Genomic DNA, 72,089 nt, shown 5'->3' with positions numbered 1-72,089 from the left:
TGTCCTATCTTATCACAAATCAAAGTGTATGAATGGTTGATGCACAGAGAAGCCAGTATTCCACATCCCTCAGAAGACAGCCAAGATATTTTAAAGATGTTTTGGAGAGAATCCTGGATTTTGTTTGTTAAAAAACTAAATGTTTTTATCAAATGAGGGAAAATCTGGGAGTTAGTCTTCAAGGATAGGGATCATCAGTTATTTGTTTCATTAAATCTAAAAAAGGACCTTTGCAAACACCCAGTAATAACACTTCTGTGAAATATTTATTTCATTGTGGGAAAGGTGGATTAGATTTATCATCAACTTCATCCCATTTCTCATGAAAAACAATTGTAGCTCTTCAGCAGCATAGTATGCGTCCAACATTTCACAAACCCTTCTTTCTGTTACATCATTGTAAATCCAAAAGAACTCCACTGACATCAGAATTTAGACTGGTGTAACTGAAATCGGAATCTGGTCCCTAGACTGTGTGCGCCTTGAACATTTATTCATCATCCCATAATGGAATGAAATTTGTCATCTTAACTGAATTTCTGGATGAGAATCAATGGATCATTAGTCTTAATTACAATACATCAATGTCATGCTAGTAAGATTTATTTCTAATGAAATAATTTATATGATTTAATGGATTGTCATTACCAAGTTCCCCCCAATAGCTATAGATACCCAAACCCACTTTCTGTACATTATTTTCAGATTAATTCATCCACTGGGATCCAAATTTACAGGAAACATTTTGACCTTAAGAGGTGGCTACATATTAAGGATGCAGTAAAAATATCTTAGTCCATCCAGAGTACAAAATGGAACACCTAATGTAGCAGTTACAACACGTCCATCACTAACCGAGCTGGAGCAGTTTGTTGGCCAAAAATGCAGATTTGGTCAACCCAAAACTCTTCACCCTTTCGATACATAGTTTTGATCCCCAAGATATTTGGAGGAACTTGAGAGAAAGGAGGAGGCTGTCATTTTCGTTATGAATTGCCATTATGAATGGTGATGAACTCTCATTGGACCGAAGAGAGTCCAGGAGAATGACTACAGTATACAGACCACAGATTAGGTTACTCAAAGAAGATCTGGAGAAACCTAAATTCAGGTCCCTGTTCTAATGCCTACTTATTATTACAAAGTGGAGCCATTTCAACTGGAAAGATTCACTGGAGTAGGCTTCAATAGGATTCCCTGTCCTAGGAAACAAACTGCCTTAATCATCTCTCATTGTCTCCCTCTCTCCTTTTTCACCTCTTGCAGTTAAACTACCTCAAAAATAACTTTATTTCTGAAGGTGGTAGCCCAACCAAAATGTCATGACAAATAAACAAATAGGTAACCACCGACATGCTAATGCAGCATCAGTGATTAATTGTGCAATAAGTCATGTAAACGATCTCACAGATGGGCAGCAATTTTTTAATTAGTTGTTAAGAAGCAAAATAAAACAAGATGGATAACTTGAATCAAATTGGGTTGTATTTCACAATTTTAAGAAAACATTCCTTTTGTTTTTTTAGTTATCAGTCAGGGTGAAATTCTCCCTGGTGTAGAAGTCCAATTACAAGGCTTATTCATAATTTGATGTGCCTCATAATGTCTCTTTTGTGACCCATAGCTGGACTTTAGTAGTAAATATATCTTGTCCTGGGTGTCTGTGGGCTGCAGTGTGTGACTAGGGTTACCAACCCTTGAGATTGTCCTGGACTTCTCCAGAATGAAAGATTCATCCTTAATTAAAAATCACACATGTGATGAAACCCACTGGAATACATTCAACCAAAATTGTCAACCCTATACAGGCAGTCCCCGAGTTACGCGGATCCGACTTATGTCGGATCCGCAGTTACGAACGGGGCCCATCTCCCTGGTCTCCAGCAGACCAGGGAGAGGAAGCAAAGCGGCGGAGCATGCGGGCAGCGGACAGCCCAGACGCGTCTGGGCTGCCTGCGTGCTCCGCGGCTTTGCTCTGCTTTGCTCCCCGTCTCCCATGGTCTGTAGGCCAGGGAGAAAGGGAGCAAAGCAGAGCAAAGCCGCAGAGCCCGAGGGCAGCAGGACAGCCACGGTGCATCTGGGCTGTCCCGCTGCCCCCGTGCTCCGCGGCTTTGCTCCGGACGCCTGTGGTACAGCAGCTGGGGCGCTGCCGGTTGGTCCCGTAGCGCCGCTCTTTAATATGAAGAGAGATTAAAAACACTGGGACTTTTCATCTTAGAAAAGAGGCAACTAAAGGGAGAGATGATAGAGGTCTATAAAATCATGACTGGAGTGGAAAAAGTGAATAAGGAAAAGTTATTTAATTATTCCCACAATATAAGAACTAGGGGTCACCAAATGAAATTAATAGGCAGCAGGTTTAGACAAACAAAAGGAAATTATTCTTCACTCAGCTCACAGTTTCCCCCTGGAACTCCTTGCCAGAGAATGTGGTGAAGACCAGGACTTTAACAGGGTTCTAAAAAGAGCTAGATAGATTCATGGAGGTTAGGTGCATCAATGGCTATTAGCCAGGATGGGTAGGAATGGTGTCCCTAGCCTCTATTTGTCTGGAAATGAGTGACAGGGGAGGGATCACGTGAGGATTACCTGTTGTGTTCCCTCCCTCTGGGGCATCTGGTACTGGCCACTGTCGGCAGACAGGATATTGGGCTAGATGGACTGTTAGTTTGACCCGGTATGGCCATTCTTATGTTTTTATGTAAAGACCCAAAATGAGGGATGTGCAAAATATTATGCACTCAGAAAATTTAAAATGCTCAGTGTTCCAGGGAGTTAAGGGGAGATGGATCCAGGCTGGCCTGTGATGTGTGCAGCTCACCTCTACAGACAGAAAAATGAGCCAGATCACATTGCAGGCAGGTCAGAGGGCTAAAATCAGGCTTCCTGAGGTAGGGATAAGAAGCTTGTGGAGAGTCAGAGGAGGAGATGTCGATAAATGAAAAGTAATTCATATTGGAAAACATAATCCCAATTACTGTATATGTATAAAATGATGGGGACTAATTTGGCAGTTACCACTGAAGAGAGAGATCTTTGAGTAACTTTGGCTAGTTCTGGAAGCGGTGGTAAGTGCCACCAGCCCCTTGAACCCTCTCCACCCCCCAATATCCTGCCTCAAACCAGAGTCTCCTTCTGAAGTCCACACACTATGCTTCCCCACACATCCCAGCCCTGAGCCTTCTCCTGCACCTCAAACCAATCATACCCACCCCACCCCTCGGAGCCCACCCTCCCAGCTGGAGTCCCCATCCAACTACACCTCAACCCTCTCCACCAGCCTGGAGACCTCTTCCACACCCCTGCCAACTGCCCCAGCTCAATGAAAGCGAGTGAGGATGGTGGAGAGCAAGCTGTGGGGGGAGGGGAATGCTGATGTGGCAGGGCCTTGAAGAAGGGATGGGTCTAGGGTGGGGCCTCAGTGAATGGGCAGGGTGAGGCTTGGGCTATTAGAAAGTTGGCAACCTGATTTTGGTCTAATATCTTTTTTATTATCTTCTCAACTTATAAAATCGCCTGAAAAAAATCATAGCTATTCACACACCTCTAAATGGAATTTCACAAATCTGAAAGCATGCATAAATAATATTTTAAATTATTCCACCAGTTGTAGTCTAAGGATTGTACCTGTAATTAATCAGTTAACTCTATTACAAAATAAAAACAAACCCCACCAGCCACAATCTGCCTGCAAGGCATTTTTGCAAGAGCTAAGAAAATCATAGTGACGGCGGAATACTACTGCAGGGAGCTGTGGAAGCTGAAGAGTTCTCCATGTGGCACATCAGTGGAACACACCGATGCATATTCCAGGTATCTTTTGTTTGTTTGGAGTGTAGCTGTTCCCAAAATCAGTTTAGAGCTGGATGCCGGGCCAAGAGGGATTTTGGCTGCTCTGTCTGGGTGGATGGATTTTGGAGATAGACCCTGCACCTGAATTTGCTTTTGATGCTTTGAGTGGCTGGGTAGCAGAAATCATGAATAGGGAAATGGTAGGACCTCATCCTGATGAGCCTAAGTACCTTTTGTGCAAGTTAAGAGCACTTTGGATGTCACAAGACCTATTCAGCATCCGGGAGGCTCAGGCCCTAGTTAATACAGAAGTGTGAAGCTAAAGCTTTCCTTCCTGAGCCAAAATAAGGGGGGGGGGGAACTAGACATTCCCGCCTATTGTGTCTGCAGTTTATTACTAACAGAAACAGTGATTAACTAGGGAAGGAAGCAATGTTATATGACTGCCTGTGAAAAGCTCTTATAACCTCAAAGATGGATCAGCCCTGGGCAAGCAAAGTAGAACCAAATTCTGCCACTCTTACTAACTCCAAGTTGTGCCTCATAAAGCAGGTTAGTCTCCTGTAACAGGATTACCCAAAGAGTAAATGTGCTACTCCGTGTAAGCAAGGGCATAATAATCAGGCCCACGGGGATGAGTTCGTGCCTTGAAAGTCCAAATTGCCCTTTTGAAACACAATTTTCCCCAGTTCAAGTTGTCTCCTCAGTCTGAAAGAGTGGACTGTCAAAAGCCTGGACAATGTTCCTTTGCATCTTTGTGTTTTTGAGTTTATGTAACAGAGTGGTGTGTCCGTGGGCCTGAGAGGTTGGGGCTAAACCAGACCTGATTACAGGGGGAAGCCACTCCCTGAGTAACTCAGGAGGTCCTACTGTAAAAGGCAGCTGGAAGCCACAGGGTGGAGTGTGGACTATGTGGTTGAGAAAGGAGCCGAAAGTGCAAGAAGCGGAAAGCCTGCCAGGAAGCTGGGAAAGCCCAAGAAACTCCACTAGGCCTGCAGACACTCTGCAGGGAGAAACAAGGCTCCTGCAGGGCCCTGAGTCAGCAGGAAGAAAGTGCAAGAAAAAGCAGGAGAGCGTGAGGAAAGATCTCCCAGCAGGGAGTGTTCTTGTCCAAGAAATGGGGGAAAGACTGCAAAGGCTTATGGAGAAGGATAAACTCCAGGCATGAGGTACTGGGAAGCAGACAGACACTCCTTGAGGGCTTAAATTGGGGGTCTAGACAGACAGTGTAGTCTCAGTGGGTTAAATAGATGCGACCCCTTGTGGGCATTGATTGAACTACCATTGAACTGTGAGTTCTTAAGGGGCCCTGAAGAAAGGAGGGGTGTCGAGGGGCTCGCCCCTGTCTTGGGGTTGCCACCCCCATCCGGGGCCTAACTCGGCCCATCTGGGCCTAGCCCTCAAAGTACACTGCCCCTCTCGTAGGGGAAATACGGCCCACCGGCCTAGTCCCAAAGTACAATGCCCCTGTGCTAGGGGAAATACGGCCTCCCGGCCTAGTTCTCAGTTTGCAGGCCCAGAGGCCTAGTCCACGGTTTGCAGGCCCAGAGGCCTAGTCCACAGTTTGCAGGTTGTTACCCTGCTCCCACGTGCCAGGGTCTCAGGCAGCAGGGGTAGGGGGGTCCGGGCCCTCCCTCTCCACCGGACCCCGGCCCAGGGCCCTAGTAGTTTCGGGTGGTTCCCACCACTGGCTCGGCGGGGGCTCCTCCCCGCAACGCCCCGAGCCCTCAGGGGCTTCTACAGCTCCCTGCCCTGGGTCGCTTCCTACCCCCTGCTCGCAGCCTGCCGCGGTCCCACCTGTCGGCGCCGGTCGACAAGCTGTAGCGGTCCTCCCCCTGGCAGCTGCAGAGTTGGCGGAGTCCGGTCCAGCACTCGGGACGTGGGTGGTCGGTCGGCGGCTCCGGCGTTGGGGCCGAGCCCTGCAGAGGCCCGGCAGCAGCACGCTCAGCTCCCCCGGCGACTCCCTCTCTGCCCAGTGGCCGCTAGCTCCTGCTCGGGTCGCAGTCTGCCCTTTCTGAGCAGGCCAGCAGCCTTTTATACCTTGGCTCCCTTTGGAGCATGCCCCGTAGGGCTGTGTGGGTGGGGCCCTCTCCGCCCCCGACCCCAGGTGGTTTCCCTGGGCTTGAGTGCGGGGCGGGGCCGCCCCGTCACAAGGGGGGACAGAGGCAGAGCTCGATAGAGTGACCTCTGGCTGTGAAGGGTCAATGGGCAGTCAACTATCTATGGGTATGTCTAAACTACGGGGGGAGGGAGAGGCTTCTTCCAATTGCTTTTTCGAAAGCTGGTCTTTTTTTCGGAAAAAAACCTTTTTCAAAAAACCGCATAAACCTCCTTTTTTTAGGAAGAGCGGGGTTTTTTTCCCCCCAAAAAGAGATTTTTTTTTCCAAACAAAATGCGTCCAGACTACTTTCACTTTCGAAAGACCCGCTTTCGAAAAACGATCGGAGGAAGATATGCAAATTCCCGCTGAATTTGCATATCCTCTTTCAAGCCCCCTTACCCTCTCCTGTAGTTTAGACATACCCTATGTCACACTTCACCACAGAGCATTTTTTTAAATAACATTTTGGGGACCTAAATGAAAAAATTTATTGATTTCCATGTTAGTCCCATGGAATTACGGTGTGAAAAGTGCCCCTGAGCTGGGACTCATGAAGGAGCAACAAGACCCTTTCCCTACAGAGCATCACCAACCTTTTGGAGTCACGTAGTTTCCCCTCAGAACAGCTAAGTCCTTTGGAGCACGGCCTAGATTTGAGTATATCTTTGTTAGCAGCAAGCAAAGCTTTAAAGCTGGCTGCTGCAAGGCATCCCTCAAAAGAGAATCCAAAATGACAGCCAGCATCTCACAATTCTTTCAAAGAACACTGAGCATTGGACGGTAAGATCACGGCACTTGGAAAGTGACAACACTGCGTGATAGGCTTCTGGAGTCCAGAGCATATGGTCATTTTGGAAGCTTTGAATGTAATCAGAATCAACCTGATGTTCTCATCTGAATGGCTTGCTTTAAGCAAAAGCCATCAATAATATACTTGCCTCTGACTCATGTTGCTCATAAAGTTCTCTAATCTTGAAGGCTAATGAGCTTTAATATGCACATAAGAATAGCACAATATCCTCCATTACATGAAATCTTCATTTGGATAGCTCACCACATCCAAATCATATTGTCACTATGGAGGGAGAATAATCCATGTGCCCATTACACATTTACCTCCTGACATTTCTTGAAAGAGTTTTTCTGCTAGTGTGAAACATAGTAATCCGAGAAGGAAAAAGCTTATTTACATGAGGCCAGCTTCCTGCTCGTTTGGGTTTTGTCCTCCGGGTATCTGGTTTTAATGGGTTCACACCACAGGATTGCCATATTTTCCTTGGGAAACTATTCCAGACCATGCTATTAGGATGATTCTCAGTGACTGGCAAACATTAAAAGGATTCCACATTGTCCAGCAAAGCTCAGTAGATGCCAATCCACATCTTAGGACATCTAGCGCAGATGGCACAGGTTCTATATATGTCGAAAGCAGAAGTATGACATTTCTCCATGGCACTTTGATACCAGTTGGAGCATTTGTGATTACAAGGAAATACATTAGTGCTGATATAATGTGAATGGTTTGGAGTCCAGAAGCAGCTTTTAAGAATTTCCAGTTCTCCGAAGCTTGGAAATGAGGAAGTAGGTGTTTTATTTGAATAGTTACCAAAATTTTCCAACCCTTTCCATGCAAGCCTCCCAAAAAGGCTGTCACTACTGCCAATATTACAACCAGTTGGCTCATCTGTTTCTAACTAAAATGCACAGCTTGAGGTAGATGAATGCTGCAAAAGGATTTTCTCTGAATATTCATTTCAGTAACCCACTGAGTCCGGGAATGGGAAGTAACATTGCGTACTTCTGTAAACTATCCAAAGTAGCATGGAATTTGAATGTTGACCACTCAGAGCAACCTCTTTGTTTCTTTAACGGGCCAATTATTGCACTGAAGGAGTGCAAGCATTGTTTAGAATAACCAATGCATGGAAGAGTCTCACAAGTGCTTCCGGGACAACTAGTGAACAGAGAAAGAGGTACAGTAAATAACATCAGTTATCTATTATGATTATACATTCAGTTCTACACAACGTGCTTAGAATGGGATTTAATTCCTCCCAGTGTTTTGTTTAATCCATGACATCCATCTCTCTGACTGCTACTCCAGGCTGATCATCTGCACAGATCCTAATGAGATTGCCAGGTGTGACCCTGAATAGATCAATAAGGACAGGGAGCTGGAAGAGGAAGGTGAAGATGTCAGGACAGAGGCTCTGGTTTCATCTGTCCTTTCTCATTATATAGAAGAGCCCAGGAAGAGAGAGGTGCATCCTGGAGATGAAAGCATGCCTAGAGCGGGGGCGGGTAAGATATAGCCTGGCAGAGGCAGGGGTTGAATCTGGCCTGCCGAGCCTTTCATTCTGGCCCACAGCCCAGTCTTATTTGTCTCTCCTCATGTGGCAACCATTCTATACCCCTACTTGTTTTTGTTGCCCTTTTCTGAACTTACTCCAGTGCCGAGATACCTTTTTAAAGATAAAATGATCACATGTGTATGCAGCACTCAAGATGTGAGTGTACCATGTCTTGAATACTGTTCTTAGGAACAGGCTAGAACAGAACCGGTCAGGAATTGTCTAGGTTTACTTGGTCCTGTTTCAATCCGGAGGCTGGTCTTGAAAACTTCTTGATGTCTCTTCTGGCCTAACACGTCTATGAGTCTATATTGTTGATGCGTAGAATTCACTTTGTATGCTCAATAAGTTAATTAAACATTGTATTATTCAAGGAGAAATCCAAGCGCTGTTCGCATTTCCTGCTGCTTTCTCACCCCTATGGTTAGATTTCTGTATTATGGCACCCTAGATGTTAAGTTAAATGTCAAATAAAATTTGGCATAAATACCATGAAGTCTATCGCTCTCCTCAAAGCAATCTTGACAGGTGCTTGGATGTAGCTGCTTTATAGGGAGCTATATAGAATGACAGCTTGCTATTTAGATCATCACTACAAATGGCTCGCCATAACTTCTTTTATGAAAGTTTTGGATTTCTATCAGAAATTACACCCATTTGTGTAATTAGGAAAAATATGCCCTCACATTTCATTGCGAAAACCTAACTGTTTCAGTTTTTTAAATCAACTAAACACGCATCTGTTTAGAAGATAAAAATTAAACATGGCGCTATAGGTTCCTACGAGCTCCTTGGATATAGTATATAGCTTACAACTTTACTACATTAAGTAACACCATTGTCTTGGTCCTATCCAGCCATAAAATACAATCTTTGTAGTTCCTGAGCACTATCTAACAGCCCAAAGATGAATCCTTCAAAGGGTACCCTCGTGGGAAGATAGAGACCCACCTGGTGCCAGCTTGGGCCTGTATTATAAAGCCCATTCCCACATTTTGCTGTGTGTATTGTAGTAGTATCTAGAGGACAAACAAAGATCAGGGTTCCATCATGCTAGGCTTTTTACATACACATGGTAAGAGAGAGTCCCTGCTCCAAAAAGCTTGCACTCTAAGGCCACGCTCCACTTGTGGGAAGATCAATGCTGTGGCAGTCAATCTTCCAGCTTCAATTGAGTGGGTCTAGTAAAGACCCACTAAATCGAATGCTGAGGGCGCCCCTTTGGTGCCAGTACTCCTATTCCTTGGGAGGAGTAAAGGAAGTCAACAGGAACATTTCTCCCACTGTGAGGACGACGCTGAAGCTCGGCTTAATGTATATCGACTCCAGCTATGTGTTTCATGTAGTTGGAATTGCGTACCTTAAGCCAACCTTTTCCCGTAGTATAGACCTGGCCTCAATAGACAAGACCGCTGAAGGGAAGCAGGGGAAACAAAGAGGAAGTGGCTTTCCCACAAACTCACAGCAGATCCTTGGCATAGATGGGAATAGAAGTGTGGTGACTTTTGTCCCAGCCCCATGGCCTATCTGCTTGATGCTCTCAATATGTTTAATTTCAACCTTCATTTTTCTGCTCATTGAGTCCTCATTCTGAGCTTTGAATTGGAATAGAAATAGGGTCAGTGAACACAGGGAAATTGCAGGGGATTTCTGTAACTCTTGGAGCTGTGTCAAAGAATAGTTGGGATCTAATGTCTCAATAAACAGGGGCCCTGATCATATCATCTTCCCTAGAGAGTCTCCTTTGAACTATGCAGACCGGTGCTTAAATTTGGCCAGAGACATCCAGAGGTAAACATTTCAAACCCACCAGGGGGACTGACAGAGTTGCCAGGCTCCCCACTCAAGGTGGGAGGGGCCCAGCTTTGTGCTCCTGGAAGGGGCCAGGCCTTAGGCAGAAGAGGTGAGGCTCTGGAGCAGCCAGCCCTCTGTGCTGCCCAAAGTGCACCACACCAGCCCACACCCCTCCCACCGTCCTTCAGAGTCACCTGGAGAGCACTGTGTGGCGCTCCGGCAGTGATTTGAAAGGTCTGGGGATCCAGCTGCTGCAGTATTGGTGGCTGGGATCCCCAGGCTCTTTTGAATTGCTTGGCCCTGTGCCTTTTGTTCCTCACCTCTGTCGGTGAGCCTGAAACCCGCGGCCCCTATGGTGCCTCCAACAGGGCTGAAAGCCTGAGCCCCCATACACCCTGCAGTGCAGAAGCCCAGAGCCCCAGTATGCCCTCCACATGCAGGGCTAAAGCCCCCAGGCCACCACCTGACAACTGAAGCCCAGAGTCCTGAATGAGGTAGGAGTGGAAGGGTGCTCTGGGAAATAATCTCTGAGAATTTAAACCGGGGTGAAACCTAAATGTCAACCATGTTCTGCAAAAGGAAGGTGAACATCCTCCTCTATGAGTAAGTTGAGAGTCGGTTTGCTTCAAGGGGAAAAAGTCTTTATTACCACAAGGATCACTCACAATGATACTGATTCTTTGACTAATCAGCAAGGAAGGAAAGTAACGGCCACTTCCCTATTTTATCAGCAATACAATTATCACTTACGAAGCAGTCACTGGTGGAACAACATGGTCTGGTCCTCAAAGTGGGAGAACAAAGAGGCAAAAGAGTTCTCTGCTTATGTGTCAAGGATAAAGGGCCATCATTATTTGGGGAGACTGGCAGGTTACTAACCTGACAAACATATATGCGCCCATTTCCATAGCCCTCCATGAGAGATCTGAGCCAAATACCCTATGGGGCATGGAATTCCCCCCCATTGTGCCTGTTTTTCTCCATCTTCATCCAGAGCTGTAGTTTAAATCTTTGTTACCGGTGACAGAATTACATAGTTTGCTCAAGTATTATGTCAGGTTTCCTTATTTCACTTTACAAGGGGTAATCACAGTAGACATCTCAGAAGGGATTATGCTGCTTTATTGCTTTGAAATATAAATGGCTTGTTGGAAAAATGTCTTGGGTTTTTTTTTTTAGTTTTAAAATTGACTTCAATCTGTAAATTCATTTTATAAACTTGGAAAAAATATATTAGGCAAATAAGATTACCTTCTATTTTTTTTCTATTCAGATAATCTCATTTAACTAAGAACATACTTGCTACACTGCCAGATTACTTAGTTTTCTGAAACTGCTTAAAAGTAAGATAGTGTAAGAGTTCTCTCTTATCCATATACTCTGTACTTAGAGCTTAATTTAATATTTGAGCTCATTTAATCTCTGAATAGAAATATTCTCCATCACTCTTGCATTGTAGTTTCTTTTTACCTGTCCCCCACTAGCCTTCCCAAGATGTATTTTTGCATCTCTCAAAGCTGTCAGTGAAGTTTGTTCAACTGTTAACCCTCACATCCTTCCACTCTTCACAAACAAAAATCTTGACATATTAAAAGTAATTGGAAATAGAGTATTAAAAAATAAAACTGGAATTGACATGGAAATCATCGCTTCCATGACAACCCTGGCAAAAGGCCAACCTTTCTGACAGAAGGAATGTCTTTCCCTAACAATGGACACAACTTGGAATGCAATCAAAATAACAGTGAAAAATAAACACATGCTTTTCTGGTAAATAACCTACCCAAAAGATAATAGCTATACTAGCAATAACGTGCTTAAAATAATTTACTTCCCCCACCTCACAGTTAAAATTTGAATCAAAGGCTAGATTTTTAAAGGTGCTTAGGAGCCAGGTTTATGAAGGTATTTAGTTACATAGCTCCCACTGATTTCATTAACAGGTGGCTAAATATATTTTAAAACCTAGGCTGAATCCAAGGCACATGAGGGCTTATATCCCTACCACAACACACAAGGGGCTTGTGTATTGTTGGTTTGTTTAGTATTTATAAATCTGGATTTTCTTGTTATCCATATCCTTGCCTAATCCCTTTATAAATCATGCTAAACACTTTACTTGATATATCCCACCAATGAGTCCCGCAGGCTAACTGTGTATCATGTGGAAAGTGGTTTGCTTTTCCAGTTTTTAATTTGCCACCTTCAGTTTCACGGAGGAGGAGAATGGTCCCGTGGTTAGGATATTAGCATGGCTTTGGGAGACCTGAGTTCAGTTCTCTGCTCCACCACAGACTTTCTGTGTGACCTTGGGCAAGTCACTTAGTCTTTGTGCCTCCATTCCCAATCTGTAAAGGGTGTTTGGAGGAGGAAGATTTTGAGATGCTCAGATACTATGGTGAGGGGGTGTAAATACCCTAGATAGACAGACTGTCCTCTTGTTCTTGAATTAATAGGCAAGATGGACAAAGGGCAGATCGAACCGAAGAGGGAAGTAAAATGATTTGACCAAGGTCACAGTAGGTCAGTGGCAGAACTAGAACTAGAACCCAGGTCTCCTTCTTCTAAACAGTGTCTTGTCCCTTAGGACATGTTGCTTTTCATCCAGAGTATGATATGCGCTAATGACTATAACACATTCATTGGTATGCAGCAAACAGTGCCATATTTTGTAAAACTGTCATATGTTTATGGCTGATTTTTACGGTTGTGTTTGCAATTAACAGGGCAGCAGTAAAAGCAGCATGCCAAAGTATACAATGCAGATGGCTATACAGATAGCTAATTATTAATCACCAAAATGTAGCATTGCAAAGGAAAATAATAAAAATAGATGTATGCAGAGACAAGTGAACACCCTTAGTTATTTTACTTGAGTCTCCATATAGATGATCTTCATATTAGTGCACAAAGCCTGGTGCAAACTGATAGTCCCTGGAATCATTTGTATATAGAATGAACCTTCTCTTTTAATATACTGCCCTAACATACCATGTTAACATACATTCTGGTTCATTTGGATTTTTTTTTTTTGAATGGCACATTCAAGACTTGTTTACGAGAATTGCGGGTTAGTTCTCCTTCCTATTACACTGGTGTAAATCAAGAAGAACTGGAGTGACGTGAAGAAGTTATAGCAGCATGGGTGAGAGGAAAATCAGGCACTGGAGATGCATACTGCTGCAGGTGTTTAACCACTTATGCCTTGCCTGGCAGCCAAGGTTGCTAACTAACCTGTACATCTTGTCCAACACTGAATCACCAGAACAACTGCTCCTGCTCATTTCTGACAATGCTGCTGAGAGCAAGGTTGAATTAAGCAAATGGATCCTGAATGCATTGATTTCTGCAAGTCACGATGCACTCTCCTACAGCCAAAACTACAGGAAGCTGTCATTTTGTTAATTCTTTTTGAAACACGCTTTGCAAATACTTCCAGCCAATATTTTCTGCACCAAATTGTTCAGAGGTTGCCATTAAACTCGTGGCAAACAGAGCTGTATCTGAGTACACTGAACAGCCTTCAAATTAACACTTGAAGGTCATGCCAGCATCTCTCTAGGCTGGATAAGTGTGGGGGCTATTCAGTTCTGTGCTTCATTGACAGATGGTCTGGACATTGGTAATATACTGCCACTAATCAGCAAACTGATATTTCCTGAATTTAAAATTATAGGGGAAAATCCACCCAAAATCATGCTAATTTATAAAGAGCATGAATCATTATTTTCAAAATATCATATTACATTATATGGAGCATTGATGGCTGGCCGTTGAGCCTCATGATTAGGACAGAGGCCAGGGATGAATAACCTGGTTGTGATTTCTAGTCCCGCCACAGTGTTTCTGGTGATCTTGGCCAAGTCACTTAACCATTGTACCTCATTGTCTTCATCTGTAATATGAGGAGGAGGATGCCCCTTTTGTATAGTGCTTTGCGCTCTACCATTGAAAGCAAAAGTATGTAAAAGCAAAGTCTTATTATTCCTGAGGAATAACAGTGAGATGCTCTTTTGTTTTGCAAAACCGTAATAAGAGAGAATTATGTACATATATTTTGATAGATGAGTTGCACTTTCTTCCTGCTGAAATATTCATATCCAGTTTACCTGTCCCTTCATGTGGCTAAAAAGCTGACATTGTGGAGTTCTTCATTTACTATCTTAACAATTTCCTTTCAGATTTTCTCAGTGTGCAAGTCACAGGAAGGTGCTGGCACAGACATTTGAAATCAGGCTGGGCCCTCCATTCTGCATGCTAACGCTAACTGGGTTTGACCATGGGACAGGGATTGGGCTAGTAAGTAGCCCTAGGCTGGGGCTAGCGTTGTTGGGGGCTCCTCAACCTAGGGATAGAACTGGAGCCAGAGGCGGTTCTGTGTTAGGGCTGGGACTATTTCTTGGCTTTGGCTGGGACTAAGTCTGATGCCGATTATAAGCTATGGGCTAAGTTTAGGGTGGAGGCCCAATGGTGGCTTTAGACTAAGGTCAGGTTTGTGGTGCAGAGGACCTTGGCTATGATCAGAACTGGGGCTGAGGACTAGAGTTAGGGTTGAGGCTAGTTGGTGGTTTCAAAGCTGGGTTCTGCTTTTAGTGTTGGTTCTGAGCACAAGTTGTATTTGGGATCTGCCAGTGGTCCTGGCCTAGTTTTAGGGTGGTGGTGGTGGGGGGGAGGTTGTCACATGATGTCCTCAGGCTAGACTTTTGTTTGATGCTAGTTTCCACTCCACTGCAATAATGCAGTTGCTTCAGAGTAGACACAGGTTTGGCTAAGTGCAATGTATTGCAAGGTTTCGGCCTACATTTGTGTTTGCTCTTGTCAATGACTCCTAACAGCCAAATTAGAAGAGATCTAGGTTTTTAGCGTATTAGTCAACCAAGTCCACAGTCCCTATGGCTCTACTTTATTTATTGTATTTTTCCTCCTCTAATCTGTTTTGTGCTTGAAACATTAAGGCTATGTCTACACTTGCGGCTTCTTGCATGAGAAATATGCAAATGAGGCTAAGCAGGGAATATCACTCAGCCTCATTTGCATACCTAATGAGCCACCATTTTTGCAGAAGAGGCTTTTGCACCCAAAGGAGCTGTCTACACTTCCCCTTCTTGTGCAAGAAACATCCTCTTGCGTAATGCCATTATGCCGATTATTGTCAGGAATAACGGCATTGCGCAAGAGGGTTTTTCTTGCGCAAGAAGGGGCAGTGTAGGCCACTCCTTTGGGCGTAAGAGCCTCTTATGCAAAAATGGTGGCTCATTAGGTATGCAAATGAGGCTCGGCAATATTCCACATTAAGCCTCATGTGCATATTTCTCGCACAAGAAACCGCGAGTGTAGACATAGCCTAAATGTTCTATGGAATTGCTGCCCCCCTTTTTACATTTTTTCGTTTGATATCTATAACTGGTCTCTCAATTGCCTTTATCTCTGAGCCGCTTCTAGATTGTTGTCGGCAGGTGGAACCAACCCTGGGAGCTGTGGAACTTAGTTTATGAGCCTTAGTTTTGCAGGAGCTAAAAGCCAGTTGGCCCTCAGCTCAGGCTGTAGAGCAGACTCCCTGTAAGTGGTCTCAGTACCACTAGGTAGGACAGTACCCCACAGCCAGGTGGGTATTTACACATCTTCTTAAGATCACAGGGAAGTGTTTGAAACAGATACTTCTTCAGAGAAACTTCTGAATCTTCTCTAAGCCTTGCCTATGTCTTTGCTTACTATACAGCCTTACAAATCCCCCCCACATGCACCTGCCTTTCCTCCACTTTCATTCTGTCAAGCAGTTTGTTCCCTATTTAGTTGGACCACAGATGGTATGACTCAGGCTTTTGCTTTGAGAGGAACATCCTGTAATAAAGTGCACAGCTCTATGAGGTCATTGGGACTGGTACAAAAAGCCAAGACAGTTTTATAGCTGCTAATAATATATTTAGAGCTATGGGAGTGGAAACTGTAAGGTGAATCAGATCTCATGCCTCCAGGGATCACTTTTCTGCCTATGGGAGTGAGGGAGTGATTTTTTCCCCCACCCATCTGCAGTATTGTGTAGGTGAGTGGGTGCTTTTTGCTTTTCTCTGTGACATCAAGTATTGGTTATTGTCAGAGTCAAGGTACCATTCTAGATGGAGCTGTCACTTAATCAAAAATGGTTACAGACTATTTTCAAGCAAATAACTATTCCAGTATCACAAGGGAAATATTGCAAGGTTATATAGGGTTATATAGGGTTTGTACTTCCTATGTAGGACCTAACATACAAGGCTATGTCTAGACTGAAGGCTTCTTTCAGAAGAAGTTTTTCTGGAAGAGAAATTCCGAAAAAACTTCTTCCGAAAGAAAGAGTCTATACTGCCAATGCACATCAAAAAAGCGATTGGCTTTTTTCAAAAGATAGCGTCCACACTGAATGGACGCTATCTCGCATTTAAGCTGTGATTACTATGGATGGAGTGGCCACCAGGGCACCTGTGATTTTTCCTCTTTCTTCCTCTTTCGAAAGAACTCCTTCTTCCCTGTCCAAACACGCCTTTTTCTGAAAGAGCTCTTCCGGAAAAAGTCTTCTTCCTTGCAGAAAGAAGTTTACCAATGTCGGAAAAAAACCCTCTGTTCTTTCAATTTTTTTTCTGAAAGAACATGATTGCAGTGTGGCCATAAGTGACGTTTTTTCAGAAAAATGGCCGTGTTTCAAAAAAAACTCTGCAGTGTAGACATACCCTAAAATAGGAATTCTATGACGTATGGACTCAATTCCCTGCTTGAAGGGGAACATGCAAACGAATACAAATGAATGAAAACATGCAAAAAGGAATTTGCTTTTCGAGAGCTGTGTTTCTCAGCTTTGCAGTCCACCTTGGAAACTGCTTCTCTTTGCTGGGTCAAAATGGTTGAAGTTCAGGACAATTATTATTAATTAAGTCCATATTTTACGGGTGTCATTATCAAAGGCTAGTGAACAGAAAAGGAAATCAGGCAGGATTGATCTGGAAACAGGAACGCACCTTTATTACTCAGCTGTAATTATAGAAGTTTCTCAATTAGAAGAATGTAGAAGCAGGTAATAATGTTGCGGTTAGGGTCTTTAAGATGTGATTTTTTTTCAGAATAAGGATAAAAATCAATTCAGAACTAGAACTGCACAATTTAGAGAGACATTTTGGTTTGGTGGTGCTGAGTCACTTCCCCTTCCACTCCCCATTCTTCTCTTTCTCTCTTTGTTTATGCAGCAGAACCCTGAAAAAAAAATGATGAGCAACAACAGCAACATACCATAATTACAAATCAGGGAGATTTCTGGTATGAAAATAGGCAACACAATCATATGCTGAAAATACAGTGGCCTTGATTACCCACTTTCTTGCAACATGTGTAGTAGTGAGACTGATGCAAATCTTGGAGCAAAAGTCTCCCAAATAGAATAGCGTGGTGGTCTGTGAATGGCACAGTCAAGCCATGGAGAGGTAAAAGTGCCCTCATTCTGTGTCTATTTGAATGGTGGAAGCAATTTCTGCTTTTCCAAGGTAATCACATTTAGGATACGATTGTAACTCACGCTGAGTCCTATTCTGGAGAGTAGAGGAATCCACTTATTTCCCTTATCTGACTACCATCTTGTGTATAACAGTGCCAAGGGGAAAGCAGTCACTACTCCCTCTTGTGTGTACATGGGCAAGTAGAGACAAGTGGATCAAGAATTGAGCAGATTCTTGGATCAATCTCCTTTTTTCTTTTGTCTCTCCGCCACGCCCCTCTGTGCATATCCTGCACACCAAAGCTGAGATGAGAAGGAAGGGGAAGTAATAGCCCCAGGGCAGGGCTGGGTGCAGCTTATTTTCTTGGCCACACAGAGTGAAGGGAAAGGGGCAGGCAAGAACAGATTGTAGCTCTTAATCAGTACTTGGTTCCTGGTTTGTTCTTGGGCAGCCGCAACTATGCCATTATTCGGGACTGGTGGCACAGCCACAATTGACCGCACAAATCGTTTTGTCACTGCAGAGCCTCTGTGCAGTGATGGAATGGGTTTTTTTTTCTCTTCCAAATTATATATTTATTGCTGGGTCTGTGAGAGCAAGGAGCTAGGACTGAAATGCTGAGCTAGACTGAAAGGTCAAATGCAACCTGGCCTATCACCAGCCTACTAAAGAACCAAAATGTGGAAGTCTACAAAGTTTACCAGCACAGTATGGTCCATCTCCAGTGTTTGAGATGACATTTGATCCTCTGTATCTACAGAGGATATGTTGTTGTTATTCCCTACAGTAACTACAATACATAACTGATGGTACATGACTGAGCATATAACAAGATAATCCAGAGTGCAATTCACAAGTCTGATTCTTGGCTCTTGAGTTAATGAGTAAATAGGCCAGCATCTCTTCTAAACGTGCATTCATTAGAATTCTAATTATTAATAGGTATAAGCTCGATTTGCATATTAAAGTAAAAAACACGCTCTTCTGAAACGTGCTAGCATTACGAGCTTAGGAAAAAAATAAAAGCAAATATATTTTCCCCAACAATTAGTGTTTTATTAGAGCTTTTTAACTGACTGTATGTTTGTAATCAGAATAGATCCCATTTTAAATCAAAGTTTTTAAACAGTTCTTTAGATCCAGCAAGTTGTTCTGGTGATGAAAATCTTTTGAGCTGATATGTCAAAACAAACCAAAAAAGAACACCTTCATTTTTATTATTTCTGTAGACTTACAAGGGCTGAACTCTTGTCATCTTGTATGTCTGTAATGTATCAAGCACATTTTGATACTTCATAAATAATAAATAGTAGGAGTGTTTATAGAAAACATATTGCAGTAATAAACCTTCTCGTTCATTTGCTTTATGTGATGAAAGTGTTTCATGAACATTAATATTTAGAGTAAATTTGATCCAGTGAAATTATATCAAGGCAAGTTTATTAAATAATCTACAATGGAAAATCAGAGTAGCAGCATGACGGTACAAACCTATGCTGCAGATTTCATTGTAAGAATGACACTCACAAAATATGGATATTAGCAGTGTTAAACAGGACTCAGCAACATTCAGACTTTCAATGGTAAATAATTAAAATCTGACAAAGTAAATAACAGTTGTATAACCAGAGGCGTTTAATTTGTGTCAAGGCACAAAGAGACTGTTTCAACATGTTAAAGAGAGTCTATTTGTAATTCTAACGTTTTAGTTGTTATTTTAAACCAAATGTGTTGCAGAAATACCTCTAATCCTAGTGCACATAACAGAAAGTTGAGAGGAAAGGACTGACTCAGCTATTACAAAAACTGTAGAAAAATCAAGTTTAGCTCTTTGGAACAGGCGACTGTCTTTCTTATTCTGTTTGTGCAGCACCTAGCACAAAGACATCCTGGTGCGTGACTGGGACTTCCAAGCATAGCTCCGTGTAGGGGGTGTGTTTGTGCGCCCACACAGAAGCAAATGAAGGGGCCAAACATCCATTTAGTGGAACCACGCAGGCATGGCTTTGGTTCCACCAATGAGGCCCATCTTTGACCCTGTAGAAGACATGGAAGGTGAGCTGAGGGGTGGGGACAGAATACAGGGCTGGGTGAGGATCAGTGGGTAAGGTGGGGTTGGAGACTAAATGTGGGGAGTCCCATTCCCAGCCAGGCTGCCTGCGACAGCAAGGGAAAGTCCCCATTGCAACGGCAGATGGCAGGCAGAGGAGTATCTGACTCCCTTTCAGGCCCAGCTGAACTACTTGGGGAGCTGGGAGACGCTGATGGTCCTTGCTCCTCCAACTGCGCTGGGGCAGATCCTAGAGGAGAGTCCATCTCCATTTCAGCCCCAGCTGGGTTGTGGGGGTTGGAAGGAGAGAGAGCGAAGTTCTGGCTGGAGAATAACTCTAGTAACTGTGTGTGTTTTTTGGTGTTTTTTTTAAGGAATCCAAACTCTTGTGTTTATAACCTGTTGTGTCTGAGCCCCAAATCAGGGGCTGCAGTGGCACTGGCCAGGACAGATGCTTCTTCCCAGACAATTCTGGATTCCATACAAGTGGTTTCCACTAGATTTTAGAATTTGCTTGGGGACAGGTATTGAAACCCATTCAGGCCAGATCTTTGTTCTAGTGTAGTTCTGGCTCTTCAAAGCACGTCAGTGACTCAGAAGTAACAAGCACTAGGTTTAATGAAACATGTAGATGGTATCATGAGTTTTTGTGGGCACAACCCACTTCTTCAGATAACCAGAGTACTAGAAATCCAGTTCCAAGAATAAATAAGGGAGGAGGAGGGTGGAAGAGAGAGAGAAGATGGTTCAAGTAATTACAAGAGGCCTATAAGAACAATTAGCACCTCCATTGTTTGGTTGGTTAATTCATTAGGTTGTGGAAGGTAGTGTGCGAGCCAGCTGATGTCTCTGTTCATACCATTAAGTTCATACCATATGAACATATTTGCGATGAGGACATGACTATTTCTTATTGACTCATAGATTTGTTGAGCATCTTAAAGCTGAGATACGTGAACAGATGATATACATGCAACAGGGATCGTTTGGTGGACTGCAAAAGTCCACAGCATGGTAGTGTTTTGGCACATGCTCCATTTTTTGAGCGACACTTTCCCTGAAGATTTAGTGGTCTATGTAAAGTAGGAGGAGAGGGTTATTAAACTCGGCCTCTGGTACATATTTTTATGCTTTCACTTAGTGGCCATGCCTTTACATAGCTGTTTTCAGTATACCATATTTTGATGTATTTACTAGCTTGAGATGTTAGAAAGGATGTACTCCGAGGGCAATGTTAATTTTATTTTTATGTGATTTCATATTAAATATCTTAAGCAGAGACCTTGTTAATTGTGCTTTGTTTTAATATTCTTCTTCCATATCCGTGAACTTGTAAAAATATACATATTTAGAGTTTTTGTTTGTGCTGATGGTGCCTATCCGCACATTATCTCAATATTGGTGCACATACCAAAATTCAAAAACTTAGAGGGGAAGCCAGTGTAATATGAATAAATGTTACGTTCCGTTACATTAATTACATACATGATTGTTTTCCTGAATTGGGCCTCATGCAATTGACCGTCTGATTAACACAAAACACACCAAGACTCCAGGCAGCTACATCCCTGCCATCTCAAATCATAATTAAAATTGTGAGTTTGTCATGGAGGTGATAGAAGTCATGGATATCATGACTTTCTGGGACTTCTGGGACTTGTGCAGCTGGCTCTGAGGCCGCTTGAGCAGCTCAGGCAGCCCCTAGGACATCCACACCGACTGCTGCTGGGGCAATCTTAGGCCACCAACGCTCCTTACCCAGCAGCAGGGTGTGGGAGAGGGTGGAGTTTGGGATGTGGTAGGATGAGGGCTGTAGGTGGTGCTTATCTCAGGGGAGATCTGTGGAAGTGGCACCATGTCCCTACCTTAGTTCCTAGTGTAGGTCTTGCCCCTGCAGCTCCCATTGGCCATGGTTCCTGGCCAATTGGAGCTATGGAGGCAGCATGCAGAGTGCCCTGGCCACATCTCTGCCTAGAACCAGAGGGATGTTGCCTCTTGGGGAGCTGCATGGAGCCAGGCAAGAAGCCCACCAGCCCTTCCAAAATCCCAGTGCAAGGGGAGGTCCCAGCTGCCCTTCCCAGAGCACAACAGGTAATGCATGGGAGTGCACATGGGGGACATGTGCACCCTCCACCTTCCCTGGCCATGTGTCGCCACTGCAGAGCACCCATGGCATTCCTGTCCTCCACCCCAAAACTTAGGCAGGCGTATACAGTGCAAGTCATAGACAGGTCACAGTCTATGAATTTGTGTTCACTGACTATGACCTGTACATTACTTACTAAAAATACCCCTGAGTAAAAGGTAGCCTTAATCCTGATGGACTTTTGATAAGACTCTGGGCTTTTGAAGTTATCATGGGAAGCAGTAGAACAATGTGCATAACTCATTACTGAGTATTTGTATATTTTTTACACTGCCTTTATAATGCAAATGACAAAAATAATCTATTATAATTCTGTACTAGTCCAGGGCCTCATGTGCAAGTTATAGTGATGTTGTATGATAATATTTCTAATGTAATATCATTTAAAACTTCCCACCACCGGTGCTTTCCCTCTATCAACTATACAATACTTAAATTTTAGGGTTTTAATACTTTAAAAGGGTGAGCAAATGATCTTTCCATAGATCTTCGTCAGAATATTCCACTGGGTGATTGCAAAAATATAAATGATTCCACTCGTTCCAGTCTCCCACACAGAGAGTTCAGGATGCTAAAGGTTTGTGGCTTTTGCTAAAAGAGCCAAACCAATTTACTTTGGTCATGATGCTCAGGGAAATCGCTGAGCATTAATTTTAGAAATTAATTGTGTATGTGGGGTTGAGTGCACATTTTGTTAATTAGGCATGTCACTAAGGAAAATGGAGGACAAAAAGCATGCATGTAGTGGTGTGTTTTCTAGTAATGTGGACAACAAGCACGATAGATCAGACCAGCCATTCAACTTCCATTAGATGCCTTTTTTTCCCCAGCTACTACAAAGGGTGGATCTACACTGTAATGAAAAACCTGTGGCAGCGAATCTCAGAGCCCAGGTCAACTCACTTGGGCATGTACTGCAGGGCTAAAAAAAGTGTAGACATCCAGGTTGAAGCAGTCACCTCTTCTTTAAAACCCTGCAATGAGAGAGGGTTTTGGGTTAGGGTAGAATATCTGCATCACAAAAAGCAGAAGGAGTCTGCAAGCAAGGTCATTCAAAACATTCTCCAGTGCAATTATATATTCATGGGGAAACAGCATTTCAAGTGGAACCCATCAGATCATCCTCTTTATCTGGTCTCTTCCTCATGACCAGGATCTCAAGAGAAACTCGTATCATGTTTCCAATAACAGATGGCAATGGATAGCATTTCAACAGCATTCATTGTACTGTGGTTTATGTACATTTACAATTCTAACAGAAATTCAAAACGTGGCTCCAAGTGAGCCTTGAATTTTTATATGTGATGCTTCCCCAGCACAAAGCTGATTGGTTTTGTGGGTGTAAAATTATTGCCATATGTCTGACACTGCAATTCATTTTGCTCTTCTTCCTGAGCCATGTAGTAGGGCTCCATTCATTGACCAGTGCTCATTTTGGTTTCCTGGATGTTGCTTGATAGCTTAGAGTTGTCATTTTGATGTCCGTTTCCAACTTTATTTGAATGATAAACAAAGTTTATCACTTTTCTTTAACATCATTTATGGTTGGTGTTTCACTGTTCCTCACTGCCTTCCTACCTGCAAGAAATAGACAAGCTCTGGTTTTCTTCAGTTACACCTGACTAATACTTAAGTACTTCCATTTGGATTATTATTATTATTAATAATAATAAATAATTCTGATTTGGACTAAGTAATACTTATTGCATCATGAAATATCATCTCTAGTACAGTACTGTGCCAGTGCTGTCCCTGAATTTACAATGCTCGGTGACAAGCTGTCTGTGTTAGAAAATGAAAAACTAGATTCTTTCTTTAAAAACTTGCTGCGTTCCCCCTCTGCCAAAGCTTATGCTTGTTCCAGTTTGCTTTCTCCCTTATTGTGAAGAATCCTGGGACATTTGCAAACCATACAATACAAATCTAACTTGGTTGCTTTTCTTGTTCATCTCTGTTTTTTATTATACTCTAAATATCTTCGGTCAATTTGATTTTCCAGTCTCTGATAAAGTTGAAAGGCCATGATTGAGTTATGCCACCAAACTGAAGTCATTGCAGTAAGCTGAAGGGTTTCTCTTTTGCCGGTTGAGGGTGCTGTTACATTCATGGTTTAGTCTCAAATTCTGCAGTGGGACACTAATACTCTATACTGAGTAATGGGCCCAAGACAAAACCCAAGCATTGCCTAAATCCTTGATTATATGGATTTCAAATAGTTGCTTTTCCAGCTGCCAAAACATTCCTTAGCTCTTACTTGGTCTTTGCGCAGTTACATCCTTCCTGAAGCCAGCTAGAGTTTTCTTCAGTGAAAACTGAATAAAAACTTCAGGATTTGACCTACTCTACAAAAGTAAAAATTGTTTTGTGATGACTAAAGGCCCGACTCTGCATTCTTTACTTAGGCAACAGCTTCTTCAGCTTTGTTAGCCCTTCTTGGCACCTTGGCCCTGAAGCTGAAGTACTGAATGTCTCCTGTAAAGTCAGTGGGAACTGAAGGCTCAGGACATCACCAGAGGTGTTTTGCACCTCACAGGATCTGGTCCTTTAAGAGTTAGCTGTGCAAGAGGGTTTTAATGTAGTGAGGAATAACTCAACTTCCCTTTAGGGGGAAAGATTCAGGCTACAGACTGGGAAAGAATGCAAAAGGTGACAATGGAGGTCTAAGTTGCAACTCCAGATCATACAGCATGGCTGATACAGGTTGAATCTCTCTAGTATGGCACTCTCTGGTCTGGAAACATCCATTATCCAGAATGATTTTACTTAATTGGATGACCACTTACCATGGGTGTGACCAAGTTTCCCCATGGTCCCATAAAGTTTGTTTACAGCCACCAATCCTGGCTCTCAGTGTTCTGTGTTGTTATTTAGCTCTAATTTACCCCTAAATGTCCTCTAAGAGCCCAGTAAGCAGTGGAAGTGTTGGTAATGCTGCTAGACAATATTGACCTTCTGAGGTCTGGCAAATTCTCTGGTTCGGTACCAGTCAGGTCCCAAGGGTGCCGGACTACAGAGCTTCAGCCTGTAATGTTTTCCATCCATTGATGGACCTGGAGATTAATCACAGGTTCTGGTCACTTAAAAGGGTACAAGTCATAATCCAAGTTGAAAATTAAAACTCAGTGAACATAAAGCTCACTCATTGAATCCCAGTGACATGTGAATCCATTCTAAATGCTTAGACTTGCTAGCAGAGTCTTCACAAGGAACTTTTAAGTAATGCTGGCTGCAGATGGTTCCAATTACAGATGGGCTGGGAACTATTTTTGCTGACAGCTGGTGTTTGGCAGGTTTTTTTCCCTAAATTTTTGCATGGCTTGCCCAGAAAATTATCTGCCCCCATGCTGCCAGTAAACCAAAGCACATGGTAGCATAGAAAACTACAGAGAAGAGATATAAAAAGAGGAGAATCTTTGATACTTCCATGAAGTGCATCTACAGGAATTTGAGGAGTTCTTTATTTCCTAGAGTTCTTAGTTGTATGAAATGTTGAACAAAAAGAACACGCATGCTTTCTCCCTGAAAGAAGTAAAATAAGTTAAATAACCTAATTTTATTACAGAATCCCTAAGAAGATGTCCATGAAAATGGAGAAATAACAAATCACAGAATGACTAATAATGAGGTACCTACATCTCGTGAGTTTTTCAGCAATCAGGATATATTTGTTAAATTAACCTTAAATGATAACATTATTTCCTTCAAAACTCTTTATTTATAATCCATTCTTCTTCTGAAATCCCCTTTTATTTAATTCATTACTCTACTCTTGGGAAAAGGCAGATTAATAATGTTGCACTGTATAGGATAGGGCATGCATATTCATGAAACCTCATGAATTATTTGCCAAATTGAATCAAGTCAACATTCATCTTGGAGGGAAGCAATTAAAAGTACTTTCTTGGCTTTTGAGACAATCAATCAACTGAAATTTCAGTTCTTGACCACATAAGTTGAAATGCAGTTTGATTAAAAGTTACACTGCAGAATACCAGATATTCCTGGTGGGAGGGAATGGATTTTTAAACTTTAAATATTAAAGATTCTTTCTGGATCATAAAATGTGCTTTATCAAGGTGCCATATATTTTTCAAAAGTTATAACTGTGGTAGGTTCAGAAGGAGCACTGGACTTTAAATCGAAATTCAGAAATAAAACATTCATTTTTACAATACATTTGATGTGTCTGTGGAATAAGAGAGAAAGTTTTCTGCAAATACTTTAGAGGACAAGATTAGAATTCAAAGGGATCTTGATAAATTGGGGAATTGGTCTGAATGAACACATGAACATATGAAATTCAATAAAGACAAGTTTCAAATAGTGCAATAAGGAAGAAAAACGAACAACTACAAAAGTTCTAAGTAGAACTGCTGAAAAGGATCTTGGAATTATAGCTGGATCACAGACTGACTATGAGCCCATGATGTGGAGTACAGGAGGCCCCCGACTTGCGACGCAATTTGTTCCGGAGGAAGCGTCGCAAGTTGGGGGCATCGTAACTCGAACCTGCGTTTATGGTAGGCACCATGCGCCATCGGAAATGCACGCCAAGGATGTAAATCGGGGGTTTCTGGCCCCTTCCACACTTACAAAAATGGTTGTAATTGCAAGGGGTTGGAACTTGGGCGGTCGCATCTTGGGGGCCTCCTGTATTTGCAAAAAATGTCATTCTGGGATATATTAACTGGTGGGTCGTATCTAAGACACAGGCGGTAATTGTCCTACTCTACATGAATTTGGTGAGGCCTCATAGAATACTAGAACTGGAAGGGACCTTAAAAGGCCATCAAATCCAGTCCCCTGCCCTCTCAGCAGGACCAAACACCATCTAGATCACCTTGATAGATGCCTATCCAACCTGCTCTTAAATATCTCCAGTGATGGAGATTCTACAACCCTCATGGACAATTTATTCCAGTGTTTAATCACCCTGACAGGAAGTTTTTCCTGATGTCCAACCTAAACCTCTCTTGCTGCAATTTAAGCCCATTGCTTCTTGTCCTATCATCAGAGGCCAAGGAGAACAATTTTTCTCCCTCCTCCGCGTAATTCCCTTTTAGGTACTTGAAAACTGCTGTCATGTCCCTTCTTAGTCTTCTCTTTTGCAAACTAAACAAGCCCAGTTCTTTCAGTCCTCCCTCATAGGTCATGTTTTCTAGACCTTCTGTCATTTTCATTGCTCTTCTCTGGACCTTCTGCAATTTCTCCACATCTTTCTTGAAATGTGATGTCCAGTTCTGGGCACCACAATACTCCAACTGAGGCCTAATCAGCACAGAGTAGAGTGGAAGAATCACGTCTCATGTCTTGCTCACAACAATCAGTCTTATACAATGTAATGTGCTTCTGTGTGCCCTGTCAACCTCCCTTTCTGACTAGCAGAAAGGAATGGCTTTAGTGCCGTTGGTAAAGAGGCATCAGACAGGCTACATGTTATGTGTGTCAAGGCAAGATCAGATCAGAACAGAACAGTCCTAGTGACTGATTATGGTCCCAATATGTTATAGGGTTTGTTGAGGTAAGTGGTTGATATTAAAGAATTTTATAATTCGTACTTACTACAAAGTACAAAACTATTTGTGATAATGTTTTGGTATGAAAGAAGAATGCATGTATTAATTGGTTAAGTTTGAAGGTCATTTCTAGGCTCAGATGTACCATTAGTGGGGACTGGGGATCTCGGAGGCACTGGAAGTTCACTGAAACACTGCTGTCATGATGAGATCAGATTGAGGACCCTAGAGATGAAACAAGCAACCCCAACCCTTGGGAATGAACAGATGAGCTAAAATCCATATACAGCAACTCCCTGAAAGCACAAATGTTCAACAGAGAAACAACTTTAAGATAAACACTTGTGTCAATTGATTGCAACACAACTCTGCAAAACCCATCGACTCCAATGGGAGCAGAGGACTGTGGGTATGTCTACACTACCCCGCTAGTTCGAACTAGCGGGGTAATGTAGGCATACCGCACTTGCAAATGAAGCCCAGGATTTGAAATTCCCGGGCTTCATTTGCATAAGCCGGGCGCCACCATTTTTAAATCCCGGCTAGTTCGAACCCCGTGCCGCATGGCTACACTCGGCATGGAGTAGCTAGTTCGGATTAGGCTTCCTAATCCGAACTAGCTATACTCCTTGTGGAATGAGGAGTACAGCTAGTTCGGATTAGGAAGCCTAATCCGAACTAGCTACTCCGTGCCGCGTGTAGCCGCGCGGCACGGGGTTCGAACTAGCCGGGATTTAAAAATGGTGGCGCCCGGTTTATGCAAATGAAGCCCGGGAAATTCAAATCCCGGGCTTCATTTGCAAGTGCGGTATGCCTACATTACCCTCCTAGTTCGAATTAGGAGGGTAGTGTAGACATACCCTATGAGAGCAGGAAGCTTTGCAGGGGGAACACTGGAGGACATGATTGCTGTTTTCAAATATCTAGAAGGGTGTTATATGGAGGAGAGAGAAAAATTGTTTTCCTTGGCCTTTGATGATAGGAAAGGAATCAATGGGCTTAAATTGCAACAAGGGAGGTTTAGGTTGGACATTAGGAAAAACTTCCTAACTGTCACGGTGGTTAAAAACTGGAATACATTACCTACAGAGGTTGTTGAATCTCCATCATTGAAGATATGTAAAAGCAGGTTAGACAGACATTTATCGGGGATGATCTTGATAGTGCTTGGTCCTGCTGTGAGGGCAGGGGACTGGACTTGATGACCTCTCCAGGTTCCTTCCAGTTCTAGTATTCTGTGATTATTATATTCATATACAAACACTGAAATGCTGCATTTTAGCTACCTGGTTGTGGGAAAGGCCCCATGAGAGCCACGGCTATGGACGTGAAGTAAGAGGCATGTGTCCATGGCCTTGTGGCAAGTGCAATATTTAAATCCATTCAGAATCGGAGTCTGTTGTGCAGCATCCTCATGTTAAGCCTTTTTCCAGGGCATCTTGTCTCAGACAGTAGTTCCACGGTTACTCTTTAGGATATTTGCTCTATCAAATGAACAGAAAGGGGGAGAAATATTGACATCAAACTGCTTATGCCAGTATCAGATTTGAAAATAAAAGAGGATTCTTCTGCTGCTGTCAAGTGGATTCTTCTGCTGCTGTCAAGTGGAGAACATTGTCTCTCCCTGAAACCCCCACATGTTCCTGGGTGGCACTGGGCCAAAATGTAACCCCTTCGTATTTCCCTTGATCATTGTTTCCCAGAGAAAAACTGACTAAAAGCTGCTTCACCGTCTTTCATCTCTCTTTTTTTCTCCAAAGTTGCATTTGATGCTGAAAGGAAAAAAGTCGGCAGTAAGTAGTGTATGAAAATGTTTAGGTAGGTAAATTTGAAGAACATAGCGCTTGCCAGACTCAGGGATATTGGTGAACAGTGTCACTTGATGCTAATGGGATTTTTACACACACGTTCCTGCTTGCATAGCATGCATCCCTCGGAGCAATTCTTTGTCCCTTTTCATTTGTGGCCTTTTTGCTGGTGGTCATTTATAATTTGCTCTCCCAAGCTGGCTGTGAATCTCAACAGTGGGAACCTGAAAATTACATTAATTAATTCAAGGTGAATTAACTTTTCTTTTTCCATGAGTCAAATGCCCCTTTAAAAAACACATCTATTTCCAACATTTCTAATATTATCTGTCAACAGATGGAGATCGGAAACATTCTTTGCTACTTTCAGTCTCCTGATTTTTAAAGAGAATTTTTCATTACTTGGCAATGTTCCTCCCAAGATACAAAATTCAAGCAGCAAATGGCATGCATGAATCTGGGTTTTTTTTCTTTTTTGTTTCTTTACTTATTGATTTGGGGATCAAATCCAAAGTCTGTTGAAGACTTTGGGAATGTTATGTGGATTTAACTGGGCTTTGGATCAGGCCATATTCAGTATGGTTATTGTCAATTGTATGCTCACATACGCAATCCTATGCAGACAGTTCTAAGAGTGATTAGAAATTTGTCATACCCCATCAGAAGGTATCCCACTCTGACCCACACATAGGCTAAATAGGAGCAGTTGGAGAATCAAAGTCCCCTTGAGAACGTTTCTCCATCAGACCCTTCACATAGGATCTAGGGACTGTCAGCTCTATGAATCAATCTGGTTTCAACTAATAGCATGAGACACAAGAAAATGGAGTGGCCTTATTCTCCATTGCTTTTTACTTTGTTTAGTTATTTGCATCTTTGTAACGTGAGTATATAGTGGGTATGTAACAATAACAGAATATAAAAACAATGAGGTAATCTGTGGCACCTTAAAGGCTAGCAGATTTATTTGGGCATAAGCTTTCGGGTATGTCTAGACTACATGCCTCTGGTGACAGAGGCATGTAGATTAGACTACCCGGCATAGGAAAATGAAGCAGCGATTTAAATGATCTCCACTTTGTTTAAATTTAAATGGCTGACACGCTGTGCCGATCAGCTATTTGTCGACTCAGCGCGCTAGTCTGGACGCTCCGTGGTCGGCATCAAAGGCATTTGTCGACCACCCCGGTAAACCTCATCTCAGAAGGCATACCAGGGAGGTCGACAAATGCCTTTGATGTTGACCGCAGAGCGTCCAGACTAGCGCACTGAGCCGACAAACAGCTGATCGGCACAGCACGGCAGCCATTTAAATTTAAATGAAGCGGAGATTATTTAAATCACTGCTTCATTTTCCTATGCCGAGTAGCCTAATCTACATGCCTCTGTCGCCAGAGGCATGTAGTCTAGACATACCCTTCATGAGTACAAACCCACTTTGTCAGACGTCTACGTGCATCTGATGAAGTGTTTTTTACCCAAAAACTTATGCTCAAATAAATCTTTTAGTCTTAAGGTGCCAAGGGATTCCTCATTGTTTTTGCAGATACAGACTAACACAGCTATCCCTCTGAGACTGAGGCCAGGTCTACATTAGACCCAGCAGCTCAGCTTAAGTAATGCAACTCCAACTACTTAGAATACATAGCTGGAGTCAGCTTACCTTAAGCCAAGCGTGGCGGCATCCCCACAGCAGGAGGTCAACAGAAGCAAATGCTCCTCTGGGCTTCTGTTACTCCTCACAAGAGCAGGAGTACTGGATGCTGGTGGTGGCACCCCCTGAGTTTGATTTAGTGAGTTTTAATTAGACTCACTAAATCAAACTCCGGAAGATCGATTGCAGCAGTGTTGCTCTTCCTCTATGTGACTACATGGCCTAACAGAATGGCAACTTTGGGAATGCACTTTGAATCAGTGTAACTGACCACCCAAGATACAGGGCAAAGTACAATCAGGCCTGCAGGGTACCCTCTAAGGCTCTGCACCTGCACTCTAGGAGTAGAATTAGTCCTATAGGTATGCGGCACTAGATAGAATTCTAGAGATTAAAACCAGCACTTTAAATGGCACCTAGAAACTCGGTATAAATCAATGCATCTATGGATAATGTGGTTTTGGTAATACTGTATTTTCAGCATCTAGGTCTTATCCTGATGTTTGTTTATTATTAATATGACAGGGAAGCTAGTGCAAAAAAAACCCGCCATAAATAATCACTAGAATTTTAAAATAAGTGCACCTCAAACATGCTCACTTCTTACAGATATTGATGCAAGAGAGTACAGTTTCAGAAATGGTAACTTCACGGGAATCATATATCAATGTTGCATGTGAATTTTTAAATGTGCACAGACCTTCTGAAAAGACTTACACCTGTGTTTATTAATAACCACTGTGAGTTGTCCCATTGACGTTAGTAGGACTGCTGCCAAGGCATATAGTTAAACATGGCAATATCTCTTTTGTATGTGTTGGGTCTTAGATTTAAGATAATTGGGTCTGTGACTGTAGGGCACCTGGGTCATTCAACCTGGATACTACTATAAATATAAATACATAGTAATGTATTGCACTGCATTCACATTTGCATTACAAGTTCACCCCTTGGTGGTTCTTTCCATACAATCCAGCATTGCTGTTTGGTTTTCCTACAACCCTTCCTACTTGCTCTCTCCCTCCCAAACTCCTCATTTTAGCCTCACTTCACACCTGCCCCTTATACTTTGCTCCCTTCCTCTTCTCAGGGTACGTCTAGACTACATGCCTGTGGCGACAGAAGCATGTAGATTAGGCTACCCGGCATAGGAAAATGAAGCGGCGATTTAAATAATCGCCGCTTCATTTAAATTTACATGGCTACCCCGCTGAGCCGACAAACAGCTGATTAGCTGTTTGTCGGCTCAGCGTGGTAGTCTGGACACGCGGGTGTCGACATCAAAGGCATTTGTCGACCACCCAGATATACCTCATCCCAGGAGGCATACCTGGGTGGTCAACAAATGCCTTTGATGTCGACACCAACGCGTCCAGACTATCGCGCTGAGCCGACAAACAGCTGATCAGGATTAGAAGATAAAACAAAAAAAGAAAAAGTTAAACATCACTTAGAAAAGTTAGATGTCTGCAAGTTACCAGGGCCTAATGAAATGCATCCTAGAATACTCAAGGAGCTAAAAGAGGTGGCATCTGAGCCTTTAGCTATCATGGAAGGCAGGAGAAATTCCAGAAGATTGGAAAAGGGCAAATATAGTGCCCATCTATAAAAAGGGAAATAAAAACAACCCAGGAAACTATAGACCAGTCAGTTTAACTTCTGTACCAGGAAAGATAATGGCACAAGTAATTAAGGAAATAATCTGAAAACACATGGAAGATAATAAGGTGAGAGGTAACAGCCAGCATTGATTTGTAAAGAACAAATCATGTCAAACCAATCTGATAGCTTTCTTTGATAGGATAATGAGTCTTGTGGATAAGGGAGAAGCGGTGGATGTGGTAGAGCCAGACTTTAGTAAGGCATTTGATATGGTCTCGCATGATATTCTTACCAATAAACTAGGCAAATACAAGTTGGATGGGGCTACTATAAGGTGGGTGCATAACTGGCTGGATAACAGTTCCCAGAGAGTAGTTATTAATGGTTCACAATCCTGCAGGAAAAGTATAACAAGTGAGGTTCAAGGGGTCTGTTTTGGGACCGGTTCTGTTCAATATCTTCATCAACGATTTAGATATCGGCATAGAGAGTACACTTATTAAGTTTGCAGATGATACAAAGCTGGGAGGGGTTGCAACTACTTTGGAGGATAGGGTAATAATTCAAAATGATCTGGACAAATTGGAGAAATGGTCTGGGATAAACAGGATGAAGTTTAATAGGGACAAATGCAAAGTGCTCTACTTAGGAAGGAACAATCCATTTCACACATACAGATTGGGAAGTGACTATCTAGGAAGGAGTACGGCAGAAAGGGATATAGGGGTTATAGTGGACCACAAGCAAAATATGAGTCAACAGTTTGATGCTGTTGCAAAAAAAGCAAACATGATTCTAGGATACATTAACAGGTGTGTTGTGAGCAAGACAGAAGAAGTCATTCTTCCGCTCTACTCTGCGCTGGTTAGGCCTCAGTTGGAGTATTGTGTCCAGTTCTGGGCACCACATTTCAAGAAAGATGTGGAGAAACTGGAGAAGGTCCAGAGAAGAGCAACAAGAATGATTAAAGGTCTAGAGAACATAACCTATGAAGGAAGACTGAAAGAATTGGGTTTGTTTAGTTTGGAAAAGAGATGATTGAGGGGACATGATAGTAGTTTTCAGGTATCTAAAAGGGTGTCACAAGGAGGAGGGAGAAAACTTGTTCTTCCTGACCTCTGAGGATAGAACAAGAAGCAGTGGGCCTAAACTGCAGCAAGGGAGGTTTAGGTTGGACATTAGGAAAAAGTTCCTAACTGTCATGGTGGTTAAACACTGGAATAAATTGCCCAGGAAGGTTGTGGAATCTCCAACTCTGGAGATATTTAAGAGTAGGTTAGATAAATGTCTATCGGGGTAACCTAGACAGTAGTGGGTCCTTCCATGAGGTCAGGGGACTGGACTCGATGACCTCTTGAGGTCCCTTCCAGTCCTAGTATTCTATGATTATGTGATTCTAATACTCTCTGTTTGGCCCCAATCTGAGTAGGCCCCATGGCACTACAGGTTCAACCTCTTTAGGTCAGCACCCTTGGGACCTGGCCAGTGCCAAACCAGAGAATTTGCTGGACCACAGGAGGTCAGTATTGTCTAATAGCATTACCAACACTGCCACTGCTTCCTGGGCTGTTAGAGGACATTTAGAGGTAAATTAGAGCTAAATACAGAACACTGAGAGCCAGGACTGGTTGCTGTAAACAAACTTGAGGGGACCATGGGAAACTTGGCCATACACATGATAAGTGGACATCTGGTTAAGTAAAATTACACTGTCCCAGGGATGTTGCCAGACCAGAGAGGTTCATTCTGTATTATAATTCCATTATGAATATTATATTTTAAATTAATCTACACAATCCAAACTAGTTTCATGTTGAAAACAAATCCGGAAACTTCTTGGTCCAGAGTTGAAATACAGATTACTTTGAGCTAGATTCTATGTTCCTAATGCTACACTTACCAAGATGCATGCCCTGAGAGCTGCATTAGACTTGTGTATTATGGGGCATATATTAGAAATAATGTTTTACTCTTCTCGCCATTTCATAGAATAATAAGAATGAAAAATGCTCAGGCTCCTAATGCCATTCCTTTCAGGCTGCTCGCTGCTTAGCCTTAGGAAAGGGTGCTCTCCTACTGTGTTTTCATTTGTACTGTACGGAAAGCAGAACAAAACGCACAGCAATTAGTGAATGATTTGCCCTGTGAAAATGTGCACCGTAGTCTTTTAATAGTGTAGCTTGCAAACAAATTTGAGAGGTGGGGCAGGGGTTTGCTTGCACAGGCTTTAATTCCACCAGTTCATCCAGTGAGCAGGATTTAACATATATTTCCAATACATTGAATCTTTCTTTGCCACTTTAACAGCCTGCATTCTAAAGAAAACAGTGAATTCCTTAATGGTGCATATAAATGCAATGCTATTTCAGATTTATATTATCTTCAGGTTTGACAGAATGATGCATGTAATTATACTGGTTGGCATTTGTTAGACATTTCAAAAGTGTTCAGTGGGTGTCAAGCCTCCGTGTTTTTCCCACGCCCATTTTCAAGTCAAGGACTAATCACCAAAGGACACTTTTTCTGCACAGACAGTGGTTACATTTCTTCTGGACTCCAAGAACAGAGGCCTGCCTGTCAGGCAACTCTTAATATAAGGGAAGAGAACACCAAAATGGAAGCAAAAGTGAAGTCTTCATGAAAGAACACTATTTAGTTAGTCGTCCCCTTGAAGAACTCCACATGTGGAGAGAAAGCTGTGCTAACCACTGGAAAAAAATCTCCTTCCAGCATATTGGAGAAGCTGTAGTTGTGTAACAATGTATAGAGTTGCCAGGTGTCTGGTATTGAACTGGACAGTCTGGTATTTGGACTTTGTGTCCGATAAACAAATTGAGAAAATACCAGACATATAGATGTCTGGTAATTTCTAATTAAGTACATTTTTCTGCTTTTCCCGGGCCCAGCATGGCGGCCAATGGAAGCCCGCTTGGGACACGCGGCAATTCAAGGGGCCATGACCACATTTCGGCCTGACTGCCCATATCCCCTCCTCCCCAGGTCTCCCTGGTTACTCCCCAGCTGCTTCTTTTTTTTCTCTACACATTTTTATCAAATTTTTGTCTGGTGTGTTTTTTTGTGGTTTTTTGTTTTTGAAACCATCTGGCAACCCTAACAATGTAGCATCTGGCTGTAGAGGCCAAAGGGATCAGCCTCCACAGTAAAAGGCAGGGACTTTGCTCTATTTTATGTTTGAGTTAAGGAAACTTTAAATAAAAATGGAATTATTGAACACAAGCTCTGATGCCTTTAATGCACTGGTCCCCAACACGGTGCCCGTGGGCGCCATGGTGCCTGCAGGGGCATTTGTGTGCGCCCGCCAAGTGCTCGGGGCTGGCCTGGCCCCGGGCACGTGGCGCATACATAGTGCCGGAGCCAGCCCGGGGCGCATGGCGCTTGCAGGGGGGCGCCAGTCCCGGGCGTGTGGTGCTTGTGGGGGCGGCTGCCCCGGGCGCGCGGTGCTTGGGGGGAGGGAAGCGCCGGCCCCAGGCGCGCGGCGCATGGGGGGTCCCCGCCCCTGGGCGTGCGGCGCATGGGGGGGCCCTGCCCCGGGGCGCGCAAGTGTCAGTGCCCGGCGGGCGAATGGCCATGCTCCCTGGTGCCCGGCAACCTCAAATGGTTGGGGACCACTGCTTTAATGCAAAGAACAGTTCACCTGGGATGCCACAGTTCCACTTTCAGAGCAAACCTTCTCTGCAGCAGCAGTAATGTCTGCAGCAGCAATAAAGTTATTTGTTTAAAATAACTATTGCTGAGCTCGGTTCTTCAGCGGAACTTTAGCAGCGTAATCAAGCTGCTGTACAAAGTGGTATAACCTGGTTTTATGCTTGTCACCTCTGTCTTTCACACATATACTGCTGTTTTATATATCCATGCAGTCAATTGCTGACTCTTGCCTTGCACACTAAACTGGTAATTAATGTTACAAAGAAAAATTAAAGCATGATCTGGGAAGGAGGATGCAAATATGATTTCATGGCCCTGTGATCAAGGAGATACAATTCCCTGTATCAAAATAGGCTTGAAAAAATGTTCAGAGGCATGAAAACAAAAATACCCTATAATCTGCTGGCATATTAATATGTTCCACCTCTCCTTCTGAAGTCTAAAGTATAGTTTTGTGTGCTTAGGACTCAGACAGCCTCCTTGTTTCTGCATCCTGGCAAGAGATTTTGGGAATAGATGGCCCCAGATTTTATTTGCTCTTACAAATAGAAACTCCCATTCCCCTCCATCCCTCCTGAGTTATATCTGGATGAAATAGTTCTCCTCTACAAACCAAGTTACACCTTTCATTCATTCCCATTCTAAAAATATCAGGTGAAGGGACTTATCAAGGCGTTAAAAAATTATAGATTCCTATTATTTTCTATTATAGACTCCTTTTAAAAGTTTCCAATAAGGACTATGGACTGTGGCAGTGGCTAATGTAGCAAGGGAAGGCACTGCCAGGAAGGGATGGGGCTCGGTGCAGCAGCCCGGTTTCCCTGGCTACCAGGGAAGGATGGGGCAATGGCGTGGCAGCCCTGCTCCCTGGCTGCTGAGGAGGGCTGGGGCTACAGCACGGTAGTCCTGGTCCTCCAGGTGCTCAGGAAAGATCGAGCTGGGGGCTGGCAGGGCGTAGTTCCAAGGGCAGGCCTCCGGCGTAAGGGGCAGGGCTGGGCCTTGCCTTCTCCCACTGGGCCTTCACCCGCTGCCCATGTCCCTAAGACATCTTGGTGTTCACCTCTCATTAAAATTAATGGAAGTGGGGCAATCAAATCCTTGATGTGACAATCTCAGCCTCAGAATCTTTTAATTCTAACTCTGCAGATAGGATGAAGGTAAAGTGAGCAGTGATCAAAAGCTGTTAGTATCTGATGAGTGTTTAGTGGCTGCACTTTCTGGACAAGCAATGGGCTTAAATTGCAGCTAGGGAGATTTAGGTTGGACATTAGAAAAAAAGTTTCCTGTCAGGGTGGCTAAGCTCTGGAACAAATTGCCTAAGTAGGTTGTGGAATTAGGTTAGACAGACACCTTTCTGGGATGGTCTAGATCAGTGTTTCTGAATGAGTACCCTTAGGGGAAGTTGAGAGAAGGCTGGGGAGTACATCGACACAACTGAAATTTGGAGAAAACTGAATTTTTGTTTGAAGTTTTACAGTGCTTTATTATTTTTGTATTTTTTACACCCAAAAATTTCATCGCCCGCCCGGCTACAATTAAGTTGTTTAAACAAATGGGTTGCAATGGTAGAAAAAAAATGTGTGTGTCTGAAAACTGGAGATACTTATATTTTTTTTTAAAAGGGGGTACTTTATATAAAAAGGTTGAGGAACACTGGTCTAGATGATGCTTACACTGGTCTAGATGATGCTAGATGAGAACAGGGGACTGGACTCGATGACCTGTTGAGGTTCCTTCCAGTTCCAGTGTTCTCTGATGCTATGATTCTATGACAAGTGCTTGCATAATAAAACAGTTACCACAAATGCCACTAACTTGGCATTACTACTGGAAGTCAGAGTAGAATGGCAAAGGAATGAAGGGGCACAGACAGGGCAGGGTAGCGGCATATTTGTGACACATTTTGTGGGGGTAAAACTTTCCATCTATGAAGAGGGCCAGCACAAGGCATATGGGTCACTTGATGTAGACACTAATCCAAAGTTCAGTGGTACCACTCACATAAGTGCTGTAGGGTCTTGTCCCTACTGCTTGCATGTGACCTTGAAATGAGGCATAGGTTTTGTGCTACTCTTCTGCACAGAGGGGAATTTCACCCTAGATAAACCAAGAGCCTAGCTTTCTAGGGCTGTTAATCTGGTACCTTTTCAGTCCCACTAAATTCAAATAGGAAAACGGTGCTCTCTAAATGCCATTAATTTAGGAATAACAATGTATCATGTTTCTAATATGCCATTTTAGAGGCACTCCAGATTATCCAGAAACAACAGAGACTATCTGATTGTTTAATACAAATATAAAGACCTTCTTTAAAAAATAATTCATCTACTGGCTGCTGGAGTTGCTTGAAATCCTATTAAACATTCATGAGAGAAAGCATCACAAACAAATTAATAAACACCCTATTCACTAACGTAAAAAATACCAATCTGAAATCTTTGATGCTAAACTGATTAAAAAAGAAACATTTTGCATGAAACCATTTGGCATATTTTGGAGTCTTAACTGAGCCACAGTGAAAATGGAAGTTACAGTAAAGAAAAAGAAAAATACCTTCTAAAACAAACTGCAATCCTGCAACACACACATGTATCTTTCTGTACGTGATTATTCCTATTAGCATAGTAAGAGCATATTTGCATGATCAGGTCCTTATTAAATAACAATCAAACCTGTGTAAATATAATTAATCCAAAAAGTTGACACTGTTCAGATTTTAGGGCATTTTGATTTGGAAACGTGAATTTTCTTATGTTGAGGTAAATTGGGGGGGTTGCATGCGCATATGTGGGTATTTGATTCAGTCTTTTCACATATGAAAAATCTCTTCCCACATCCAATATTTCCCACTGAAGTTGGGAAGGCGAGGGAATTGGATTCAGAAGAAAAATCCGATGTATTGTGCCCAAAGTGACACTGTTTGTGTATATATGCATACAAAAAATAACTCTTGTTCTTTTTATAAAAAATAAAACAGGTTGCATTAGAAAAGAGGAAGATGGTGGTGCATCTGTCCAGTGTGTTATGTGCATTTAATACTTTGCCATTCAATGAAAAGGGGTTTCCATAACAACCATCCTATTTTATGGTAGCTAGAGATGACTGAGATGCATCTTCCCAAAGAACTCGCCTTGCCAGAGTGTTCTGTGGATTGCAAAAGAATTTGGTACGTGACACCATGGCCCACACCTGCTCCTCTAGCTTGGAATGCTGAGAGGACCCTGTGTACATGCACATTTCTGCCTTTCCGTAAAGAAGTCCCTCCCCCACAACTAAGTCCTTGAGATGCTCTCTCTCTCTCTCTCTCTCTCTCTCCCCTCCAGGGACAGTGCTGGGAATGTTGGCTGGGGTTAGAGATTGTCTCCAGGGCTGAATTTAGGGGGGGGCTAGCTGGGCAGCTGCCCAGGGCGCCAACTTATGGAGGGCGCCTGATGGCAAGTGTAAGGGGCGTCGCGCACCCAGCTGCACGGTACCCCTTAGAGCTGCTATCAGGTGCCGTGCGCCCAGAGCCGGGGGCCACACGGCACCCCTTAGAGCTGCCATCAGATGCCACGTGCCCAGGGCCAGGGGCTGTGAGGCGCCCCTTAGAGCTGTAATCAGGTGCTGCATGCCTGATAGCAGCTGTAAGGTGTGCAGCGCTCCAGGGGACAGGGCTGCGCATGCGCCGTGCACCCCGGGGCAGAGCCGCGCATGCGTTGTAAGCCCGCTGCCCGGGGGGCAGGAATGGCTCAAGCCAGCCCTGATTGTCTCCAATATGGTCCCATATATATAAGAAGAGATGACTGCTATCTGGAGCTGTATTATCTTTTCCGTGTATCCCCATTTCTCTTCCTGGGTGCAGCCAGAATAGGGGTATGTCTACACTACCCTCCTAGTTCGAACTAGGAGGGTAATGTATGCATACCGCACTTGCTAATGAAGCCCGGGATTTGAATTTCCCGGGCTTCATTAGCATAAGCGGGGAGCCGCCATTTTTAAATCCCCGCTGCTTCGAACCCCGTGTAGCGCGGCTACACGGGGCTCGAACTAGGTAGTTCGGACTAGGGTGCCTATTCCGAACTACCGGTACACCTCGTTTCACGAGGAGTAACGGTAGTTCGGAATAGGACCCTAGTCCGAACTACCTAGTTCGAGCCCCGTGTAGCCGCGCTACACGGGGTTCGAAGCAGCGGGGATTTAAAAATGGCGGCTCCCCGCTTATGCTAATGAAGCCCGGGAAATTCAAATCCCGGGCTTCATTAGCAAGTGCGGTATGCATACATTACCCCGCTAGTTCGAACTAGCGGGGTAGTGTAGACATACCCTAGTGGATCCTGGGTAATAAGATGTATCAATAAAGCTTTGGTGGCTTTTCCCAAGGGGGCAGCTCTATCTTTCTCTCTCCTCCTAGGGAACTGTGTGTGGGGAGGGGTCCAACCTGAGACCTTCTGCACAATGGGATTCTGTTCTGTATCAGTCCCTGTATCACACTCATCACCGTTGTATCTGAGCACCTTCTAGCCGTGCAGTGTTACTAATATCTATCACATATTGTTTGTTCTCTGATCCTCTCCCCAGGGGGAGAAGCTTATGGAGTGAAGTTTAGTAACGTGGGTTTTATTTGTTTTGTTTTATAAACATGTTGTTACATATTTATTACAGGCAGTCCCCGACTTACGCGGATCCGACTTATGTCGGATCCGCACTTACGAACGGGGCTTTCTCGCCCCGGAGGTCGAGGTGGCGGATTGCTACCTGCGAGCTCCGGGGCGAGAAAGCCCCGTTCGTAAGCTGCTCCGGTGCCCCTGGTCTGCTGGAGACCATCTCCAGCAGACCAGGGGCACCGGGCGGGTTCCCGCGCTTCTGAGGCTTTGCCAGAGCAAAGCCTCAGAAGCGCGGGGAACCGCCGCTGCTGCCGCTTCAGTCCAGGCGCCTGTCGTCTGCTGGGGACCGTCCCCACCAGACCACAGGCACTGGGACTGAAGCGGCAGCAGTGGCGGTTCCCCGCGCCTCTGAGGCTTTGCTCTGGCAAAGCTTCAGAGGCGCGGGACCCCCCCGCGGCTGCGGCTTCAGTCCGGGTGCCTGTGGTCTGCTGGGGACCGTCCCCAGCAGACCACAGGCATCGGGACTGAAGCGGCAGCTGCGGCGGTTCCCCGCGCCTCTGAGGCTTTGCTCTGGCAAAGCCTCAGAGGCACGGGACCCTCCCGCGGCTGCGGCTTCAGTCCGGGTGCCTGTGGTCTGCTGGGGACCATCCCCAGCAGACCACAGGCACCGGGACTGAAGCTGCAGCCGCGGCGGGGTCCCGCGCCTCTGAGGCTTTGCCAGAGCAAAGCCTCAGAGGCGCGGCACCCCTCAGCCGCTGCGGCTCTGCTCCCCGTGTCCCTGGTCTGCTGGGGGGGGGGGCGCAGCTAGTGTGCCCTCCCCCAGCAGACCAGGCTTTTGTTTTGGACCCTGGGGCAGAGCAGCTGGGGCGCTGCCGATTGGTCCTGCAGCGCCGCTCTGTGCACTACTGGGCCAACCCGGCAGAACCCCAGCTGCTCTGCCCCAGGTCCTGATTCAGCCGCTGCTGGTCAGTTTCAGCAGCGGCTGAATCAGGACGCCTGGGGCAGAGCAGATGGGGTGCTGCTGGGTTGGTCCAGTAGCACCGAGGAGCGGCGCTACTGGAGCAACCCAGCAGCACCCCAGCTGCTCTGCCCCAGGCATCCCCAAGTCAGCTTCTGCTGAAACTGACCAGCGCTGACTACAGGAAGCCCGAGGCAGAGTTGCTCTGCCCCGGGCTTCCTGGAATCAGCTGCTGATCAGTTTCAGCAGCAGCTGACTTGGGGACGCCTGGGGTTCTTAAGTTGATTCTGTATGTAAGTCAGAACTGGCGGTCAGTTTCAGCAGCGGCTGAATCTGGACGCCAGTTCCGACTTACATACAGATTCAACTTAAGAACAAACCTACAGTCCCTATCTTATACGTAACCCGGGGACTGCCTGTATATGGAAGGCAAAGGCAAAGAATTTGCCTTGCTCATATAGCAGAAGATGGTGAGGCTTAGGGTCCTTAGTTCCTGCAGGAGTTTGGGATCAAGTAATCTGCCCCCCTCCTCGTGTTTCATGTGACTTTTTAAAATATTTTTAAGGCACTGTGTAGATGTTGTTTCTGTTGGAAAGGACTTGTGTCTCTTTTTTAAGCAGTGTTTTCACAAATGAGTAAGAGTCACGTGCCCAAGAGAAAGAACTAAATTCCTTCACCTGAAGAAATATTTGTAGAAAGATCAAACCCCATTGTGTGTTTAATTTCAGTTTGATAGAATGTGGCATACAAATAGAATTTTCCAAATAGTCATTGACATCACATATATTATGCTCCTGTTTATCACTGTGTACTGTATGTTTTCTTTTGGAAATGTTAGTTTGAACCTTTGACATACTCCTGAAATAAAATTAATTAATCCATTCTCATTTTTCAGTCCCCTCTCTTTGGACTCTCAAACTCCATTCAGTAGGAGCTGGTATAATAGAGAGAAACCTCTCGGCTTTGACACACTGTATTTCTATCTTTTGTACTCCCACCATCCCCATCATGCAAGTATCTAGGTGCCTTACATATAAAATAAACCCTAGTGGACTTCATCATCCCTGGCTCTTCTTACTGGTCAGGTCAGAGAAAGCTCTGATTGTCTTAAAAAAAAATCTTGATGTGGGAGAGAGAAACAGTTAATTCTGTGAATGTTATTCTGTTAATGGTGAAAAATCTTTAACAAATTGGAAGGTATTGTAACATTTCCTAACTATGGGCAGATCTCATATGTATCTAAAAGTGTGTCTCTGCTAGGATCTGGTTGTTGTAATTACTACTTTCTTGTCTGTATACTTGTAGTGCCTGGACATCCCAACTGAGAACTGGGCTAGGTGCTGCATTACGTGGAAAAGAAAGCTGCTTAAAGAGCTTATGGAGACAGAAAAGCCGATATAGCAAGACAAGAAACAAGCAATTGATCCAATACTCTGCTATTTGTATATCAAATAAAGTAGCCAAGGTTGGGATTTTAATATATTTTGTAAAGGATCTGATCCTGTGAGGTACTGAACACCCTCAACTCCCTTTGATTTCACTGGGTGTCTCAGCCCCACTCAGGATCATGCAAAATAAAACTGCTTTTTTTCAGTTGCTGGCTCTTCTAATGAATTCCTCCACCCTATGGAGTTAAGAAGGAACCCCAGGAAATAATACATAAAGGCCATTTTCTTCCTCCTTTCCCCTCAGCGTGTTTTGCCAGATCAGCAGCACTGAAGGTCACCTCTGAATGAGCGGTGGTTTTTGTCTCAAGTTATTCTGTATTGGTCAAGTGCAGTGTATTTCCATGACCTTTGTTCAAAATGGGTTGGCCTGTCATGGGCCAAACATTCGCAACATGGAATGAAAGAAATATTATTATCATTTAGTATTTCTTGTGGCAGAGCATAGGGGTTCCAATCAAGGCTCCATTGTGCTGGGCATTATACAAACACAGAACAAAAAAACTCCCTGCCCTGAAGCACATTATATTCCGAGCATCCTGTGGTTATGCATTTGGAGCATCCTGTGCTCTGTGCACCTCCATGTATATATATATATACCTTCTTGTAGCCATCGGTCTGTCTGTAGAACTGTATTAATAGAATCAATACCGTTATTTCAATAATTTTACTATGCAGCATGAATATGAAATGGAAAGGGGGGTAATTTAGTATTCACTTATTTATACCCATGATGTATAATATTTAAATCTGGAAATGAAATTATCCTTAGGATAATTTTTTGTGGTGATACTCTTTGTGTAGAGGGGACAGCAAAAGGTCTATGGGCTTAAAAGGGATTTAGAGTAGATAAGCTGTGTTCTGATCGTCTGCCCAAGGTGAATGTCAAACCCATAATTTTCACTGGATATTTGTGTATGTTGATGATATGGAATATATAATCATTTCATGCAGTTGGAAATGATCTACAGACCATGCTTTTTGTCTCCAGTACTGCAAATCCCAAATGTTAAACTGTCAAAGAAATGTAGGCCTGAGAAGAATTTGGTGAATCCATCCCTTAGTGCTGAAATCAGATTACAGAAGCCTAAAATCATGACATCAGTTAATTGGTTAAAAATTAGAAGTTTTATTTTTAAATTGCGAGGGGGAGGGGGGTTACTTGTGTTCTTGCTCTTGAGTCCACCTGAGTCATATTTTCCTGTATTTCTTCACAATCATGAGGACTAGAAACTTACTTAAAAAAAAAGCTTGAAATGTCCAGGAACTCACCTAACCCCACCAGGTTCAGAAAGAAAACCCGTTATTGTGCAATTCATGATAAAATCATAGCTGGTGGCAACACTGTATCTTACCTTGATTCTGATTCAAAGCCCACAAAGGCCAGCAGATGTCTGCCCAGTGACTTCAGAGGGCTTTGATCAGGCTCCTCTCCAACTGATGCTATTTCTAATGCTTTATTAACATAACCTATGAATGGGGCCCTCCAAACTTCATGGTCCATTTTGGTCAATTTCATGGTCATAGGATTTTAAAAATGGTAAATTTAATGACTGCGGATATTTAAATATGAAATCATTTTCTGGAATTGTAACTGTAGGGGTCCTGGTTCATAAGGCGGTTGTAGGCGGAGGGGGGGGGGGTTGCAAAAGTTATTGTAGGGGAAGGCCAAAGTATCGCTACTCTTACTTGCGCACGATTGCTGATGGCAGTGCAGCTATCAGAGCTGGCTGGTTGGAGAGTGGTGGCTGTTGGCGGAAAGCCCAGCTCTAAAGACAGCACCATTGCCAGCAGCAGTGCAGTAGTAAGGATGGCATAGTAGGGTGTTGTCACTCTTACTTCTGCAGTGCTGCCTGCAGAGCTGAGCCCTCTCTGACCAATCAGCTGCCACTCGCCTGCCACCTCGCTCTGAAGGCAGCCGTGCAGAAGGGTGGCATGGTATGGTGTTGCGAACCTGACTTCTGCACGGCTGCTGGCAGGGCACTGCCTTCAGAGCTGGGTTCTTGGCCAGCAATTGCCACTTTCCAGGCATCTGGTTCTGAAGGTAGCATGGAGATATGGATGGTAGTGCCATGACCTCCTTACAATAACCTTGCTCCCCCACCTGTGGCTCACTTTTGGGGTGGCACCCCCCAGTTGAGAAACACTAGTGAAATCTGTATGATGGAGGCATGGAGGCTGACAGAATTGCCAGGCCTCTGGGCAAAAGCCTGGCTTCGTGTTCCTGGAAGGCAAAGGGCCTCAGACAGAAGGTGAGGGGCTGGAGATAGTCAGCCCTAAGCATTGCCCAGACTGCACACCATCCCCCACAGCAAGATTTTAGTGCCACCCAGACTGCACCACTTAGGGCTGTAGCAGCCATTTAAAGAGGCCAGGGCTCCAGCATTTGCCCTCAGTACCTCTCCCGTTGGCTGACCTGAGTGTAGAGTAACAGTTCACAAAAGACCAAATATCATGTATGAAACCAGATTTCATGGTCCGTGGCACATTTTTTATGGATATGAATTAGGTAGGGCGCGACCTATGAAGCACATCTGTAGGTGTCCTCTTATACAAATGTGAATAGTCTTTTAAATTTGCCAATCCTGCATCCAATCTCCACAGCTGTCTGTGTCAAATTTTACCAGGATATTCCTGAGCTTTGCCACTGAAATCAGTTGGTGCAAGATTGGACCAATCATTCCTTTTTGTTGGAAAGAGGAGAAAAATAAACATTCCCAAATAAAATTTGTTTTGATACAAATGAATAACCCCACAGGTTGGACACCACTAAACAGCATTCTGAAACTATGTAATCATCAAAAACAATGTTGGATGCCTCTGAACGCAGAATTACCTGCTGGTATGCCTTGTACATTTTGATTTTTCTACAAAATAAGATGATCCATAATGATGGGGCTGCTCCCAGAAGTTCTGTTTTTCATAGAGTGGAGATGTTTATTGCAGCAATGAATTCAGAGTATTAATGTGTTTGTTTTATCACTGCATAATCACAAACAGAATTCTTGGACCCCTTGTGAATGTAGCAAATAGATTCCAAAAAGTGTCTTGTGGATTTGCAGGGTGTAAACATATTTATTCAACTTTGACTTTTTTTTCTCCTGCACATCAGCTTATTGGCTGAATGGCAGAGAACTGTATGTCTGTTTTAATGTTGCAAGACAAAGTAGAGATATCAGTCAAGTGCTATTTTTACTGGACAGCTTACTTCCTGCTTATCCTTACCAAGCTTTACTCATGGTAATGCAGAAACCCAAATCATCTGAATTAAAAGAGGTTAACATTATAGTTATAGCTGAAAACTTTCAACTCTTTCTAGGCATTGACAGTTTGTACCAAGAAATGCTTTGAAAATAATACAGCAAAGTCATTAGCTAGCAAGGAAGAGAGTTTGAAGGGGAGATCTACTGAAGAAGGAGCAAGCACTAATTCTTGGGGTTGGTGTGAGTGCACTTGTTCATATGTTTGGCTTTTCTTTTTGCTTGCTTAAAGTTTACGGTGAGGTCTGTTGAGAATTGTATGTTTGTGGAATGGTGGCCAGAAACCCAGTAGCTGAGTGTGGGCTAGCAAGGCCTCTAACCTCCTATCCTCTGATACTTGATCATCCTTGTGATCACTCTTCTCCAGTGTGTTAACGAGGGATCAGGACTGATATAGGAGAGAAGGGCTTAAAATTCAAAAGGCAAGCATCTAAAGGGCAACAAAGAGCAGGTTAATGAGATAGGCTACGTCTACACTGGCCCCTTTTCCGGAAGGGGCATGTAAATTTCACTAGTCGTCGTAGGGAAATCCGCGGGGGATTTAAATATCCCCCGCGGCATTTAAATAAAAATGTCCGCCACTTTTTTCCGGCTTTTAAAAAAGCCGGAAAAGAGCGTCTAGACTGGCCCCGATCCTCTGGAAAAAGTGGATCCTCTTCAAAGTAGGAATAAGAGCCTCCGGAAAAGGGCACTTTTTCCGGAGGATCGGGGCCAGTCTAGATGCTCTTTTCCGGCTTTTTTAAAAGCCGGAAAAAAGCGGCGGACATTTTTATTTAAATGCCGCGGGGGATATTTAAATCCCCCGCGGATTTCCCTACGACGACTGCTGAAATTTACATGCCCCTTCCGGAAAAGGGGCCAGTGTAGACGTAGCCATAGAGTTTATTGGAGAAGTAAGAATACAATCATCATGGCACGGAGAGGCTACATCACCAAACCAACATTATTTCCGGTTTCTCCACTTCTACCTGTGTCGAAACAGGGAACCCAACCAGGGATGACTCTACCCAGGTTCAGGTGTAGACAGTGGCTTGCACTTCCCTGTCACAGAAAGCCAGGCTAGATAAGTGTGAGAGGCAGAGGCAGCCGTGGCCAGACTGAGGAACATCCATGCACATGAGGAATGTATTGAAAATATGTATATGGAGACTTCCAAGCAATCTAGCTGAAGAGGACTGCAGTAGCACTACTAGAGCAGGATTAAATGTTACCTTCATAGGGAAGAAGCTGGCTGATCATTACATCTGGCTCTACCTCGGAGCCTGCACTCCTAGCTGGAGCCCTCATCCCCTCCTGTACCCCACCCTGCTCCCAACTCAACATCCCTGTAGAAGAAAGACCAGTATGTTGCCCTAGCAATGAGGGATGAGGAATCTCTCCCAGAGGTAGAGGAGGAGAAACCATGTACCGCCAAGGCTGCAAGGATCATGCCCAGAACACTGAAGAGGAAACAAAACATGGTAGTGATCAATGACTCTTCTGAAGGGGATGGAGTCTTCCATCTCATGGCATGGCATGGCACCTCAGGAGCTGTGCAAACATTATGGAAGGATTGCCAAGGATCATCTGACCCTCTGACTACTATCTCATGCAGTCATCCGTGTGGGCACTAATGATACAACAAGATTTGACCTTGAGCAGCTCAGAAGTGACTACTGGGCTCTTGGAGTCAGGGTGAAGGAGCTGCGGGAGCAGCTAGTGTTCTCATCTATCCTTCCAGTGGGGTAGGAGCCCAGGCAAAGGCAGATACATCCTGGAGGTAAATGCATGGTTGTGTGGGTGGTGCTGCCAAGAAGGATATGGCTGCCTTGACCAGGGAGATTTTTTTCAAGGGGAAAGACTGCTAAGCAGAGTTGGAATCCTCAAGGAAGGGGGGAATTATTTTCAGAAATAGATTGGCTAACCTAGTGCAGCATTCTTTGAACTAGGCTGAATGGGGGCAGGAAACGAAAGCCCACAGGTCATCCAGAAAATGTAGAGACCTGGGTGAAGGGTCGGAATCTGGGGGGGACATGGGTTACTATAGCAGGTGAGCCAAGAGGGAATATAGAGGGGAAAGCTAATGAACATCTCAGATATTTATATGCTAATGCAATAAGTATGAAAAACTAGAAATAATAGTGAAAAAAATCACCAATTATGGTGCAATTGGCATCCTAGGGTATGTCTAGACTACCGCGTTTTGTCGACAGAAGTTTTGTCAACAGATACTGTCGACAAAACTTCCGTCAACAAAGAGCGTCCAGACACATTGAGTTCTGTCGACAAAGCAAGCTGCTTTGTCGACAGAACTCCGTAGTCTGGACGCAGTGTTACAGGCAATAACACCTTCTGTCGACAGAGTTCTGTCGACAGAAGGTGTTATGCCTCGTAAAATGAGGTATACCAGCGTCGACAAAACTGCTGAGTTCTGTCGACGTTATGTCGACAGAACTCAGCGGTAGTGTAGACGCTGGTATAGTTTTGTCGACAAAAGTCCACTTTTGTCGACAAAACTAGGTAGTCTAGACACACCCCTAGAGACTTGGTGGGTTAATTCACATGACTGGAACATTCACATAAAATTGTACAGCTAGTTCAAGAGGGGTAGGCAGGATTAAAAAGGTGGAAAGTGTTGCCTTGTGTATTAAAGATGTGTACATTTGCCCTGAAGTTGAGATAGGAGCAGGATCCAGGCCTGTTTGAAAGTTTCTAGGTAAGGATCAAAGTGGTAGAAAACAAGAGTAATGTCATGCTAGCTGCTTACTGTAGACCACCTAATCAGCAACAACAGTGTGTAACTGTCTGGAAAACATGAGCCATGAGGAAAGATTGAAAATGTGTTTGTTTTTCTTTTTCTTTTTAGTCTAGAGAAGAGAAGACTGGGGGTGGGACATACCAGTCTTCTAGTAAATAAAAGTTTTTTATAAAGACCAGGGTGATAACGCCTTCTCCTTAACTGCTAAGGACAAGACAAAAAGTAGAGGGCTTAAATTGCAGCAAGGGTGGTTAGGCATTGAGAAACTTTCACCTCCAGTAGTTTAAGTGGGTGCACCCTGGTGCGCAGCTCTGGCAAGAGCTGGCTGAGCTGTGGCAAAAGCCAGTAGGGAGCTATTTCAAGACCTGGCAGGAACCTGGGTTGCAATAGAACAGGACCTGTACAAAATTTTAAGTTACTTTTACCCCTAAAAACTACCTAGGGCTGTGTCCAGACTCAAGGGTTTTTTCGAAAAAAGTAGCCTTTTTTCGAAAAAACTTCACCTGCATCTAGACTACAGCCACGTTCTTTCGAAATTAAATCGAAAGAACGTGGCTTATCTTTCGACGGCGGTAAACCTCATTGCACGAGGAAGAACGCCTTTTTCGACGGAGATCCGTCGAAAATAAGTGAGTGTGGACGCGGGGAGGCCATTTTTTCAAAAATAATGGCCTCCAGGAAGAAGCCCTGGTGGACAATCTGGGGCATGCCTTGCATGTCTCTGGTTCCTGTCTGCAGCCATTTCTTAAAGGGACAGGCACCCTCACAGCCACTTGTGGCAGCAAAGCAGCCAGAGCACACGGCTGGTTAAGTGCAGCATGTCCCAGCCCCAAGACCCTCCTGGCCCTTCTAGAGACCCTTCTGGGGACCCAACCAAGGGCTCCAAACGCCGGGCACCATCATGGTCTGGGCCAGAGCTCAAGACCCTTCTCGAGCTCTGGGGAGAGGAGGAGGCCTTACAAGCCCTAAAAAGCAGGCGGCGAAATGCGGACAATCTTGGTCATCCCAGAGCTGCATAACGAGCCGGTCCCACCAGTCAGAGCTGGTGTCAAGTCTCCAAACACGCCTGTCCACAAAGAAGTTTGGAGGCAAGGGCAGTGGGGCTGCGTGACAGACGATCCCTTCGTACCTCTGGTCTGGGTGCAGATGGGGAAGTAGCCTCATGACTGTGTCATGCAGATGCAGCAACACTTGCAGTATGATGGCGTGGGGCCATCGCCTGCCCAGGGGCAGCTCTGGCTCCATGCCAAAAAAACGGGTCTAAACCAAAAAAACCTCCAAACAAAAAACCTGCTGGGGTGTCCCAGGAAGCTGAGCACTCCAAACCAGCACTGCAATGCCTTGCTTACCTCCTAGAGAGACAGCAAAGGCAGCTGCAGAAGCAGAGCAACGGGTGTTCAGGGGCGTCCCTTTAACCACGCGTCTCTGCAAAGGGCAGGCAGCGGCACCCGGAAGGAAATGCTGCCCCCATGCCCTGGCAGAAGCGGTTCTGGGTGGCTTTTAATTTCGAAAGAGCGTCCAGCAGTCAGGACGCTCTTTTTCGAAAAAGCGGATCGATTTTCCGATCCGCGTATTGTAGTCTAGACGCGCTTTTTCGAAAGAGGTTTTTTCGAAAGATACTTTCGAAAAAACCTCTTTCGAAAGAGGCTTGCAGTATAGACATAGCCTAACTGTATGGGTAAAATTTAAGCACAGGAAAACATTACCTAGAGAGATTATGAAATCTTTGTCTTTGGAGGTTATAAGAACAGTTTAGATGAAAATCTGTCAAGGATGATATAGATCAGTGTTTCTCAAACTTTTTTTTATAAAGTATCCCTTTAAAAAAAAATTATAAGTACCCCTAGTACCTACAGTTTTCAGACACAATTTTTTTCTACCATTGCAACACATTTGTTTAAACAACTTAATAGTAGCTCGGCGGGCGATGAAATTTGTGGGTGTAAAATGTACAAAAATACTAAAGCGCTGTAAAATTTAAAACAAAAATTCAGTTTTCTCCAAATTTCAGTTGTGTTGACGTACCCCCCCAGACATCTCTTGAGTACCCCTAAGGGTACTCGTACCACTGGTTGAGAAACACTGGTCTAGATAATATAGTCCTGCCTCAGTGCAAGGAACTGAACTAGATGATCTTTTGAGGTCCCTTCCAGGGCTATCTATATCTCTGTGATATAGCAGATGAAAATCCTATTGATTTCAGACTGATAATGGAGCAAAGGGGTTTAGTTGGCAAATAACTGAGAATAATATGAATATGCAGTAGGATTTTTATCAGTGATAGCTGTTAACTCCAGTACTTGCCAATATTTACAGTAGATAACACTTCTTATTTGGGGATGATTGACTCTGAGGAACAAACAGACCCAAGTCATTAAAACTGGCTTATGCTGGCAAGACTTGTTAATTCTAGGGATGAGCAAATTGGCATAAATGAAGAACTGCCCTGCTCAGTCTGTATCTTCACCCAATTTTAGTAAGTTTCTTTCAGAAATAGATCTTTTTGCTCTATTATTTTAATGTTTATGCAGCTCTCTGCTTTGTGTAATGAAACCAGAATCACTGAGCTACCAGGAGGCTGGGATTTAATGCAATGTGCAAAGCCTGATTTGAAAAAGGAACAAATTTGCGTCTTGTGAGAGAGCCCATTTTCACAGGATTAGGAGCTCAGTCTGAAAAATACATGACTGTTGTGTCTAAGAAGTACCCAGACATTAATATGCTTATCTGTTGGCTAAGATTTTCCTCTCATTTACACTGGTGGACTCCATTGATTTAAGTGAAGTTACTCCTGATTGACAACCCTCACACTCATCTGAGGAAGTGGGTTTTGCCCACAAAAGCTCATGATACTTTATATATATTTCTGTTAGTCTCTAAGGAGCCACAGGACAACTCATTCTGATTGACAACAGTGTGAAATCAGATTCAGGTCTATTATTTTTCAGTCATTAATGTTATCCCCAAAAATATTCTCACTGGAGACCACCCAGGGTTACACTCGCACGGGTTTATTGCTTGAGGAATTAACACTTCACTATTTGCGCTACAAGGTTAAACCAAAGAAGATAGAGCTGCCACCAAAGGTTTAAACTAAAGACGGAACCAGCTCTCTCTTTCTCTCTCTCTCTCTCTCTCTCTCTCTCACACACACACACACACACACACACACACCCACACCCACACACACACACACACACACACATTCATTCCTGCCCTCAGGCACTTATACACTTAGGGTACGTCTAAGATTACATCCCTCTTTCGACAGAGGGATGTAAATTAGGCACTTCAAAATTGCAAATGAAATCGGGATTTGAATTTCCTGTGCTCCGTTTGCATATTTGCGTCCTGGTGCTCTTTCGAAAAAGTGCTATTTCGAAAGAAAAACCCTGGTCTAGATGTGGTTCTTTCGAAAAGGGAAGGCTTTTTCAAAAGATCCTGTAAACCTAATTTACAGGATCTTTCGAAAAAGCCTTCCCTTTTCGAAAGAACCCTGTCTAGACTGCAGTTTTACTTTCAAAATATTACTTTTTCAAAAGAGCGCCATGTCGCAAATATGCAAACAGAGCACAGGAAATTCAAATCCCGATTTCATTTGCAATTTTGAAGTGCCTAATTTACATCCCTCTGTCGAAAGAGGGATGTAATCTAGACACAGCCTTAGACAGGTATGTGGGTTGCAGAAGGAGCCAAGGCATGTAGATCCTGGAGGGTCTGTCTGCTCACCATGGCTGGGGAGCTGGTCAGGTAAGACACTGGCTGTAGAGAGGAGTTTCTCAGGAGCAGGGAGGGGGGGGGGAGAGAATCTCACAATGTGCTCCCTCTCCTTATATTGTATCTATATGGCCCCTGTGACTCATCCACCTCATCACCAGGAAGCATGCCCAGACTTCCCTTTATCCAGCAAAGTAGCAGTCTCTGATGACTCATCACCATGTGCTCCAGCCTTGCAACTCCTAACTCACACTCACACTCAGATTCTCCCTCTCTCCTCATCACTCAGGGGAGAATGCAATTTAGAGCAAGTTACTAGCAAGATGGCCGAGAGTTACAAAGATTACAAAGTTGCATCTTACAGTACGTTTCTGAGAGTTACAAAGATTACAAAAAACAACAGCAAATGGTCTGGTAGCACTTTATAGACTAACAAAACATGTAGATGGTATCATGAGCTTTTGTGGGCACAGCCCACTTCTTCAGATGACAAAGTTTCACAAAGATTACAGCAAGTTGCAGGGTTTGACAAAGATTACAATGAGTTGCAGTTTAAAACCTTAGATTTTACAGTTAATGTATTTCCAGAAAATGCATGTGTAAAATCAAGCAGGCTCAGATGGATGTCTTTTATGCCACAATAGTGTGGCAGAAAAATGCATGATATTTGTTACTAGAGATGAGCTTGCTTGGCTGTGTGTTGATTTTAATAAAACCTTAGTCGTACTTGCTTTCCAAAACTACCTTTGGATTTGGGGTTTCAGGGAATCCAGTTCTCTCTCTTTTTTTCTCCTTCCTTCTATAACTTGTGTGATCATTTTCACCAATACAAAGTGGGTGAAAAAAGCTACCAAATCGTAATGGTGACATTGTAGAATGACTGTGTGTAAATACTAAGCAAGGTGCAAGGCAAAGGCGAATTAGGCTCTGTGTCTACTTGAATATTATGGAGCCCCTGTGTAGATTCATTGTAGCTGGTGCAAGAAAGTGTAAACATAGAGTCAAAGCACTAAATGACTCCTGGCTCAGCAAAACTGCCATCGATGCAACAGGAATGTTACCAATCCTGATAACTGACTAAAACGTGAAGTAACGGCTTGAAGCTTTGGTCCTTGGACAAGAACATGGTTTCTTGGAATGGGTAGTGCAGTAAAAGTGAATGGCATGGAAGTGACAAACTGCCTCATAGGATATAACCATACACGTTGCAGGACTCTCCAATACAACAATGTATTTTTCTTGTCTCCAACGCTTCCGCTGCTTACTGGGCTCCTAGAAGACATTTAGGGGTAAATTAGAGCTAAACTACAGCACAGAACACTGAGAGTCAGGACTGGTGGTCATAAACAAACTTTATAGGACTGTGGGAAACTTGGCCACACCCATAAGTGGACATCCAGCTAACTAAATCATGCCAGTCCGCAGATGTTGCCAGACCAGACAGTGTTGGACTAGCAAGGTTCAACATGTATTTGATTCCAGTTACTGTGGATCTACTCTAAAGTAGAAACAGAAACTAATAAAATGTGGGAAGGCAGAATTAATGTAATGTCTGTAGGAATCTGGGGGGGGGGGCTCTAATTTGCTTAATAATTTCAAAAAGTGTCAAGTGTACAATTTGAATGTTCATTTCTACAAATTAAGCTTGAAATTCATGCACAGTCACAGTCAGGCTCCAGAGTTCTTGTTACAAAGGACTAGGTGGTTGCCTTCTGGTCCTTTTCATTAGCTCTCAGGGTATGTCTACACTAGAAAGTTAGTTCGAACTAACGGATGTTAGTTCGAACTAACTTTCCTATGCGCTACACTAGCGCTCCGCTAGTTCGAATTTGAATCGAACTAGCGGAGCGCTTAGTTCGAACTAGGTAAACCTCATTTTACGAGGACTAACGCCTAGTTCGAACTAGCTAGTTCGAACTAAGGGCTGTGTAGCCCTTTAGTTCGAACTAGTGGGAGGCTAGCCCTCCCCAGGTTTCCCTGGTGGCCACTCTGGCCAACACCAGGGAAACTCTATGCCCCCCTCCCGGCCCCGGACCCCTTAAAGGGGCACGGGCTGGCTACGGTGCCCGTGCCAGGTGCAAGCCTGCCAGCACCCAGCTAGCAGACCCTGCACCTGGCACGGCACAGAGCCACCCACCCGATGCCCCCCAGCCCACCCCCTCTTGCCGGGACCAGGCTGGCGGCTCCCAGGAGCTTGCCCTGGACCGCAAGAGGCGGGCACCTTCCTGGGCTAGTGCGGACATCGTGGACCTCGTCCACGATCTCCGCACTAGGCACAGGAAAGTGGCCGTCTAGGGCAGGAGAGCTGCCAGCCTGGCCACCCAGGACCAGGTGTGCATGAAAATCAAGGGGGTCCACTGAGACCCCCGACACTGAGCCCTGAGCTTACAATGGCCGTACTGGGTCAGACCAAAGGTCCATCTAGCCCAGTAGCCTGTCTGCCAACAGCGGCCAACCCTAGGGACCCTGGAGGGGATGGACCGAAGACAATGACCAAGCCATTTGTCTCGTGCCATCCCTCTCCAGCCTTCCACAAACTTTGGGCAGGGATACCACTCCTACCCTCTGGCTAATAGGACTCCATGGACCCAACCTCCATCACTTTATCTCACTTCCCTTTCAACTCTGTTCTAGTTCTAGCCTTCACAGCCTCCTGCAGCAAGGAGTTCCACAGGTTAACTATTTGCTTTGTCAAGAACAACAACTTTCTCTTACTAGTTTCAAGCCTGCTACCCATTCCTTTCCTTTGGTGTCCTCTAGTCCTTCTTGATGGGAACTCAGGAAGAACTTTTCTGAATGCACCCTCTCCACCCAACCCCTGCTTTTAGAGACCTCTATCCTGTCCCCCCTCCGTCTCCTCTTTTCTAAGCTGAACAGTCCCAGTCTCTGTAGCCTCTCTTCATCTGGGACCTGTTCCCAACCCCTGATCATGTTAGTTGCCCTCCCCTCTCCCAGCCTTTCTCTTCCCCTCTCCCACCTCCTTTTCCCAGTCTCCCCCAGTTTTGTTCAATAAAGACAGAGTCAATGTTGGAAGAAACGTTATCTTTATTTTGTACATCAATAAGAAGGGGGGCTAGGGAAGGGCAAGTGGAAGGAGGTGAGGGAGGAATGGGGTACGAGCCCCCGATGGGGAGGACTGGGCTGGCTCTGCGGGCTTCTGGGGGTGGAAGCTCTCCTGCAGCCCCCCAATTACTCCCTCTCCCCAGATGGCAGCCTGCGGCAAGTGCAGCCGGGCTGATGGCCGAGTGGTGTGATGTGCCCAGTGTGGGCACTCAGGGCACTCCAAGCCAGAACTTCTTTGCAAGCGGGGCACCCCTTAGAACTGTGTGTCCGGGGTGGGGGTCGGGACCCTTTAAGCGCAGCCCTCGGCTAGCCTGAGACAGCATCTCCATGCTCTAAGTCCTCCTTTTATGCCCTGCCGGCACTGCTTCCGGCCATCATTAAGCCCTGTTCAGAGTCCACTCAATGTGGACTTACTAGTTCGAACTAGCAAAACGCTAGTTCGAACTAGTTTTTAGTTCTAGATGCGTTAGTTCGAACTAGCTTAGTTCGAATTAACTAATTCGAACTAAGTTAGTTCGAACTAGCGCTGTAGTGTAGACGTACCCTCAGTAGGTTGCTACAATTAGATTAGGAAAGAATGAAGATCTTAGCCTCTCTTTCAGTCAGTGCTACATTATCTATGCAATGCGTATTTTGTACTTAATAAATGCTTAAAAGAAGGCTACATTTATATTTGTAATGGGTTGACCATGCATAGAATCATAGAACACTAGAACTGGAAGGAACCTCAAGAGGTCATAATGTCCAGTCCTCTGCCTTCACGGCAGGACCTAGCAGTAATAAGCACATATTTTACTGCAAATAATGCACTGCGAACAAGAAAAGGCCTAATCCTGTGTGGTACTGAGCCCATCCTTTGAACTCCAAAGAAGCACAGATTCATGAGTGGAAAATTAGAGCTAGTTGGGAACTTTCTGACAAATTGCTTTCTTATTGTTGAAAAATGCTAATTCATCAGAACTAAACTGATTTGTGAAACAGGGTCTGTTTCAGCAAATGTTTCAACTTAAAACCATCTAGGAAAAAGTTTTGGAATTGTTGAAACATTTTATTTTGACACTGCTGAAGTTAAAAATTCAGGTCTTCCAATTCAAAATGACTTTTCGGTTCAAAATTTTAGCTAATGAGACTAGAAAGAGTTTAAAAAGTAAAAGCTCAAAAGCTCAAAAGGTAAGTGCCTCCTGGCTGGAGCCTACCTCTGGCACCCGAGCCCTGCCCCCCAATTCTCTGCCCCCACCCATACTGCACCCCCACTCCATATAACCCAAACCCTCTGCCAGCATCCTGTACCCATACCACCTCCCAGATCCTATACTCCAATCTCCTGTCCCAGGTCACAATCCAAATCCTTGAACACCCTCTTGCTCCCCTGCCCCTGGTCAGATCCTGCATTCATACCCATACCCTCTCCAAGATCCTACACCCTCTCCTGGGGTGCTCCTACACCAAGCCCCCTTCTGCACCCAACCTCCGTCCCTCACCCTGCACCTCCTCCATTAATATCATGAAACATATCACGGCCTTGACCACTTACCAAATTTTTGGAATGCCCCCCTATCAAAAATGATTGCCCCCTCCTGTGCAGACATACCCTCAGGAGGAGGGCAGAATTTGCCATCTACCATGGTACATACTGTGGAGCTTTGCCATAAACATCATAGAACCTTGAGGGATTATGTTTGATGAGGAATCACCATGGAGCAAGTGAGGGAAATGATTACGTGCCCCCACACCATCCAGGCCTGCCTCCTGCCTGCTCAGTCCCAATCATGAGGCTTGTTCAGTTGTTTCTCTCTGCCTGGTCTATTCAGTCCTAGTCTGCCCCACATCCATGTTGGCAAAAATCCCATCCACTGCATACCAATGTCCCCTCTCTGTTGTTCCATATATGTGCAGAATAAATTTTGTCATGCTCACCAAGGCACGTGCAGATGTGCATCGCCAGTAGAAGCACATGCTGCTGGCTGTGATCAGCTGTGGGTGCTCTTCTAATCAGCTGGGCAGCACCCGAATCTGTCCTGGGTAGCCACACAAATGCCCAGCTTACAGGGAACACAGCTGCATACCCCCATCTGTTCAATTCTTTTTTCTTCTGAGTGGATCCCAAGCCCACAGAGGTGGATACATCTACATAGCATTTTAAAAAAGTAGCTGGTCTGGGTGAGATGACTCAGATTTCCGGGGTTCAGGCTGTGGGGCTGTAAAATTGCTGTGTAGATGTTCTAGCTCAGAATGGAACCTGAGTTGTGGGACCCTCCTGCCTCACAGGGTAACATAATAATAGCAGAGAGGAGACTGAAACACCACAGCCGAGTGCTGTGTTGTGCAAAGTGCTTTCCATTTATGAACATTTAGTTTCCCATGATGCTGGGTGGCATATTAAAAAAGGTATTAAAAGTGAGTTAGCAATCCAATCAAAGACTGTGATCGCCCATAGGGGAATGCATATAGCACATTATGGTAAATACTTTCCATTTTTCAGAACATTTCTACTTTAAGTACCACAGTGTTTTGTTCACTGCATTACAGGGAGGGGAAAAAAACATTTATAGCTGTTCATAAAGACAAAGAATAATGACAAAACCAATTAAAAAAAAGATTTGCACTAAGACAACAGGTTGTAAATACTTCCATGGGCTGGAAAAGACAATGAAGGAAACCAGTTGAAAAGTGATGGTTTGCGTTGTTGCGGACGTACTGATGACAGTCAGAGCACTTTTTTCATACAAGGCAAAAAAGGTGAACATGGAGTAGTTAAACACTTAGGGAGTATGTCAGCAAACGTTGGCAGAGTTTTGACAGATTTCATCATGTTATAGGCAGTATTCAGGAAGGCCAAATGAAGACCTAACAATGCCATTTTTCATGGGCTGCATGAGCCATTCTCATTGAGTGCATAGTAACCCGAGCTTCTTATTGTGCAACTTCCTTTTTCCCCTCTATGGCTATGGCTACACTGGCATGAATTTCCGAAAATGCTTTTAACGGAAAAGTTTTCCGTTAAAAGCATTTGCGGAAAAGCAAGTCTAGATTGGCAGGATGCATTTCCGCAAAAGCACTTTTTGTGGAAAAGCGTCCGTGGCCAATCTAGACGCAGTTTTCCGCAAAAAAGCCCCGATCGCCTTTTTCACGATCGGGGCTTTTTTGCGGAAAACAGTACCATGCTGTCTACACTGGCCCTTTTGCGCAAAAGTCTTTTGGAAAAAGACTTTTGCCTAAATGGGAGCAGCATAGTTTTTCCAGAAAAGCACTGATGATTTTACATGAGATCGTCAGTGCTTTTCCGGAAATTCAATCGGACAGTGTAGACAGCTGGCAAGTTTTTCCAGAAAAACTTGCCAGTCTAGACACAGCCTATCTGTCTTGACTCTCAGCTCTCCACATTAAGGGCATCTTACAACTAATGGAGAACCAGAAGTCAGGAGAGGTTTCTGATTTAAAGTAGTATCTTCCAATGCATCTTCTTTACACCATGGCTACGTCTACACTGGCATTAATTTCCGAAAATGCTTTTAACGGAAAAGTTTTCCGTTAAAAGCATTTTCGGAAAAGTGTGTCTAGATTGGCAGGATGCTTTTCCGCAAAAGCACTTTTTGCAGAAAAGCGTCCGTGACCAATCTAGACGCGGTTTTCCGCAAAAAAGCCCCGATCGCCATTTTTGCGATCGGGGCTTTTTTGTGGAAAACAGTGCTGTGCTGTCTACACTGGCCCTTTTGGGCAAAAGTCTTTTGGAAAAAGACTTTTGCCCGAACGGGGGCAGCATAGTTTTTCCGGAAAAGCACTGATGATTTTACACGAGATCGTCAGTGCTTTTCCAGAAATTCAAGTGGCCAGTGTAGACAGCTGGCAAGTTTTTCCGGAAAAGCTGCTGATTTTCCAGAAAAACTTGCCAGTCTAGACACAGCCCATGAGTGCCTTTAACTATAGGGAGGGATTAAATGGAGTATACTGGGCAATGCAGGTGCTTTCATTTGCATATTAATGAAGGGCTACATGAGAACTGATCTTGTGAGCTGCAGTCAGTCAGTCTCATTGATCTGGAGATAGGATTCTCTATATAGCACCCTTTTGGTGTGACTGCTCCTTTTATGAGAAGAGATGCATCATGCTCCTGTTCATTGTGTGGATAGGCTGTTCACAGGAACCTGACAACACTCAGTCTGTCTCCATCCTGTTTTGCAAGACTTGATGCACTTGGGTGCCTTATCCACATCTTGGTGAGAAGGGCTTAACCTTTCCATTCAAGTGCCATCTTGCTTTTTCACCAAGCCATTACAGTTCTGCCAAGCCCTCTACATGGGGTCTGCACATTGAAATTATTCAGAAACCTAAGATAAGTGCCAGATCTAAAGGCCATTAAGGTGAGAATGAGATTTTTCCTATTCAGTAACCTTTGGATCAGACCCCACACAAATCATTCATGAGCCTGTTTATTAAGAGGTACTTCACACCATGTGCATATACACCTAGGGTTACTAAATGTCCCACTGTTATAGTAACAATCCTGATATTTGGGGCTTTTTCTTATATGGGGCCCATTAATGCCCACTCCGACCCGATTTTTCACACTTGCTATCTGGTCACCCTAATTACACCAGAGTTCTATAGTCTGTACTGTGGTTGCCCATAGTTTTCAAAAAGAGTTTGAGTTGTTGGTTATTGGTCTATAAAGCCATTAATGCTGAATCTGCCTCTGCTATTGTGTAATTGCCAGTTTTGTGACCAGGGCAGATGCATGAGCAAAATAATCACCTGGATTGAGAAAGAGGAGACTAGTGGCAGATGTTTTCCATGGGAAAACCTGAACACTGCAACGCCCTACTCCAGTTGGGCCAGAATAGGCTGAGTTGGCTGACCCTGCAGGACATGCCCTTGAGGTCGTTTATTTTTAAGCAGGGTTTTAGGAAGAGAGTTGAGAGATAAATATTGAATAGTGGTTTGGGATTAGTGTAATTTCAGTCTATTGCGGCTGAAGTACTAGAGCACCTAGAGTTCAACAGACACTTCTAAATACTAAACTAACGGTACATGTTGTGATCTTTAATGGCTCCTCACAGAAAGGGGATGTCTATTTTCCTGTTTGATTAGGGCATAACAAGCTCTGCACTCCTCCCCTCAATAAATGTAAGCAGATTCCATAGCAACTCCCTGTAGGGCAAATTTCAAACCTACTGCAACACCCACACGTTTCAGTTATGAAGCTGTATAATAAAATGCAATTTAAATCTCATTGTCCCTGCTAAATCTAGTTACACAAACAGATAATTTGCTGACACTGTTCTGCAGCAGACACTCAGGAATATGTCCCTCTCAATCCTTTTATTTTTGACCACCCATACTATATGTAAATGTGATGGAGCTTTCTGCTGTCTCTTGATTGCTCTTCAAACTTCAATACATTTGCTTCGCCTTCTGGCTGAAGGAAACAAGTGGCCTGGGGAATAGTTTGTAATTCAGCTAAAGTGGGATGCATCTCTTTAATATAAAAGTCACAAATCTGTAAAGAGTGGAAAATAGTCAGTTGCTGAGATCCTAGTTCCTTTTATCAGTGCCTCAAACAATTAAGGGATAGTATTCATTATGGAGGAGGGTGCTTGGTAATAAATGACTTTTGTGGGCAATTAGACAGCAAAGATGAGGCAACCGATGACGGCAAGAGTCCATGAATGTTACTCTTACAGCAGTGCTAGACAAAAATAGGGTCAGCAGGCCACCACCCGGGAAAAAAAAGTTGAAAGAATGTTTATTCCTTCACGATGGCTTGATATTTTTGTGCTGCCTTCTTGAAATTTCTACTGAGATTAATTTGGGATGCACAGTGCATGAAATTCACCCCTGCGAGGAAACCAAGTATGAAGCCTACGCCACCCTTCCGTCTCACATCAATCTGAAAAATGGTCTTGTGCTGAACTTGGCAAAAGGTGAATTTAATCTAATATGGGGACACAACAAAGAGTAGGACAGGATTCCTTTAAAAAGTTTTGTACCTAATGGCCTGGCAAGAAAAGGGAGCTAGATAACCTCCATTCAAAAATATGTACTTAGTCTATAAACTCATAGGGGAATAAGGGCTAGCTGTTGTTATAGGGAAACACAGAGGACAACACAGGCTGTAACTTGGGCCACAGCCATGATACACATCAATGCCCTCTATTTTGTGTGTTACAGAAAAAATTGTGACTGAACATTATAATGTGGGCACCTCATGGCTGCGTCTAGATTGGCATGATTTTCTGGAAATGCTTTTAAAGGAAAAGTTTTCCGTTAAAAGCATTTTCGGAACAGAGCATCTAGATTGGCACAGATGCTTTTCCGCAAAAGCACTTTTTGTGGAAAAGCGTCCATGCCAATCTAGATGCACTTTTCTGCAAAAAAGCCCTGATCGCCATTTTCGCAATCGGGGCTTTTTTGGGGAAACCAAATCTGAGCTGTCTACACTGGCCCTTTTGCGTAAAAGCTTTGCGCAAAAGGGTCTTTTGCCTGAACGGGAGCAGAATAGTATTTCCGCAAGAAGCACTGATTTCTTACAGTAGGAAGTCAGTGCTTTTGCGGAAATTCAAGCGGCCAGTGTAGACAGCTGGCAAGTTTTTCTGGAGAAGTGGCTGATTTTCTGGAAAAACTGGCCAGTCTAGACACAGCCCATGTGTCTTGCTCTTTTCTATGATCTGGACTACCTGGCTGAACAACAGTTCCCAGAGTGCATCATAGTCACGCCTCTTTCGGAACTACATATATCATGGTAGTCCCTAGCTACAGTGCATCCTGAGAGATGTAGTTCAGTGGAAAAATGTTTGGGTTCCAGGCATCCAGTTTTTTAACAGTCAATGTTTTTCCAGAACACAGACACTTCATGGAATAATTCATTTAGTCTACATCAAAATGTTCTGTCCAAAAATAGTTCTGATGAAAGACCAGGCCACAACACTTGTAAATCCAGATTGAATATTAGAGGGAATCTAGAAACCACGTGGGCTAGAAAATACCAACCAGGTTCCACAGATGTGTCCTTATTGTTCAGTGTAGAAACACCCAGAGGAGCTCGGTTTTAGAGCCAAGTTTAGGGACCAGAATCTCGTGGCTCATATTCCTGTCTTGAAGCCCCATTCATGTGGCTAACTCGACTTTCAAACTGATAATGACACTTTATTAAGTAAAACAATCCCATCTTTTCCTCTTTCCCAATAGCTTTGTTTTCATGCTCTTGCAAGTTTCTTCCCTATGTGATTGGAAGGCAGGTTAGCATTTAGGCCTGAGTTTTGAAGTGTGCGTGTGTATTGTGATTGATTGCATTCATTAGACAGAACGACTGTTTGTTTCACCCTCAATAGATAGGAGAGCAAACAAGATAACTGAGGACCTGCACGCTCGCTGTAGTAATTACTGTAGGTACAGACGAAGTAAGTAGCCCAGGAGCCTCACCGTAATGAATCCTGTTGAGGTGAAGCAGGAGATTCATTATATATTAGAAGTTGAAATGGTTCCTCAAGCAGTCTGTGGATGATCCCATTAAAAGGAAGAAGAAAAAAATCCCTGCTCTTTGGGACACAGGCTAGCTTTTTGTTCTGTGTTTGTACAACACCTAACACAGTGGGGTTCCGGGCCATGGCCCACGTTCCTAGGGGTTACTGCAATACAATCATAAATAATTATCTGGCATTTTTGTGATGGCAGCATTTTCTTTTTGATAAGCAGAGAAATAAGGGACTAAGGTATTTTTTGTACTTTCAGGCTTGTGATAGCTGGGGAATAGATTCAAATCTCATTGTTTCCAAGCTAGGAGAAGAAAAACAAGTTTGATGCAATGATTATTGTGTACGTGTCTTTTGATTCAGATAAAAAGCAAGGTCCTATCTACTCGGTGGGAACATAAGAACATAAGAATGTTCATACTGGGTCAGATCAAAGGTCCATCTAGCCCAGTATCCTGTCTGCCGACAGTGGCCAATATCAGATGCCCCAGAAGGAGGGACCACAACAGGTAATCCTCATGTGATCCCTCCCCTGTCTCCCACTTCCAGAGAAACAGAGGCTAGAGACACCATTCCTACCCATCCTGGCTCATAGCCATTGATGGACCTAACCTCCATGAATCTATCTAGCTTTTTTTTTTAACCCTGTTAAAGTTCTAGCCTTCACTGCATCCTCTGGAAAGGAGTTCCACAGGTTGACTGTGCGTTGAGTGAAGAAAAACTTCCTTTTGTTTAAACCTGCTGCCTATTAATTTCATTTGATGACCCCTAGTTCTTATATTGTGGGAATAAGTAAATAACTTTTCCTTGTTCACTTTTTCCATACCAGTCATGATTTTATAGACCTTTGTCATATCTTCCTTTAGTCTCCTCTTTTCTAAGCTGAATAGTCTAAGGGTACGTCTAGACTACATGCCTCTGTCGCCAGAGGCATGTAGATTAGGCTACCAGACATAGGAAAATGAAGCGGCGATTTAAATAATCGCCGCTTCATTTAAATTTACATGGCTGCCGTGCTGAGCCGACAAACAGCTGATCAGCTGTTTGTCGGCTCAGCGCGATAGTCTGAACACGCGGGTGTCGACATCAAAGGTATTTGTTGACCACCTAGGTATACCTCATCCCAGGAGGCATACCTGGGTGGTTGACAAATGCCTTTGATGTCGACACCCGCGCGACTACCGCGCTGAGCCGACAAACAGCTGATCAGCTGTTTGTCGGCTCAGCGCAGCAGCCACGTAAATTTAAATGAAGCGGCGATTATTTAAATCGCCGCTTCATTTTCCTATGTCTGGTAGCCTAATCTACATGCCTCTGGCAACAGAGGCATGTAGTCTAGACGTACCCTTAGTCTTTTTAATCTCTCTTCATATGGGAACTTTAAGATCTGACTAGTTACTTGCTTCGACTGTGTGCACAAGTCAGGCATGCAATTTCATAAAAATTGTGGCTAGGCAACCCCATGCCTAATAATTTTTAAGAATCAGTCACTTGCCCTAGAAATCCCCATGTGGTCGTTGCGGAATTATTGATGTAATTATTCCCTGCCCGTGTGGGGTGGTTTTGTTTTGCTGGGTGAGGAACTTTCGGCTCTGTCTCATTAACTGCGAGAGTTGAGCTGGGGCGAAGTTCTCTTTTGTTGCCAGAAGGACACTTCAGGGAGAGGGATAATGGTGCTGAGGTGGGGCTCCCTCAGCCAGAACAGCTGCAGAGAGGAGTTGCACTGACGGTGGTAAGGGGACTCTAAAGACGACACACTCTGCAGCACGGCTCATGATGCCTCCCCGCAGAGCTGGAAGTTTGGCGGTGCACTGTTCCGGCACGGAGAAGCTGGCCCGCTGGGATGCAGGGCTGCCGTAGGTGCGGCGTGGTCCCGGGCGGGATCCCCTGCAGGCTGCCGTGCTAAGCAGCGGGCAGCCGGACACGTTAAAGGGGCCGGCTGGGGGTGCATTTTCCCACCAGTCCGAGACTGCCCAGGGCCCGAGCTCCCTCCCAGGACACCGTTTAGGGAGGGCAGGGGGGCTGAAGTTTCCCGCCCCCAATATTCGTACCAGGAAGTTGTTTGCTGCTCCTCTTCCTGTCTCTCTCCGGGAGCGAGAGGAAAGCATGGAGCATGCCTGCATGCCTCTCCCTCTGGGCTGGGAGGGGGAGGGGGCAGAAGAGTGAGTGTCCCAAGCAGTGCGTTTTCCTCTTTCACGCTGATGAAGGGGAACAGTAAGAAACACCCTGGTACGAATCTTGGAGCGGTGGACAGGGTTTCAGCCTCCTGCCCCTCCCTAAATAGCACCCTTGTTCCTCAGCACTCCCCCCTACGCACACATCCCCCTGCCCTGAGCCCTTCCTCACACACCTCAACCGTGACTCCTACACACCACACATGGCCAACCCTCTGCCCTGAGCGCATCATGCCCCCAATCTCCTGCCCTGACTACCTCCCCCAGTTCTAGGATTTCGGCAGCATGGTCACCACCCCCACCAGGCACAGAGTGAGGGCAGGCCCCAAGCTTGCCTTAGCCCCGTTGTGCTCTTGGGCCCTTTTAAATTACTTGGATCCTCTTTGCCCCCTCCCCCCATTGGTGGGCCTTCCTGTGATGGCATCCCTATTGCAGCAGGCCCTGCTCAGAAGCTGCCCAGCTCCCTCCCCCCTTGCAAGCCATTTCCTAACACTCCAAATATATTAACAAGATGCTCAACCAACTTCTGCCATGAGTGAGACACGTTTCCTTCTCTCCACAGCCATGATTCATCCCCTACCCGCTGTCCTTCCTGTGAACTGAATGGGGCAGGGTAAGTGGAAATCCTAGGAAGTGATCGCAGGTTATAAGAGGCATCCGCGCAACGGGATTGAACGAAGGTTGCCCGGGTAACCGTAAGGGCTTGTTTGCATGGCAAGTCAGTGCACAAGCCATGATGTGCATCTACAGTGTACCAGCTTGCTGCACAGTAACTCAGGCTCTGGACCAATCCTAACTGTGGCGTTTCCTAGCTTTTGAGCTCTTATTCTGCAGCTTTAGTGGCTTGTGAAGACAGACTTTTTGTAAAGATACAAACTGAAAATTTCAGAATGCGGCATCCCGCCAGCACTCACGTGGGTTGTCAGCAGGGTGGCAGTGTAAAGCTTTGCCATTCGAGCTAATGGCGTACATTATGACAGTGACAGGTTGCCATTGACATCATGGGAGGGGTGCGTTTTGCCAGTGGGTTTCACATATATTCGCTGGCAGGTGAGCAATGGTGGAATCTTGGGTTCCACTGGAAGTTCTGGAGAAATGTTCACGCTTTGGGCACAAACCCTTCTATCCACGTTTCCTCCCAGCCTGAGGCTGGTCTGACCCCACTTCTGCCTCTTTCTCCCCCCAGCATAAAAGTACTTTAAGAGAAATATCAGTGGATAGAAACAAAATGGCAACCAGCATGAAGGTATCCTCAGCCAAGCCTGCTGACAGAGGAGGCCAAAGAGGGCAACTGCCCCCAATATGGCGAGTCAAATGCCCGATTGCAGCTGGAGCCCCGGGCCCTTTAAATTGCTGTTGTAGTGCTGGATGCTGGCTTGCGGTGGGGGGGGGGGGGGTCAGTGTGCTCCAGGTGGAGCTGAGGGCTGGCTGCCCCCAGCCTTGCCCCTTCATCCCCAGGCCCTCCCCTCTCCAGGACCATGGAGCCAGCCCCCCTCTCTCAACTTGCGCAGAGGCCCAGCAGTTCTGTCCGCCTCCCACTCGCTGTCCTCAGCAAAAGAGACTCCGTGTAAACGCCAGTCAGAACCAGGTAACCTCAGCACAAAGAATAAAAAACAAACCATTTCCCACCTCACCCCTGAGAAACAAAGTAGGGACAGCTGCTACCCACCCAACCATTCTTGTCTTTATCTCTAGCAGACCTTTCTTGTTCTATTCCCCTGAACCTCTGTGAAAGGGGGGAGAGAGAGAGAGAGAGTAGCTGATGTTAACCCCATGTGTCTTAAGGATCAGGTAGTGCCACTGTCCTGTGTCACGCAGGCTAGTACAGAACTCATTCGTCTTTGTGAATGTACATGAGAGAGACTGCAAACTTGTAATACTGGGCTGCCTTTCAGCACAGCATATTTCCTACGGTAAGCTTCATAATTTTATGCTGCTTTCAGCAGTGTGATTTCCTAATGATTCTGACTGAAGTGCACAAACACAGCAGCAGAGCAAGTCCTGAGAGGTATAATTTAAAACAGTGTAAAACATTTGATACGACTATAATTAGGTGGCAGTTAGTCCATGCTTGCCATGACAAATCCATCACTGTACATCAGGGGCAGTGGACTTTTTTAAAACTCAGCATGACTGTCTGGTTCTATATAATTCATATAACAGTCCATAGTTATAACTCCATACATTTATAGAACTGCTATTCATCTACTTGATCCAAAAATTGCTATAGCAGTGGACAGCCTCGAAGCCTTAAAAACCATCCAGGAAGCGATGCAGTAATATCGGCCACACATACAATGACATTTTACCTTGTTATTAGTTGGACTTGCCCTGATGAGACGGTCTGAATCCAATCTGCAGAAGAGGAAAGAACCTTCTGAATACTTTATTTCAGCACTGAAGTGGGTCGTAGGAGCTATTTGTGATCATTATGCAGCTATCGTACCTCAGAAATGAGGTGTAGAGAACAGACAAACATTCTGAATCTTCATTAGCTTCACAGGGTTGATAAAAGGCACCCCAAAGAGGACAGGATACAAGTCAAACAACAAAGGCTATGAGCAGGTCTGCAGGAGACGTGCTACTTCACCACAGCAGGACGGATGCAGCTGCACCGCTCAGGCCTGTCTGGTGAAGAAGCTCTATGTCTACAGGAAAGTGCTCTCCAGTCGGCATAATTACTCCGCCTCTATGACAAGCGGAAGCTTTGTCAGCAGGATGGTGTTTCTTGCTGACATAGCATCTTTGTGGGCAGCACTTGGGTCACTGTAACTTGCGTTGCTCGGGGGGGGGGCAGGGCAGTGTCTCTTTCACACCCCTTCAGCAGCATAAGTTACATTCACTCAAGCCTGCCCTAAGTCTACACCATGAGCTAGGGAGTGTGATTCCTCTGTGCTCGTTCTTGGAGCCAAACTCAGGTGATAAGTGAAGGGGTGTAGGCCAGACTGCCTTAACCCAGACTCCCTTCCATTACTTTACTCATCAGGCTGACATACACCCACTTACTGATGTACATGCAACTCTGAGGGAGTCTAAGGCCTTGTCTCTACTAGCCCCCACTGTCAATCTGATCTACGTGAGTTTAGCTACACAACTAGCCTAGCTGAAGTCAACATACTTACTGCAGTGATAGAAATGTAGCCGTGTTAGTCTGGGGTAGCTGAAGCAAAATGCAGGACAATGTAGCACTTTAAAGACTAACAAGATAAAGACTAACAAGATAACTAACTAATAAACCATCTTGTTAGTCTTTAAAGTGCTACATTGTCCTGCATTTTGCTTCAGCTACCCCAGACTAACACGGCTACATTTCTATCACTATTCTACATGCAAGGCACTACATTTAGCCGTTTGGAATGGAAATCCATCAGCCATACGAAGAAACTTGCACAGATACAGACAGACATCATCTTTCTATCCAAGTGCAAGAAGATGGACATCGTACCCAAAGGACTGAAAGTGAACAATCCATTAAGATCAACATACTGCACTGACTACAGTGAAAGACTCTGCCTCACACTATCCAAGAAACATCTAATAAACCATCTTGTTAGTCTTTAAAGTGCTACATTGTCCTGCATTTTACTTACTGCAGTGAGTTCTGTGTGGTAAGGTCGATGGGGGCTCCTCTCCCATTGACTCCTCCTACTCTTCTTGTCCTGGTGGAGTACCAAAGTCAATGGGAGAGTGCTCTGAGATCGATTTATCATCTCTAAGCAGACGTGATAACAGTTGGTGGACTGATTGCTGCAGCAGCGATCCACCATGTAGAGGAGGCAACCTAAGCTGGTGCTGAGTAGCCAAAATATGGTGTGCATCCAAGCAGGAGTGGCTGACTTTAATGCCCTCATTCTTACATTCCTTCTCTTAGTTGCTTTACTTGCTGCAGTTCTATCTTCTGGCCCTTCAGTGTGTGATGTATACCAGTTTTGACTTGGAAGTAGTATTCAAGTTGAAAAGTGAACAGCAGTCTAAATAAGCATGTTTTAAAAAGCCTTAAATGATGTAGATGGTCCTAATGCAGATTGTGTTTATACCATTATGAATTTGGAGTAACACCAGAGGAGACCAGTGTCATTACTGTGGATGGAAGCTACTATGAATGAGGTCAGAACATGGCACTCAACTGAAATAAGAATTATGGTGGGATGCAAGAAGGAGATTTAAAATACACCAACACAGATTTAAGACAATCTGAGTTAGCATGTGGCTTTTAAAGCACTTAAAAGAATTGACTGTTACACAATAAATGAGTCTTAAGTTTACATATAGTGTTGCTAAAGCTCCATTTATTCAGCCACTGGTAGACTCATCTTTGAATTAGTGTCACTAGTTCAGTTAAACATTAAATGACAAAGAACAGCTGATGAATATCTATGCATAAGGCTCATATTTGAATTAAATGGTTTATGCTGGAAGGATTTTTCTCTCTCCTAGTACTTTATTTATTTTGGTTTCATGTTTATTTATATTTGGCTACACCAGAGTGCAGTATTATCATTATTTTAATTCCCCAAAATTGTTGAATGTGTTTTTGGTTAAGCTCTGAGAGTTTCAATAAATAAATTTCCACCAATGCAGGGAAAGCTTGTACCCTTCTTTTGCTTAATAGTTCTAACCAAGATGAAAAATTTGTTGTGAACCTACAGCAACAACTTTCTGCACTTTCTGCAGCATGAATGACTGACTTAGGCGGATAAGTTGCCCAGAAAAGCAATTACATAGCAAATCACCCATCTACATAGATTTGGAAAGGGAATATTGCAGACAGAATATTTATAGTGTGTTGCCATTTCACATGGTTTCCAGGACATCATCTCTAAAATTCATCACTGTGCCTAGCGACTTGTGTTAATTCTCAGGGGCTTTTCTTGTGTGTGCGTTTGTTTTTAAACAGTTCCACTACTGCACAAATCTATACCATCACCATTCCACTCAAACTCAGATTCACCCAATATAGCCTGCCTCTTTGTGCTGCTCCAGTAGGGTGACCATCCGTTCCCTTTTTAAAGGGAGAGTCCTGTATTTAAGCCCTACTGCAGCTGTCCTGACTTAAAAAACAAAAAAATAAAAAATGGGAAAATTGTCTTGTATTTTCAGCTTTTACCTCCCCTTTCTGGTCAGTCCATGTCAGCACAGCCGCAGCAGCCTCCTGACAGGTGAATGAAGTGGGATGGCCAGCAGGTGGTGCTGTGAGACAGAGTGCACAGGCCAATAACAGGAGAGGCCTGGGTGTGATAGAGGGGTCAGGGTGTGGAAGTGAGTCAGAGGTTTGTGTCACCCCTCCCCATGTGCACCCTAAATCAGGGTTCCCAAGGGTGGGGGGTCTGCCAGCCCTTTCAGGCTGTGGGACTGACCCCACAATCCCCAGCGCCAGCTGCAGGGCTTGAAATCTTGATCCCTGGTGGCCCCTCCCACACTGAATTCCCAGCCCCCCAAAGTGGAAGCCCCCTGAATTTGCAGTACCACCCAGACTGAATCCCTGATCCTCAGCACGCCTCTCCCCTCCTGTGTAGCAGCCGTGGTGCCTCACACTCCCTTCCCCAAGGGCCGAAGCCACAAATCGTGGCACCCTGGCAGGGCTGAAAACAGGAGCTGAGGGTCAGGCCAGGCCGTGGTTCCTGGCTCCCCTGGAATCTACTCAGGAAGGGCAGAGGCAGGCCTGGGCTTCTGCCCCGATGTCTTAGGGGACAGGGCTGCACTGTGCAGCCCTGGGATGGCCCCTGGAGGTCCACAGCATTGTGTCCAGTGGCCGGCATGGCTCCCCACCTCTGACACTGCAGCCAAGAGCTGGGGGAGGGGTTTGGAACAGGGAAGCCGCTTACCAGGTCTAATGGCTCACAACATGGAGAGCCCCAGTCTAGCTGGCCACTGTCTTGACCAGGGGTGCACAATAAAATGACAGCAGTTCACGTGGTCTGGCCCCTGGCAGGCTGCTGCCACTACATTTACCTGCACCTTCCAGGCACAGGCAATCCCAGCTCCCTTTAACTGGGAACGGTGATCTGCAGCCAGTGGGGGCGGAGGGGGACTGTGATCCCTTGTACCTGCGGAGGCGCAGATAAATATGGAAGTGTGGGGACCTGTCAGGGGTTGACCCTGGCAGACAGGATCCAGCTCATGAGCCAGTATTTGCCCATCCCTGCTCTTGCTGGTACAACTGCCCCCAGTGGTCCTCTGCAGTATAGCTCTCATCCAATCTACCCTCTCGTTTTCCATGTTATAGAAACCCAGGCACATCTCCTTTTCCTGGCACAACCAAACCCTGACCTTGCTTTAAGGTAGGAGAAGAGGAAGCTGCATACCAAATGTGGTGGTCCTAGCTCTTACAGCTAAGGAGGTTTTAATAAACAAATGGAATTACCGATGGACAGACACACAGATGCACATTTATAAAACATATAGACAGATGCTAATGCAGTGTGCCTTTTAAAGGGGGCTCGGTGAACTTAATGCTCATTAGAACGTGTGTATTGCATAGTTCTCATTGATTGCTGTTGAACTCACTTAATTCAGAGCATTTTTACCATGTGTCCCATATTTGGCCTAGGGAAATATAGTTAACCTATGCTTCAGTGAACATAAGGTCTGTCTAGCCCAGTATCTGATTTTCCAACAGCAGCCAATGCCAGGTGCTTCAGAGAGATCGAACAGAACAGGCAGTCACCATCGGATCCATCCCCTGCCACCCACTCCCACCCTCTGAGAAACAAAGGCTGGGGACACCCTCCCTGTCCATC

The sequence above is a fragment of the Pelodiscus sinensis genome, chromosome 20 (genome assembly GCF_052426305.1).
Source record: "Pelodiscus sinensis isolate ZL-2025 chromosome 20, ASM5242630v1, whole genome shotgun sequence".
Lineage (NCBI taxonomy): Eukaryota > Metazoa > Chordata > Testudines > Trionychidae > Pelodiscus > Pelodiscus sinensis.
Note: the sequence above shows the minus strand (reverse complement) of the source record.